Source organism: Sabethes cyaneus, chromosome 2 (genome assembly GCF_943734655.1).
Source record: "Sabethes cyaneus chromosome 2, idSabCyanKW18_F2, whole genome shotgun sequence".
Taxonomy (NCBI): Eukaryota; Metazoa; Arthropoda; class Insecta; order Diptera; family Culicidae; genus Sabethes; species Sabethes cyaneus.
The window spans coordinates 49,848,398-49,910,980 of NC_071354.1; the positions used below are offsets into that span (position 1 = coordinate 49,848,398).

The 62,583-nt window shown below is 40.8% G+C and overlaps 8 protein-coding genes across 9 annotated transcripts; 4 read left to right on the forward strand and 4 right to left on the reverse strand.

Annotated features, from left to right (window-relative positions):
- The first annotated feature begins 11,623 nt into the window (after positions 1 to 11,623).
- LOC128734059 (ornithine decarboxylase-like) lies at positions 11,624 to 16,874 on the forward strand. Its single transcript, XM_053828047.1, has 4 exons — positions 11,624 to 11,860; positions 14,931 to 15,068; positions 15,133 to 16,489; positions 16,573 to 16,874. The coding sequence occupies exons 3-4, from the start codon at positions 15,291 to 15,293 to the stop codon at positions 16,670 to 16,672; spliced, it is 1,299 nt and encodes a 432-aa protein (XP_053684022.1). The 5' UTR covers positions 11,624 to 11,860; positions 14,931 to 15,068; positions 15,133 to 15,290; the 3' UTR covers positions 16,673 to 16,874.
- Positions 16,722 to 17,648, reverse strand: LOC128734060 (GATA zinc finger domain-containing protein 10-like). The gene has a single exon (XM_053828048.1). It carries the CDS (start codon positions 17,545 to 17,547, stop codon positions 16,927 to 16,929), a length of 621 nt encoding a protein of 206 aa, XP_053684023.1. The 5' UTR covers positions 17,548 to 17,648; the 3' UTR covers positions 16,722 to 16,926.
- Positions 17,649 to 23,594: 5,946 nt separating this feature from the next.
- LOC128738759 (eukaryotic translation initiation factor 2D) lies at positions 23,595 to 25,439 on the forward strand. The gene is made up of 2 exons (XM_053834112.1): positions 23,595 to 24,354; positions 24,411 to 25,439. The coding sequence occupies exons 1-2, from the start codon at positions 23,638 to 23,640 to the stop codon at positions 25,401 to 25,403; spliced, it is 1,710 nt and encodes a 569-aa protein (XP_053690087.1). The 5' UTR covers positions 23,595 to 23,637; the 3' UTR covers positions 25,404 to 25,439.
- On the reverse strand, positions 25,402 to 27,738 carry LOC128738760 (transaldolase). Its single transcript, XM_053834114.1, has 3 exons — positions 27,396 to 27,738; positions 26,464 to 26,587; positions 25,402 to 26,394 (listed from the first exon to the last, which is right to left on the reverse strand). The coding sequence occupies exons 1-3, from the start codon at positions 27,496 to 27,498 to the stop codon at positions 25,611 to 25,613; spliced, it is 1,011 nt and encodes a 336-aa protein (XP_053690089.1). The 5' UTR covers positions 27,499 to 27,738; the 3' UTR covers positions 25,402 to 25,610.
- Positions 27,739 to 35,207: 7,469 nt separating this feature from the next.
- On the forward strand, positions 35,208 to 37,715 carry LOC128734099 (coiled-coil domain-containing protein 22 homolog). 2 transcript variants are annotated; one of them, XM_053828115.1, is made up of 6 exons: positions 35,208 to 35,370; positions 35,419 to 35,505; positions 35,563 to 35,734; positions 35,798 to 36,167; positions 36,226 to 36,857; positions 36,920 to 37,715. In XM_053828115.1, exons 2-6 carry the CDS (start codon positions 35,456 to 35,458, stop codon positions 37,493 to 37,495), a joined length of 1,800 nt encoding a protein of 599 aa, XP_053684090.1. In that variant the 5' UTR covers positions 35,208 to 35,370; positions 35,419 to 35,455; the 3' UTR covers positions 37,496 to 37,715. The 2 variants fall into 2 exon arrangements, with proteins under 2 accessions (XP_053684090.1, XP_053684089.1); XM_053828114.1 differs by having other exon boundaries at positions 35,437 to 35,505.
- On the reverse strand, positions 37,605 to 39,269 carry LOC128734101 (uncharacterized). The gene is made up of 2 exons (XM_053828116.1): positions 38,113 to 39,269; positions 37,605 to 38,060 (listed from the first exon to the last, which is right to left on the reverse strand). Exons 1-2 carry the CDS (start codon positions 39,181 to 39,183, stop codon positions 37,779 to 37,781), a joined length of 1,353 nt encoding a protein of 450 aa, XP_053684091.1. The 5' UTR covers positions 39,184 to 39,269; the 3' UTR covers positions 37,605 to 37,778.
- A 15,484-nt stretch (positions 39,270 to 54,753) lies between these two features.
- LOC128737693 (uncharacterized) lies at positions 54,754 to 56,000 on the forward strand. The gene is made up of 2 exons (XM_053832388.1): positions 54,754 to 55,207; positions 55,267 to 56,000. The coding sequence occupies exons 1-2, from the start codon at positions 54,824 to 54,826 to the stop codon at positions 55,954 to 55,956; spliced, it is 1,074 nt and encodes a 357-aa protein (XP_053688363.1). The 5' UTR covers positions 54,754 to 54,823; the 3' UTR covers positions 55,957 to 56,000.
- Positions 56,001 to 56,121: 121 nt separating this feature from the next.
- On the reverse strand, positions 56,122 to 56,805 carry LOC128737567 (anaphase-promoting complex subunit 10). The gene is made up of 2 exons (XM_053832238.1): positions 56,630 to 56,805; positions 56,122 to 56,573 (listed from the first exon to the last, which is right to left on the reverse strand). Exons 1-2 carry the CDS (start codon positions 56,736 to 56,738, stop codon positions 56,125 to 56,127), a joined length of 558 nt encoding a protein of 185 aa, XP_053688213.1. The 5' UTR covers positions 56,739 to 56,805; the 3' UTR covers positions 56,122 to 56,124.
- Between the last annotated feature and the right edge of the window lie 5,778 nt (positions 56,806 to 62,583).

Genomic DNA, 62,583 nt, shown 5'->3' on the forward strand with positions numbered 1-62,583 from the left:
AATCGCTTGTAAACTAGCAATGGAATGACTATTAGATTGATTCAAATTTTTCTTAGTTTGAAACTAACGCAGATCCGAGTTATTCATCATGCTGGAGAGCAAAAGAAACATAATTGACACAGTCACAGATTGAAAATTCTGGAACGCGAACCAAGCGTTGCGTCGGAGTGAAACCTTCGATCATCAACTGCGGTTGACTCGGATCTATTGACTGTGAAGGGATCAAGTAGATGGATCAAGCAAACAACACTACCGAAGCCTCAAAAAATAAAAGGTGGCCAGAATCCGGGCTCGTAGACTGTACGACCAAGTGTTAACGAAAAGCGAAACTTAAAGCCAAACCAGATTTCAACCAAATCCCGGGAATCAAATTATACAAAGCTCCTGCTCGCTGCAAGATTCCTAGCAGATTCAAGTTTATTTTCGTGCAAAATTTCGCGAGGAAAAGTTCATGATTTGTGGCACGAAAACCAGCATTTCTGTAAGACAGTGCGTCAAAAAATCGATTTTCCCTTCGTTCAGTCCCCTGAATCCAGTAAGGACGTCCTACCATGATACAACGACGATGGAGTCCAGTTCATCCCAAAAAAGCAGAATCCACCAAACTGTCCCCAATTCCCGTCCAATAGAGAAGTATTGGATGATAATGAAGCAACATTGATCAGAGGAAGAATTGGTGGAACCGGCTGGCCAAAACCGTGAAGAATGTGTGCGCCGGCTAATGAGCGGTATCAACAGTAAAGTGTAAAAATTTCTTCGAAATAGTGTAAAAGTGATTTTAGGTCATTCGTGACTTCTGCGGGGTTGGGATTTGAACCCGACTCCACGGTGCGAGAGGCGTAAATGCTAACCACTACGCCGGTATTGACCCCTTGGACATCATATTTAATCATACCGGACCGGCGGACAAGGACACATAAGTAAGTAAGTAAAATTATATTTAAATCGTTCCTATCGTGTTCCTTTCATTCAGAACAGATATTTGCATTATTTCGCTTTCCACGAACCATTACTGCTTCGAACTGCTTAACGCTTAACCAAAGCCCTGACCGGCAACGAACGCCACGGCAGAGGCTTCTGTGTAGCAACACGTTGACTTATAATAACGAATTGTATATTAAATTGAACCCACAGATCACCCCGCAGAGCACAAAGCGGTGTTCTAAAACACGAACAATTGTGTTGCAAGATGAATCCTGTTTAAATTGGACAGCTCTTTGACTGTAATTGGACTTTTACTCGTGCAAACTGGAATAAATCCGATTGAACAACGATTCAGTGGAACCACTCGATGTGAGGGTCGCATGCGACAGTTTTATTGACGTAGCAGACAAACTGGGAGCGAAAACGAGAATCAGCGGGCAACATAATTGTCATCGTCAATTCACACACTTGTGACACTGGTGTCGAAACGTTTTCGGGAGCAAATTATAATGATCACGTTTTGTAAAATACCTACTATTAATATTTATGTCGTTTCTGGTTTAGATCGTTCTTAAGGGGAAACCGAAAGTGGCTCAAAGATGGCTAGGTAAATGGCTACCATTCGAAGCATGTATTGTTTTGCACCTTAAAAATGCATCTGTATTGGCAGAGTACGCTTTCGCCACGTAATCAGTGCTTCCAGCGCTGTCATAATTTCCTAAAACTTGTAATTCAATTTATCGATCTGCTATGTATCAATAAACGCTCAGCAAAACATAATTGCTAATGGAAAATAAATTTAACTGATCATATCGATCATTACGTGTTCATAAAAGCGACCAATGTATAATTTGGAATTAGTTAATAGATACTTGGTTGCGCACATATTTCGTTGAACTAGCGATTTCCGAAAAAGCAGCAACACAGTATCAAACTTTCGTCACATCAATGAGCTTTTAAAGAGCTTTCAACTCTCGCCGCATCGATGAGCTTAGAGTGAGGTAAACAAACAAAACGCAAACGCAGGAATCAAAAACGCAATCCGATGCAAGCGGATTAATTAAACACCCTAGTGATCCTACGCATTATTCAGTTGCTGCTGTTAATTTTGATTGAATCGGAATGCCTTGATAAAGAAAACAAACCCTTTTTCGGGATGTTTGTAGTCAGTGCGGTTGGCTGCGGATCAGCTGTTTATGTTTGCAAGCTCCGCTATTTGACATATATTACCAATACTAATGCAATATTCAAATAAACGTTTAGGTTTATAACAAACACATGAGATGTACAGTACAGTGTTTGTCGCACTAACACAATAACGTTAGCCACTTTCGGTTCCGCCTTAATCATTTTTTTAAACTGTTGCTGATGTAAAGTTCGAAAACTGTAATGAAAATCCCTGTTCAAAATTTTTATTAAATACTAGCTGACCTAACAAACTTCGTATTGCCACCAATTAAACTGTGTTGTACATTAATCGTGAATCTCGGATGACCTCCATCACAATCTCGAGTTTTGCAAGTTTCTGGGGAGTTCATGGGTGTTTTAATATATAAATTTTCCTCACAATAAAGTAGAAAACAACTCCCCCCATTGCTTATGCTTAGCCTGATAAAATAAAGCGAATAGCATTTAAATATTCACCATCATTACAAACCATTTCACCGAATACCATTTTGCGGAACACCAATTCTCGGTTGACCATAACGCGGAATATAGAGTTTCGCAGAATATCTCTTCGCGAAAAACCTTACGCGCGATGTACCATTTTGCGGAAAATCTTTTCGTAGGAAGTACTATTTCGCCGTGGCTGACCATGCTAAAGCCGCTTATCCGTACCATTTTGGAGGCGATATACGCATTGAAGAATAATCTTGAGCGATACACTTATATAAGTATTTCAATACGATAAGATCCGATTAAGCGCGACAAGCTGCACACAGCTATACGACTTTGTGCTGAATATCATATGTTTGTCAGCATTATAAACGATAGAATATCACCTTGTGCGCACTTTATTATTAAGCATTATTTACGAATCCGAGTTTGTTAAGAGATATTTACGATAATTCACGTCACGTACATTACCTAAAAATAAAAAATAAGAAAACTTATCCAATTTAATTCTACTATGTGTATTTTATTCAATGACAGATACGTATTTCGCCTACGACTTGCAGGCTTCCTCAGTGTCTGTTTTAGTTCGAAAACAGACACTGAGGAAGCCTGCAAGTCGTAGGCGAAATACGTATCTGTCATTGAATAAAATACACATAGTAGAATTAAATTGGATAAGTTTTCTTATTTTTTATTTTTAGGTTTCGTATTCTACTAAGACGCTCCAAAAACTTCAGTCAGTCACGTACATTGATATACGAGTTGATGCTGGGTTCTTCATGTTGTACAAGCGATGCATAAACTAGTTTGACTCTGTTCGACGTACTTCGCGGGTTTTTCTACAGTGTAACATTACTAGTTTGTGTTCCGGTGAATTGAACAAAAAGATTATGAATTCTAACAATAGGTTGTCGTTGATCACCTTACAATGTAACACGCGATACTGCATTCTATCCAGCACTCCAAAGCCCGTTCCTATTAGAACGCTAAAAGCTCTTCCAATTTAGAACGGATTTTGATGGTTCGCATACCATTCGATTCATAAAAGATGCAGCAATTGTATGGCTTTTTTGAAAAGATTGTTTTCCAATCGCTAAATAGTGAAAATTAACGAAAACTTTCAAGCTAAACTTTACCCATGATTTCCATGTGTTAGCCTTGCTTCCCAGGCACGGCCTACCATTACAAACACCAAACTCGTAGCTGGTGCTGCTGCTTCAAGACAAGGAAGCCAATTAAACGCGCTTACGCTGTTGTGTAGTCCCGCCGTGTTGAGATGTAAAGACTATTGAAATGACATAAAAACGAAAGCAGAGTCATTATCGCCATTCATTCGCTAATCCTCTTCCGAGCTGGTCACTAGAACTTTCTACTCTGATTTAAACTTGAAAAACTTCACTTCCGATCATATTTTTTGCTTGCTTCAAAGCACAGTAAAGTCTAGGTGCTACATTCCGACTTGGAAACTTGACCTTCTGTTCTTATACGACAAATCTCGCAGCGCAGGTGTAAGAGTAAGGACAATTTCCGGAATAGTGCTACAATCCTATTCGCTCTTACAGTCTCGCCCAGTCAAGATTCGAACGTGCGATGTCTGGCTTGTTAGGCCAGTGTCGTACTTCGAGGCCAATTGAGAGGCTAAGCCTTTTTGCTTACTACATAACGCTGCAAACAAGCGACGTATGCAGTCATGGACTGGCTAATGTGGATCAATTTTCATACGGCGTGGTACACTAATTACGTAACGCAAAAATTATAGTTTTTTGACCCCTTCCCTCCCCTATGTAACAAAAAGTAACGCTTGGCATAGCCCCTCTTTAAATTACGTAACGTTAACTAAACCTCCCCCCCCCTCCCCTATCATTGAATGAAAATCGCTCAATCCATTTAACTTTTTTTGGTTTTGCAAACCCAAGAAAAGCATCGATTTTACATTCTTATCAAAACTACACTGATCAGAATGTCAATTTTGAATTCTGATCAAACTATATGATTTAACACAAGCAGGTCTGAGTTCAAAACAGGAATTTTGATGAAAATGGATTTGATAAAGTAGAATCGAGGCTAAAATCATAGAGTTTCTCAGCTGAAACAGCAATTAGGCATCACCCCATGTTGCATGTTGGGTTAAACGGTTTTAAGCTGTTCAGATCTATTTAGCAAAATATAATTCCGCATTTTTTTAATTTGATAACTTTGTTACGTAACTCTTGTCAAGACTCCCCCTCCCCCCTTTGTAACAAAAAGTAACGCAAGCTGGACCTGCCCCCCTCCTCTCTGAACGTTACGTAATTTGTGCATGAAGCCTAACTTGCTGGTTGCAGCCACAGGAATGTATAGAATTAAATGGCATCTGACCGACAGGTTTGCTTTTTGATATTTGTCTGCAGATAAACGTACGTTAAATGTAGAATTTTTTAAATTTAGATGAAGCCTAACAACGGCTCTTATAAATGCCAATAACACATTATTTTGAAAACTTAAATTTTCTCCTACAATTTTGTTAAGAACTGGGCGCGTAAGGGAGATTTTTAATCTGAAATACTCCGATTCGTTTTTGGCATCACAAAATAGCTCACCTACCAAAAATACGATGCAATTCATTAAGCAATATTATTATTATTATGCTTTTTTCTCACTTTACGCTATCTACGCTACACATAGTTTAAGTTGGTGTAGAAAGTTTTGCTTTAATATTCAAAGTTTATATGCAAAAACCCGCCCTTACATAGTTCTACGCCAACTACGCGGTCGTGTCTGGAACACAACCCTTTTGTTTTTTTCAGCATGTTTTTAAAAATCCTGAAGTAACAATGTGCCCGCACCAAACTATATAGTTGCAACAAACTGACCCAAGAGTTTATTTTAATCCCTACTATTATGCGACTCTGTAATATGAAACTGTGGAAAGGCAGCAATAAACCGAAATAATAAAAATTAACATAGAACACATGTGTTCGATCGCACGCTTGGAGAACCAATAAATTTGAACTCTCAGAAAAGTGAAGGAGTGCGTGAGGGCTAATATGCGCTTAAAATTTCTGAACAATTAACTTTTCAGAGAGTTAACTTTTCCGAAAGGTCCACTGTATGTACTTATATTGTGATATTATCACATGATAACAACACATCATAATTAATTAAAATATACAAAAATCTAGATACTATTAAAGAACTAAATTGTTTGTCCATAGCAAGTGAATCGTTTGTTTGAGAAACCCCACAAGTCTACTCGACACTATTGTTGGAAAACAACAAAAAACTGATTTTCTCAAAATTTTGAATCAATCCTTATATTTTTTGGTATGAGGTTCTATGATAATATCTAAAATACATTATGTAGACTTATCTTTTGATCAAAATAATAATTCTAGCTGAAATTACAAGGCTTTAAAGTTGACGGATATTTGGGGTTTCTCAAACAAACGAGAAATTGACGGTGCACTTAAGTAGTTTTAGGCCGTTGTGATCTTTCCATGCTCATAGTATGTAATTTGCTACCATATATCACTGAGGATGTTAAAAAAAGTACGTACCGCTAAGAAGAAGAAGAAGAAGAGGGGACGGGCGCTAAATATTATTTATTAAAAATTTTGAAGTAAAATAATACCAGGTTTAGAAAAACATTGTACTTTTTTAATCGAAATTTTTATCATGGTTTGCATTTACTTATTCTATACCTATAAAGAAGGATTTCTGTCTGTCTGTCCTGTGTTCCTTATAGAATCAAAAACCACTGAACCAATCGGCGTGAAAATTTGCATGTAGAGGTTTTTGGGGCCAGGAAAGGTTTTAGTGATGGTTAGAGACCCCTCCCCCCACTAAGAGGGGGGGCTCCCATACAAATGAAACACAAATTTCTGCATAACTCGAGAACTAATCAAGCAAATAGAACCAAATTTGGCATGTGGGTGTTTTCGGTGACAAGAATTTATTCTAGGGTAATTTGAGACCCCTCCCCTCTTTATAAGGGGAATTATAACTCCTCTCCCCTTTAAGAGGGGGGGTTTCCATACAAATTTCCTCATAACTCGAGAACTAATCAAGCAAATGGAACCAAATTTGGCATGTGAAGGTTTTCGAGGGCAAGAAAATTTTCTATGTTGAATTAGGACCCCTCCTCACTTTAAGAGGGGGGGGCTCCTGTACAAATGAAATACCAATTTCCTCATAACTCGAGAACTAATCAAGCAAATGGAACCAAATTTGGCATGTGTGTGTTTTTGAAGACAAAATTTTTTTCTATGATGAATTGGGACCCCTCCCCACTTTAAGAGGGGGGGGGCTCCTATACAAACGAAATACAAATTTCCTTATAACTCGAGAGCTAATCCAGCAAATGGAACCAAATTTGGCATGTAGGTGTTTTTGGAGGCAAGAATGTTTTCTATGATGAATAAGAACCTTTCCCCACTTTAGGAGGGGGGGCTCCTATACAAATGAAATACAAATTTCCTTATAACTCGAGAACTAATCAAGCAAATAGAACCAAATTTGGCATGTGGGTGTTTTCGGTGACAAGAATTTATTCTATGGTAAATTGAGACCCCTCCCTCTTTATAAGGGGAATTGTAACTCCTCTCCCCTTTAAGAGGGGGGGCTTCCATACAAATTTCCTCATAACTCGAGAACTAATCAAGCAAATGGAACCAACTTTGGCATGTGAAGGTTTTCGAGGGCAAGAAAATTTTCTACGGTGAATTAGGACCCCTCCCCACTCTAAGAGGGGGGGCTCCTGTACAAATGAAATACAAATTTCCTCCTAACTCGAGAACTAATCAAGCAAATAGAACAACATTTGGCATGTGGGTGTTTTTTTTTTGGTGACAAGAATTTATTCTATGGTGAATTGAGACCCCTCCCCTCTTTATAAGAGGAATTATAACTCCTCTCCCCTTTAAAAGGGGGACTTCCATACAAATTTCCTCATAACTCGAAAACTAATCAAGCAAATGCAACCAAATTTGGCATGTGAAGGTTTTCGAGAGCAAGAAAATTTTCTATGGTGAATTAGGACCCCTCCCCACTTTAAGAGGAGATGCTCCTGTACAAATGAAATACAAATTTCCTCATAACTCGAGAACTAATCAAGCGAATTGAACCAAATTTGGCATGTGTGTGTTTTTGGAGACAATTTTTTTTTCAATGATGAATTGGGACCCCTCCCCACTTTAGGAGGGGGGGTCCTATACAAACGAAATACAAATTTCCTCATAACTCGTGAACTAATCCAGCAAATGGAACCAAATTTGGCGTGTAGGTGTTTTTGGAGGCAAGAATTTTTTCTGTGATGAATTAGGACCTCTTCCCACATTAGGAGGGGGGGCTCCAATACAAATGAAATACAAATTTCCCCATAACTCGAGAACTAATCAAGCAAATGGAACCATATTTGGCATGTGGGTGTTTTTGGAGGCAACCATTTTTCCCATGATGAATTAGGACTTCTTACCTTTTTAGGAGGGGGGGGGGCTCCCATTCAAACGAAATACAAATTTGCTCATAACTTTAGAACTAATCAAGCAAATGGAACCAAATTTGGCATGTGAGAGTTTTAGATGGCAGAATTTTTTTTCTGTGGTGTATTACGACCCCTTTCCCTTTTAAGAGGGTGGGCTCCCATACAAATGAAATACAAATTTCCTTATAATTTGAGTACTAATCAAGCAAATGGAACCAAATTTAGCATGTAGGAGATTTTTGAGTCTTGAATTTATTTTATGATAGTTAGAGACCTCTCACCCCTGTGGTAGGGGGATATGGACTCTCATACAAATAAAACAGAAATTTTTGCGAAACTCAAAAACTAATCCAACTCGAGAAATTCGAGACTCTTCCATAAAACATTAATCAATAACAAGACCACAAAAACTATCTATAGTAACACTAGATCATTCAGGACGAGCCGGTCGCGAGTGTTGCCGGTGACCCGCCGTCGGAAGCGCCGCCCACTGGGGGGCTTGCAAAACTCGAGAAGTGACAAAGATCATCCGAGATTCATGATTTATGTACAACACAGGTTAATTTGTGGCAATACGAAGTTTGTCGGGTCAGCTAGTTAAAAAATAAAAGGTAAATGGAATAACGGCGGTTTTTGTATTGTACAAATGGACCAGAGTAACACGAATTCACATCGAATAGAATACCTTGATACTTTGCCAGTAGTAATTAAAGATGTTATAACCAGAAAATAAATATTTTAAATCTTGGATAACAACCATATTATGATTATGGAACAGAATCTGCGAATAAGGGTCTGTTATCAAATTACATCATACCAAAAGGAAAGGGAGATACGTGAACAGCACCTTAAATACTTCGATCGGATAAACTATTGATTTTACAGTTACTCGGAATTACTCACATTAGGAAAAGCAACGAGTTAACAAAAAAGATAAATAGAAGATTAAACCTTTTAATTATATATTGTGCTATTATTAACATTGTATAGTAAATGGTGAGTTACTGCTTTTGTGAGAAACGCATGGTTAGTTTAGTCTATCGATTTCTGGAACGAGATTGCTACAGTTTTTACTGTATCTAGATTATAAGAACGGTTTATTTACGTTTATCTTGTCGACCAACTAATCCAAGCTTATCTGCATTTGCAATCAGCTCTAACTTTTTCAACTAAAACATCCTTCTCTTTTCGATTTTATACGCCGTTCTTTTACTTTTAATAATTTCGCCTTGTATTTTGTAGTCCGCCGAACACTATGTTTCTTCTTCTTGACTGTGTCGAAGTCGTAATTTTTTGATTTCGAAAACATTTTTCTACTATTGAATTGTGTTGCGAATACTGCTTACAACATTGCACGTAAATATTGAATGATAATTTTGTACCTATCGCAGCGACGCTCTAGGTGATTATCGGAAGCACGGATATTTGGGGTTTCTCAAACAAACGGATATTTGCAACACCAATTAAAAGGGGTTCGTGGAACTAACTTTGTCTGGAATTTTGAGGGAAGTCAATTTTCATAAAAATGGCGTTTGTGGGGTTTCTCAAACAAACGATTCATAGTAGTTTGACTAGGTTTGACGTGTGCCTTTCTTGCTTTCTACAGATGAGTTCAACTTAATGGACCTAACAACGGATTATACACTACATATTAGCTTGATGTTGGTTGTTAAATGTTAAAATGTCTAGGTAGCTGAAAGTTGTGAAGTTATCTGCATTTAAAAAACACAGCCCATTTTTCTGCTCTCCTATTTCATTCATTTCAAAATAGATTTCATATAGAAAACTTGTCCACCTCTACCTATACCTCGTACCCTCCGTACCTCTACCGTACCTGCTCCTATGCCACTGTGGAGGTTGAGGGGGATCATCATGACCATCATCACGATAGCAAAATTTTACTTATGAGCAGTCTGAATACCTGGCGCTAACTTATGATAAAAAACAATCACTTTCAATATTGAAAACACACATGCAATGTGTAATAAATACAGTTATGTACGAGATGATCTAGTATTTGTGTTTGATTTCTCAGTTTCGAAAAAATAATTTTGACGCACATTCCTGGGTTTAGTACATTACAGTTACACAGATTTCCTGGCGTTGAAATACTATGCAAAACAAATTTTCAAATAAAAGTCGTTGCAATTATTCAACGTTATCGAAAATTAAATTATATTTTTTCCCAAAATGATATTGAACTCTATTTCTTTCACTACCAAGCACAAATCACATTACCTAAATCATAAACGAATTATGAGATTTTAGCTCACTGAAACACCCTACAACGATCCTAATCTACCTACATAGTTTCTTTCTTTTTTTCTTCCGACAGACATCAGGTCTGTTTATGCTGATCCTGCCATGTACGTTTGTCATTGGCCTTCATCCGTGTTTGCCCCTTTTCTCTGCGTTCTCTTGGAAACTACGAATGATTACAATGGACGATCGTCACTATCTCCGGCAGGTCTTATTGGGACTTTAACGCCTCGCTATCAGTCCTCAAGAGTGCCCGAGCGACTAGAAAAGCATGAACTGCATATAGCATTTCCTTTCCCACCTTTCGGCTGTTTGCGTTGGGCAGTGTATCATGTGGCTGTTGGCCACACGACACGCTTTGCTCAATGGTTAGCACTTTTGCTTACCCGACGACTGTATGATTCACAAGTATCATGTACAGTCCATTTGTATGTTAATGTAAATGCGGAACCGAATCTTACTTCCAGAAGCAGCAGTAACGAATCAAATTCTGTGACGTGATTATTCGTCTATGACGTGCCCCTATGACCCGGAACATAAATTTACAACACCATTTTCTAGTTGTGATGCGTAGAACTAACGGTTAGTTTTTATAATCTTTGAGCACATTTCGGATGTCACAATGTTGAAAGCACCGCTTCCAAACCCCACCGTTAAATTTATCACTCGATACCGTACTGTTCTACAACTATTTTACTAAATAACTATTTCGAAAAATCCTATCTAAACTAACTAGATTAGGGTAAACGAACTACACGCTGGCCAAACGTTCGTTTCAACCTTGATTTTCGATTGAACCTTAAATTCTTTTACTGGTGTGCATTCTAGTTGAGTTGCTAACGTTTTTCGTTGTAAACAAAACCAATTTGAACTAGCTTTCTGGAAACTGGAGTGGAGTGAGCATACGCGAGAGCGCAAACGAGAGTCGAAAGATGGCTCAGCTCGCAGCATGCAATTATGGTTTGTGGTTGTAAAGTGGGGTTTTCCACCGGCATTAGGATTTTATGCGCGTAAAAATCCCCTAGCGTTTGCATTTTTCCTTTGAAAAAGTCAAATACTGAAGCTAAAAATCATTTAAAATTCGTTAGATATAATTAAATTGGAAAAAAAGCTTTCAAAATATGCTCAAAAATGTCTGAATTGTTTGATTCTGAGCCAGCGATCCAGCATGCCGGATGCCGGTACGAGTAAACATAAGCGCATCATAAATGGATTTAGGTAGAAGAGATTGACAATAACCAAAAGAGAGAGGGCGAGAGTACGGTAGAGAATATCTCTCTCGTTTACCTCTCGGTCTCGTAGTATAAAAGGCCCAGTGCCGAAGAAGACCGTCATCAGAATCCTCTTGGTAGTACAGGGTAACGGTGTTCTAGTGCATTTCCAGTTTTAACGAAGTCCATAGTTGGCAATAATAGTGAAATACAATTTTAAATAGAAAGTGTCGGTCGTGCAAGTGACAATAACTCGCAGTTTGTTTAAATTTGTGTTTGGAAGAATAAAATACACAGTTTTATGGTGACAAAATAGAAGTTTAACCGAACTTTTAATCAGCTACATTTTACTTCTATTTGCCGGAAAAATTCGAGAATTTCACTAAAGGTAAGATATCGTGCTCAAATGTTCAACAAGCCAGGGTATTCTACGAAACGGTCAGTGATTCATCCAAAAATTGCAGTACAGCTGATAGAAATGGCCGATTTTGCTCGTTCTTACGTTTCAATTGCGGAACAAAAGATTAAATTTTTTGGTACCAATCCAGCCCGAACTGGCTTCTGCCTGCCTGAAATAAAAAGCAGAGAAACCCACGAAAACAAAAAAAAAGCAAAATAAGTTTTTTTCCTATGGCTGATAGCTCTCTAGCTCTACCCGTGTCGTGATAACCGCTTGTCTAGCCGTCTCGGCTCGGTAGCACACCAAAATTGCCATTTACGATTGTGACCCGTGTGAATTGTGACATTGATGCCAGTTTCGTTGTTAAAAGTTAAATTTTAACTACTTGCCTTGCTTGTCTTATATTTTAAATCCATTCATTCAAGTTAACCACGAGTCAGCTTTGCTTATAAAATTATATTTTTCTAACAACTTGAATTTTGAAAACTTGTGGACTGTAAAAATAATTCTAAGGTTTAGATCAAAACTATGAATTATTTAAAAATGTTTCAAGTAATTGGATGAAATCGCTGTTTGGGCAAATTTACAAACTTTTCGGTTTATTTTACGTGAATTTGGGAATTTACGCGTATTTTCACCCGATGTTCGGAGATTCCCAAGTTAAAATTTTACAATTTGCGAGGTTTTTCGACTTTCGAAATTTACGTGTTTTTACGCGGAACGTTTTCGCGCAAAACTGATTAGTGACTTATAATGAATATTAGTGTCACTGTAATAAAACAGTATACATACCGTTTTATTCATTTATTAAATATACAAATTATGCGATTTTTTGCAAGTTATACTTGCAGAAAGTCGTCGTCAGTTTAAGAACAAAATCATTGCGTTCTACTGTCACTTTAAAGGTAGCGTTTATGTACGTTATTTTCAGAGATCAAAATTAACAATATTTTTCGATACAGGATGTCAAGTAAACTTGCTTATGCAATTCTTGAATCATTTGCTGGAAGCCTAATTCAAAACTCCAAAATTATAATTCAGTCTTCAGCTGGGCATCAAATGATGGTCAGCGAGCAATTTAGAAAAATATCCACTTTATTTATTTATGAGTAGAACACTAGTCTAACAAGCCAGTCACCGTATGATCGACTCCCAACTGGTCGTAAGAGTCAATAGGATCGTAGCACTAGCACTAGCCCGCAATTGTCCTGTGCTCTAACAGACCTAGCCTAGTTCTATGCTTCACGAGACTCGCGCTTTAAAGTAAAAACAGTAGCCATTTGTTTTAAAAAAGTTTTTCTCGTTTTCCATAAGAAATTCATCCAAATATAAGTTCCAATTTAATTTATAAAATGAAAAATCCTTGGAAAAATCAGTAAAAATAAAATAGCCGCCACCGATTATCTGGCAACTCTGCTTTTGCGGCTGTCTCATTTCTACCTCTGACGAAAGCACATAACCCTCCGACGGGTAGCATTGTAAAAACCTCCCAGTTTACGACTTTACGGAGTCTACGTTGAGTTAGAAAAAAGCCAAGCAAAAAATTACCTATAAACGGTTTTTCATTTTTCACATCCAATACTCCACTTAGATACTACTATTGAAAATACATATCAACAAATCATGTAAATTGTTATTTAACAGTTAAACAGTTTTTTAATAGATTTTAACATAGACTCTCCTAAAAGCAAGGACCATCTAAGGACGGTCTTATCCGTCAGAGGGTTAAGTTTGCTTATTTGCTCTATATGCTACGTTTACACATGGCAACTAGCTAGCAATCGCTCGCTGAAATTAATCAGCAGCCGACATCGTTCGTTCGTTCGTTCGTTCGTTCAGGATCGGCGGGACGATTGGGACATGTGACGAAACGATCGTACAACCGAATGTAGTGCAAAATTTTAGCAGGAGAACAAAACGCGAGCATTGAACTGAACTTATACACGTGCTTTGTAGACTCATCTATAGAGGAAACCTCCATTGAACATGATAAGATTGAATAAAGAGAATCACTCAAAGGGCGGTCAAGCTGGTTTATCAAGCCGTCAGCGCCTTTTGGGGTGATTGATATTATGTATTATGTAGACAGCATGACGTAGCCGCTCGTAGGTACATGGCAATAGTCGAAATGTGAGTAAACATTGAAACTGAAATTTGTGGCGAAGTTATTTCCAAGGTTATTTCCTTAAATCGTGTGGGACATTGCGTCGCAAAACTCTTGTATTTTCGTTGCGTTAGCTTCAATATTATAAGTTTACCATTCTGATTCAAACTTCGAACACTTGAAGCTACCCAATACCTACACTACCCATAAATGGAAGTCAGTCACACATGCAAAAACGTGCAATTGCGAAAAACGCAGTTGAACCGCTATTATTTTTTTAATTTTGTGTCGATTTTGGATTTTGGAAATCAAAATATTCATAATATCACTTGAATGTACATGACAGAATACTTTTATACAAGCAATTAGTTTACAAATGACTTAAAATTTGTTCCAAAACTTACAAAAACTACCGAAGTTACTGATATGCGTTTATTTGTGCTTGAATAAGTAAGCATAAGTGCGTAATAGTCACAGCATGCTTTGATCCATTTGCGTTGCCGACAATCCTGCCAGGGGGTTTGGATTGAAATAAAATTCATTATTTAGGAACTTGAATAGTATTTATTTAAACTTTTCTTTGAACCGTTTTGACTTAAATCTCTTACTAGAGTTAAATCCTTTTATTTGATATTTGGAGTTTAGAGTGGGATGGCATGGTGGGATTTGGTTCAACTCAGAAACTGATCGCTTTCCACGCTTTAAAAACGTGTCAGGGTGTGACCATTGTGGTCCTGAACACTTTTCATGACGACAAATGAACTAGTTTTGCAATTCCGAGTACTTTGAGTCATGTTGCATATCAAAAAAACATCAGAGCACTTGACAAAATAATTGAATAATGATTATCTCATGTGCCTCAGAGGCCAATCATGGTCGCTTTGAGTGTTATGTTATCAGCCTTGATAAAGCAATCTATCACCTATCGTTGACTAACAACCGTTTATTTTACAGGACATAATTCAAGGTCAGTTAGCCCTTTTTCCGGGCTCTGACCATAGCTGCAAGCTTGATATCGGACTAATCAACTTCAACGGTGAACCTCCCTGGTGACAGGAGCTATAGCTAAAAACCACGCCGGCAGGCTGCCTCGTAAGTACCCGCCGCAATTTGCCAACGTCCCAATCGTCTAACGCTGCCAATATTTTACTTTCAGTTTCTGTTTATTGAACTATTTGAAACAACCTACTATTGTGACCTTTGCACTCCGTTCTGGACCAGCTGACGATTTTTGGACTTCAGTGAAACGACGATAGCATTCCAATCTTTTTATATCTTGATTTACCTAGTTGTAACTACAAAACCTTAAGCACCATGAAATTTTTCGAGCGCGAGAACGAACGCATTCAAATCGTCGATGGCGTGGTTAACGTGCCATCGTTGGTTAACGAACTGACTGGACAACTGTCCAACGAGGAACCATTCTACGTGATGGACATCGGCAACATCGTTCGCAAGCATCAAAATTGGATCGAGAAGATGCCCCGAGTGGTACCGCACTATGCCGTCAAGTGTAACGATAATGACGTCGTTTGTGCCACTCTAGCCGCACTCGGAGCTAGCTTCGATTGCGCGTCTAAGGGGGAGATTGCCAAGATCCTCAATCTGGGCGTCAGCCCAGATCGCATTATTTTCGCGAACCCAATGAAACCGGCGTCGCACTTGCGCTACGCCGACGCCAACAACGTCAAGTGTATGACGTTCGATAGCGACGTGGAACTGCATAAGATCAGAAAGATCTGTCCGGATGCCAAACTTGTACTGCGTATCCGCTGTGAAGCGGAGAAGGCTCTGTGCCCGCTCGGTAAGAAATTTGGCTGCGATCCGGTGGAAGAAGCTCCACGTCTGATCAAAATTGCACGCAGTCTCAACCTGGATTTGGTAGGCATTAGTTTCCACGTGGGCTCTGGATGCGCCGATTTTCCGATCTACTACAAAGCAATTTCTTTTGCACGCGATCTATTTGATTATGCTCAAGCTCAGGGATATGAAATGACGTTGCTGGATATTGGCGGAGGATTTCCTGGTGAAAAAGGGAGCTCAATTGATGAAGTTGCAACGATTGTCAATACTGCTCTGGAACAATTTTTCCCGGATAAATCAGTTCGTGTAATTTCCGAACCCGGTCGTTATTACGTTTCATCCGCCTTTACCCTCGTTACCTCTATCCAGTCAAAACGACTTTGCTTGAACGCAAAAACGGGAGCAGTTGATCGTATGATGTACTATCTAAACGACGGAGTATACGCGTCCTTCAACTGCATCCTGTATGACCATCAGACACCGAAACCTGTACTACTTGGCCAAAAGAGCGGCAAAAAATACGATACCACAATCTGGGGACCAACATGCGATGCATTGGACCAGCTGATAGAGACCATTCAGCTTCCCGAACTGGAGATCGACGATTGGATGGTTTTTGAAAACATGGGAGCTTACACCATTCCGGTGGCGAGCCCATTTAACGGTTTTCCACTACCTAAAATCTACTGCTACATCAGCAAGGACACATGGTTAGTTCATATGCCTATTATGTAAATCAAGTTGTTTGGTTATTTCGAAATCCTAACACCCTCTTATTTGCTTTTATTTTCAGGCTAATGCTCAACGACTTATGCCCGATAGCCGAAGACAACTTCTGCAACTCGGTCGGTAGCGAGCTCGTGGTTAGCTACGAGAACGTTATCTGTGCCTAAGGACAACGGATTAACCTCTGCCCGAAACAAAACTTATTTTTTTGTTTTAAATTACCGTTTATTTTACTCTCATCGAAAAACAAACGTGCACGTATCCATCATCAATACAAATTAGTGTATTTCAAATAATTCAATAAACAAAGAGGCAGCCTGTTACTGTCCTCCATTATTAGGTAATAAAGTATTATTATATGTATTTAAATCTGAAGCAAGTGTTTTTATTACCACCAGTTTTTTTCCACATCCCGACTAAACTAACCCTGGTCGACCATTTTCTGTACCTTCTTGTACAACAACTCCATACGGCCTTGCATAACCGGCTGTCCCTTGCGGGTTTTGGCAGTCATCAGTTTATGTCGACGGTCCTTCTCATTGCGATGCTTCTGTCGATCTTGCTCTTGTTCCTGCTGTTCAAATCGCTTCAAAGCACGACCCTGCGCCTCCAGCCGTTCCGGTGCCAAACAGTAGTCCAATTTGGCTGGTTTGACTGTAAACAGTGAGTCTAGATTCTGTGTAGTTCGCTGTTGCTGCTGATGCTGCTGCTGATGCTGGTGCTGCTGCGGTTTCTGTTGATGTGTATTAAAACGCCCGCCATGAGGTTTCGGTTTATTCCACTTGCCAGCCCGCTGGTTACTATCGTTGCGATTTTGTCCAAATGACGGTCTATTATTATTATTGACTTGATGCTTTCCACCGTATCCACCTGCTTGACGACCTGGCGGCTGTGCAGATCGGTCATTACCGCCCGACGGATTTGTCGAATTTTTGCCACCTTTACGGAAGAAATTATTTCCCTTGGGTTTATTTTTAAACTTACTGCCCGCTTGGTTATGTTTCGGACCGAAGTTCCGCTGCTTTCCCGGACTAGTTTTCATGATCGATCCAAATTATCAGCCGGCACGCACAGACTGCAAATATTATCCTGAAAAACTGCAAATAGGTAAATAATCGTCGATTATTATTCTACCTGCCGGCTGCTGCTGTTAGCTGTTACTGATATGCAGAGATGCCATATTTTCTAAAAAAATATCTGCAACTGCTCGAAAACCGAAAAAATCGAGCAGTTTTCCGGCTACTCGAATTTTCTGGTTTGAAAATAATCTGCGAAAATCTGCACACTTTTTTAGGAAGTCTGTGAAAGTTTAAAGAGCTTCGAACAAAAATCTGCAACAAAACAATAAAAGTCATAAAAACTGCAAATATCTGCAAATTTATAATGATCTGCAAGACCGTTCCAAAAATCTGGAATTTGCAGACAAATCTGCAAATCTGGTATCCCTGCTGATATGAAAGATGAAACCAGAGATGCCATATTTTCTAAAAAAATGTCTGCAACTGCTCGAAAACCGAAAAAATCGAGCAGTTTTCCGGCTACTCGAATTTTCTGGTTTAAAAATAATTTGCGAAAATCTGCACACTTTTTTAGGAAGTCTGTGAAAGTTTAAAGAGCTTCGAACAAAAATCTGCACCAAAACAATAAAAGTCAGAAAAACTGCAAATATCTGCAAATTTGTAATGATCTGCAAGACCGTTCCAAAAATCTGGAATTTGCAGACAAATCTGCAAGTCTGGTATCCCTGGATGAAACGAACCTGGATTTGACAGCTAACGTTAAAATAAAGAGCACTTACCCCACTTACCCGGTTTACCATCAGGACCTGAGGATCAGGACTTATCGCAAGGGGTTTCCAGTAAGGCGTATAAGTGCGTAGTAATCAGAGATTACTTTTGTAATCATTTACGAATTAAATAGGTAATCAATGGTAATCTGTAGAGTAGTTCAAGGTTAGTCAAGACTAACTAACCTTGGAGTAATCAATGATAATCTTAAGTAATCAATTTTCAGATAGGAGCAAACGAACACAACAAATTCATTCAGTTCCTACCCGGATTAAAAATTCGCTATAATAGCACAGAGAACAGACAACTATGTTCATATAAAATATTACGCAAAAGGTGTGTAAGCTTTTAAACAAGACACTAGCGACATCTCTCTTAGGGTGCACCAGTTGTCCAACATCCTCGTTGCCAAATTTATTATATATGCTTGTCATAATCTACATATTCGAAACACTGGCAACTCCAATGTCAGTTACTGTAGCAACCGACCCCCCGGCACATCGCCATTTTTCTATGACTAAAATCTAAACGTCAAAAGCACTGGGCGGGAAATCACTTCATAGAAATTCTTATGGAGCCGCCATTGTTGTTTGGGGCCCAGCACCGAGGGGCCCATCAGTATGGGGGTACTGTCAAATCATATGCGAGTGTATTGGTGACACCGGGCTGGTAGCAACCGTAGCAACGGGTCGATTTAGTTTGTTATTTGTCGAACACGGCTAAACATTGAAAACAGAAACCAAAGCGCATTTCAAAATTTTCTGTTATTTTGGATTAGTATGGTCAAACAGGTATCGTATTTAAAGTTTTCCACATTGAATCGAACCATTTCATCATTACGCCAGCATGACCCCACCGCGGTGGTACTAGCTATGGGTTTTTCATCTTTGAGCACCGGAAAATCAGTACTACTTCATCGAAGTCCGCCGAGAAGCGTTTGACTACGATTCATTGACCTCAGAGGTGGCGACCGGTATAATCGCGGTATATTCTCGACCTATATGTCAATGACTCGTCATCGAAAACATAATCAAAATCACTCTTATCGCCATGAAGTTCGTTTTAATTTCAATTGGCGAAACTTACCTGCAAGCAATTCCGTTACCCCGAACGTTCCGTTCTGGTACGTTCGCAATCCGGTACAGATACACAGTTTCTTCGTAGAATTAAAAACGAATTATTCAATAATTGTTTACTATTTTTGATGAATCATGTTTACCTTTATTTTGATTTGCGTAGACTGGGTAAACAATACGTTAGTTGCTGTAGCAACTGTTAAAAGCTTTGGCTAAAATATATAGCGAGAGCTCAAATCAAATCGTTGACAGACATTAAAAACCAAAGCCTATTATGTTAGTGATATGAGCGCCACGTAACGGGAGCATTACCACTTACTTTCGAAATGGTGGCTAAGCTTTTATACACGTTGCGAGCTGAAAGATGAATGTCTGTTCTCTGTGATAATAGTGTCCCACAGGTCCAACACATAGATTTTTGCAATGTGCCCAGTAAATAAATTTTATGTGTCAAACAGTTATCATTTATGTGTTTTAACAGTTATCATTAAAATTTGCACATACTATTGAGGAGTTTCCAACTATTTAGAGTCTCACCCGAAAATTATTAGCGTGGTTATTTTCTGCGTTTACCATATATGTTTACAATTTAGCAATTTGAAACATCAGTTTTTCGTTATTACCTCCCCACTACACCCTTCCCCTGTATAATTTTTATGTGCACTTCTGGGCGGATTGTGTTTATATGTGACTCATGATAATCATATAAAGATCAGACATTTATCTTACGCACACTTCGCCGCGTATAACGCGATTTGTATTCATCGCGAATTTTTTGACGTAGGACTACGTCTTTGTTTACTATACTGGGACTGGGTAGCGCTTTGTGAAAACGAAAATAGAAGTGTAACGTTTGAATGAAAAATTTCAAATGCTAATAATTACTGAACGAAACTGAACAATTTATATGTCGTTGGATAGATAAAATGATCAGCAATTTTATGGAAGGGGTAAGAGAGCAATTTTATGGAGGGCGTAAGACGGGGGGGGGGCTCCCATACACATGCAACACAAAGTTCCTCAAAACTCGAAAACTAATCAAACAAATGGCATGTGGGGATATCAGAAAGCAAGATTTTCTTCTATGGTGAATTAGGACAACTTCCCACTTTAGGAGGGAGACTCCCAAACAAATAATATACAAATTTCCTCTTAACTCGAGAACTAATCAAGCAAAAGAAACCAAATTTGGCATATGGGGGTTTTTGGAGCTTGGAGGTAAGAATTTTAAGCAGTAAGCGGTAATGTAATTACTAACTAATAAACCTTTTAAAGGCCACAAGCGAGTCAAAGTAAGACGATTGAAACATGTTAAGCTACGCATAATCATATTTAATACAATAATCTGTGGGCTGGTCATTCATGACTATTTCAACATTTATGATGCAAACTAGTGATTTTTAAAAGAAACCTCTATCACAGAGAACAGATTAACAGCCTCGAAGGAAGTAATCGATTTTTTGTGTGTAAAATCTGTCGGTAGCGCCCTCCAGAAATAGTTTGCCAAACGCATCAAAAATATCCATGTACCTTTATCAATATTTCTTTGTGCTGGAGTTACATAGCAGCGATGGCAGCGACATCAAGACTTAGTTTGCCACTTACTGCTCGAGGGGTGTTCTATTGAAGGATTACTCGTAGATTACATAAAAACCTTTTACACACTTTTTGTCAATTACCCGGTAGTCTGTTCCCTGTGCCTCTATGTCTCAATGTTGCAGGCGTTGAACTTATGAACCGCTGTCCACGTATTTTCAAAGCCACCATTGCATTCAATGAAGAATTGAATCTGAATATTTCGCTCTTCTCTTTTAAACATTCACAATGGCTCTCACAGATTCTTATAAACATACATATGCCAGAAATACAGTTTACATTAGTCTTTGATCCAAGGGGTCGGTCACTCGGCACAGCCGTTTTTATGTTAGGCGACTTGAAACGAGCCGAACTGTGCCGACGCTGTACCGAAAGTGCCGAACTGTAAGATTTGTTAAATTCGTTATAATCTGATAGATCTGGCAACCGTACTAGATGATTTTGACAACTGGCAGTGCTCCTATTTCATATGTAAAATTGAACCGGAGGTGTGTAAAGCCCTATAAATGTTATTTTTATAAGGCTTTAGAGGTGTGCCGCTTGATATCTCTGCGATAGTGCCGCGATACAATGTGCTGAGTGTCCGACCCCTTGCTTTGATCTAATGATCTGATATCTAGATAGAATTAACGAAAGGGCGAATGTCGCAAATATAAACAAAACGGGTGAGTTATTTTTTGCTGGGCCAGCATAGGAAAATCAACCCTCACTCGGTTTGTTTACGCTTGCGACATTCGCCCTTTTATTAATTCTATCTTCATATAGTCCTACGTCATCCTTTCGGACATCCCTTAGGGCTGTATATCTTGCAGTTTTTTTTTTCATACAGCGAAGTCGTTTCGCGATGTACACAAACCACCAATACAGTTACACCACAGAGAACAATAAACTACCAGGTAATTGACAAAAAAGTGTGTAAAAGGTTTTTATGTAATCTACGAGTAATCCTTCAATAGAGCACCCCTCGAGCAGTAAGTGGCAAACTAAATCTTGATGTCGCTGCCATCGCTGCTATGTAACTCCAGCACAAAGAAATATTGTGCATTGCAAGAAATCTTTTCATTCTCGGAAAGTTCATAGCAAGCTGTCAAAATAATTCTGTATTGAGCGAAGCTGACAAATTTTCGTTGATTGAATATCGATATTTTTCACATATCGATACGTATACTCAGCTGAAAGCATAATCAGCAAAATTGCTCGCATCACGTGACGATCTGCATTTTACTTTTATTTTTAACACTCCGTATAACGTGTTAACATTTACAAAGCTGTTATATGCATGCCGAAATTAACTATTTCGAAAAAAAACTATATCGAGATTTCGTCCACGAATATCGATACCAGTTATATCGATACATTATCGCCCAATGCTTACATTGCCAAATATTGAAGGATGTGCTTTTGTCCAGAGCTGCCATACAAATAGATTAATTTCTATTGTTTAGATATTTGCAACCCCTTTCCGTACTTCTTAAATTGTGTTACTATTTACACATATTTTTATACTTATGATATTCAATGAATTTATATAATACATATTTTTGAATGTAAAAGGTTAAAAGACGTTTTTTTATGTATTTTTAGTTGCTAAAGCATCAGTAACAATTGCACATATAAACCAAAATATATTTGGCCATCTTTCCTTGTTCTCTTTGCGGTGATTGACGATGTGGGTTACCGCCGCAACAGGATGAAAATTTATGTAAATAACCGCAATATTGATAAAGGTACATGGATATTTTTTGATGCGTTTGGCAAACTATTTCTGGAGGGCGCTGCCGACAGATTTTACACACAAAAAATCGATTACTTCCTTCGAGCCTGTTAATCTGTTCTCTGTGGTGTTACTATTTAACGTATTTTGATTCAAATTTTCGAACACAAGTTTTTTCAGGGAAATGTATGGGATGCAAGATGGGATGTCATGTCGGTTCGTCGGTGGAAGATTGTCCAATCAATAAGTGCGCAATCGCACATAAAAGTGAAATTTTGGCTTAAATCGTTTCGGTCTTGTCGGCGCACTTATTGTTTGGAATGTAACGAAAAAATGCGCCGAAGATACCGAAACGATTTAATGCAGGGCCTTTATATAATGAGCGATTTCGCACTTTGGGTAATACAAATACAATTTTCCTTACAATGAGCAATATGCAATAATCAAAAATTAATTTATCTTGTTTGCTGGTGTAATTACAACGTTCACTATAAACCACTGGGTGTACCCCCAGTGACAGAACAGCTGACGGGGCAGGAGCTATCAATATGTTCAGGGATACCAGATTTGCAGATTTGTCTGCAAATTGCAGATTTTTGGAACGGTCTTGCAGATCATTATAAATTTGCAGATATTTGCAGTTTTTATGACTTTTATTGTTTTGTTGCAGATTTTTGTTCGAAGCTCTTTAAACTTTCACAGACTTCCTAAAAAAGTGTGCAGATTTTCGCAGATTATTTTCAAACCAGAAAATTCGAGTAGCCGGAAAACTGCTCGATTTTTCCGGTTTTCGAGCAGTTGCAGACATTTTTTTTAGAAAATATGGCATCTCTGAATATGTTTATCAAACCATAAAATAAACAATCAGTTTTCTCTTTTTCCTTGCAATTATTGTGCAAACGTGTGAGCTCAGCACACCTTCAGTTAGCAAACAATAGTAAATTATACACCTTTTCGCAATGTTCATAAGACCTTTTAAAATAAAAAGTAACATCCTTATGACCGGATCGGAAAGAAAGCGTCTTAAACTACGCGTTCAAACACAATTTAATGCACCGGATTTATCATCGCTGGCGGAACTGTTTGGCAACAAGTGCAAGGTGTGTGTGGTCAAACTAGTGACTTACAATGAGACTCCGGTCGCTGTTTATACGAGTGATAAACGGCCGGTATTCTTCGAACTAGAGGAGAAACTTTTTCCGACGGTATACACCCTATGGAATTGTGCTGACATTGTTCCTTATTTTACTACCCATCCGGCAGTTTTGCCGAAGTTGGCCAACGGTGCCGATCTCATGATACCGGGTGTAGTTCGTCATGGAAGTGACTTGCGTTCATGGGGCAACTACCGCAAGGACGACGTGGTTGCTGTGAATTTGACCTCTAATCGGGCCGCGGTCGGAGTGGGACTCCTAGCCCACTCAAGTGACGATCTGTACATGTGCGGTGGTCATGGTGTTTGCGTTCGAATGCTGCACGTGTTTGGCGATAAACTCTGGGGAATGGAGCCATCGGTGTGCGCACAAGTACCGCTGCAGGGTGCCACACAGAGCATTCCCAAAGCGGAAGACTTTCCGCCGTTGGGTGCACCGGAGGAATCGAGCCAGAAGAGAGAAATCTCCGATTTAGTGGCTGAGCTGCAGGATGCTACCATTGGTGATCATCAAGAAGAAGAGGTACAAAACAATACTTTAACTAGAAAATGTTTTTTTTTTTATGATTTAATTTGTAGGTTACTGTGGTTGAGCCAGAACAGGAGATCCCACTGAATCCGGACGATCTTATTAAAGCAGCATTTTTGAATGCTCTTAAATTGCATGGAAAAAAAATCCCTTTGCCTATACTAACCAGCACGTTCTATCCTCAATACGTTCAACCGGAAATTCCCGAAGGTATTGAAATAAAGCGCAGCTCTTTCAAAAAAGTTGGTACCTTTTTAAAACAAATGGCAGACGATGGGCTGATACAAATTAAAGAAGAAAAAAAGGGCGTTGAAAAAATTACTGCAATTAGTTTAGACCACACCGATATTTTGTCGTTTAGACCCTACAAATCTCTGAAAGTTAACGAAACCGATGGTAACGCTGTGGCAGATCAAGTCGCTTCCACTCCACTGTTGTTGACGAAGATGGTGGAAATGTACGCTGTTAACGAGTTAACCGAGAAGCTATTTGTATGTCTAGGAATTCCGGTAGGTCGTGCTTTAGACGAGACGCAAGTGCGGAATCATATAAAGGATTATGTTGGAAGACACAAACTTATGAATCAAACTAGTAAATTAGTGGCATTGGATGAAACCCTTATGCAGCTCTGCGGTTCAGAACCGTCCGACATAAGTTTAGCCCGTTTGACTGACATTGTTTTGCGACAAATGACCAGCACTTTTGAAATGCGCAGCCAAAAAGGTCCCGTGCAGAAGGGAGGCAAGCGATCGATAATCCATCTAACGACCGCCACCAGATCCGGCAACAAGAAGGTAACACTGGTCAGTAATCTCGAGGACTACGGAGTGAACCTAGCGGAGTTTGCAAAGGCGGTCAAAATTGGTGCGGCCGCCAGTACCAGCATGACGGAAGTTCCCGGCACCAAGGGGGAACAACTTTTGGTGCAAGGCAATCACGTTAAGTTCGTGTACGACTTACTAACCGGAGCCTATCAGATTCCAAAAGCTTGCATTACCGGACTGGAAAACGCTAAGGAGCAGAAAAAGAAGAAGAAAAAGTAAAGTGGTTATCAAAACATCTGACGAAAAAAAATATATTTCGAAATATCATTTTGCACAGGCACAATTCAAAAACAGTTTGGATGACGACCTATTCTATAATGCTCGGAATATTTTTCAGTCGAAGTTTACAATTCATTTTATCGGTAATTCAGGGTACAGAACAAAAAGCTTGATTCCAAATGATGAGACGAGAAAACCAACGTAAAATTAGACTGCCTGTTGAATTAGTCCACGCAGCAAAGCTTCCAGCTTACGTCCATCAGCAGCAAACTTGCGAATACCATCGGACAGCTTATCGGTAGACATCTGGTCCTCATTCAACATCCAGCGGAACGTTGCCTCATCCATGTGAATCTTCTCCAGCTTGGCAGCTTTAGCAACAGCTGGATCAAGATAGCGCTTAATTTTCTCGTCACTTTTTTCCAGCTCGCCCAACAGTTTCGGACTGATGGTCAGCAAATCGCATCCAGCTAAGGCACGAATTTCTCCCGTATTGCGGAAAGATGCTCCCATAACTACGGTTTTGTAGCCAAACTTTTTGTAATAATTGTAAATTTTGGTAACCGAAACCACTCCCGGGTCCTGTTCTGGCTCGAATGCTTTTTTATCGGTATTAGAAACGTACCAATCCAAAATTCTTCCGACGAACGGTGAAATCAATGTAACGCCAGCTTCCGCACAAGCAACAGCTTGAGCAAAGGAAAACAGCAGCGTGAGGTTGCAATGAATTCCATGATCCTTCTCCAGGTCTCTGGCTGCCTGTATGCCTTCCCAAGTGGAGGCCAACTTTATAAGCACACGCTTGCGATCGATACCGTTTTCTTCGTACAACTGAATCAGTTTCAAGGCCTTTGCAACCGAAGCGTTCTTGTCGAACGATAGCCGGGCATCGATTTCCGTCGAAACGCGTCCTGGTACCAGTTTCAGTATTTCACACCCGAACAGCACAAACAGCATATCAGCTGCTTCGGCCACCTGTTCGTCTTCGGTGCTGGAAGGAAATGTGTTTTTTATTATCCCATACTGGATGGTACTTTTCGCATATCAGATAGGTACTTACGATCCCCGTTTCAACCCATACTTGATGGCTTTTTCGATCAGGTGTTGGTACTGCTCCATACCGGCTGCCGACAGGATGAGCGATGGATTTGTTGTTGCATCCGTCGGCTTGTACACTTTCATAGCTGGTTGAAGATACGAAATCAGTTCTTCGTTACTTTAGCTTCTTAGAAAGAAGACAAATTAGTCCCTAATTGATCATGATGAGTTTTAGTTATCAATTTACGTCATTGAATCTTCTGTATGATTTAATTGAGTTCGGTAAACTAGGATTTGCGTAAGAGTACATCTCTAAAAAACATCCTACCAATATGAACCCTACATAGCATTGCACCTTTAATTCACGTGAGTTGTAAATGATGCTGATGCTGTGACATGGCCTTGTATGATTTGCAAAGCTACTGCTACATTCACCACATAGCGATAGAAAATCCCACGCATACTATGATCCTACAAACACAAATCCGAATGGCGAGTCCTTAACCTTGAATTAGTAATTTATTGAAACAGATCACAGCCCCCAATGCTTTAGACTTGACTTCAAACTCAAAGACAAAAATAATTGAATTATCGTTTAGTCCAGTAGGTAGCTGAATAAATATCTAAATAGTGTTTAATAACTAGATACCTAGTTGAAAAAACATTCTTCTAATATTTTTAAAGCACTTGCATTACAGACAACTCATCACATCGTACGAGGACCCTGTCATTTGTGTTAGTCCCACATTGACTATTCATTAAACGTTGCTTGTTTTTTACTATTATTCTACAAATGCGATACGGTCACCTTCACGAAATAAAGCAAACTCATGCAAGCTACTCCTAGTGCATGTTTCCTATCTTACAGCTCATCATTACCAGATATAGGACTATCTGTAACACTTGGAGAATCCCTCAAGATAAAAGACCCCACCGATCCGTACGATAACTCACCCTCAAAATCACCCGTATCCGCCACGATGGTGGTCAGTTGCTTCAGCTGGTCCAAACTTGATACCATTTTCGTTTTCTTATTCTGTGGTTCAGCACTGCTCATGATAGACTGAGGACTGACACTTCGATTGTGCGGTTCGTTAGTAGCGCGTTTTGGAATCAGGTCAAAGAGGCAATAAGCAACACTTCGGAAAAATGTAACCAGCGAAGCGTGCGTGATGGAACCGATATTCGCGACCGACCGGTTAGAGCACACCGTACGGAGTCAATGTGTGGGCCCTTCCTTTCTCGTGGATTAGTAGGGTCACCTCACTATACTGCTTGCTGACTGTGTGTAGCTGCACAGACAGTTGTCTTGTAGTTGTGATCGATCTCCTTAGCGATGTTCGCTGGAGAGTGAGCAAACAAAATCGCTGATAAGAGTTTATAAAAAACAAGCCAACAGCAAGCAAATGTTCCCCGCGCGCCCCGTATCTTTGCACATGTGATGTCGATTAGGTCGATTACCAATGAAAAGCATCATGATACACAGGTAAGCTCATCAAGGCACATTGATTGTATGCGTGTCTTGTAGCAAAATCTGGGAACTACATAAATACTTGTTTTATTATTAAATATTATTTCATAATTTTTAATTGTAATGTTCTTGAAAATAGACAGAAAGAATGGTAATAAAATATGATGAATATTATATTTTATTTTGGAGGTTTTCAGTCTGCAGCTGATTCGCCACATGACCGTTAAAATGAAATGTAATATTTAAGGGTCGGACAAGACGGCCATTTGAAGCACGCTTCATTAGTTTCGTAGTTCTTTGATTTTGCCTATCTAGGTAGCCATGTTTTGGCACTTGAAAAGCCTCGTATTCTGAAGTCGCTGATTGCCTCCTAAAAAAATATTCTGCGAATCGAACGAGGCTACCGCTCTCCAATTCTTCGGACATCGAGTAATCTCCACCAGATATCGCTTCACATGGTCTAACCATCTTGCTCGCTGTGCTCCTGGGTGTCTTGTTTCTACTGCGAGGTCAACACTATTTTTGCAAGTTAGTTGTCCGATATTCTTACAACATGCCGTGCCCATGGTATCATTCATTGTCCGCCGCTACCAATGAGCCAAGGTAGACAATTCGTCGCCTACCTCAAACTCATCCCCGTCGATCAATATACTACTGCCAAAGTGGCGTCGGTCGGCCTCGGTTCCGCTGGCTAGCATGTACTTTGTTTTAGACGTATTTACCTTCAACCCAATCTTTTCTGCTTCGCGCTTCAGCCAGCGGTACTGTTCAGTTCAGTGTTCTGCCGATAATATCCATGTCATCGGCAAAGCAGACGAATTGATTAGATTTGTTGAAAATCGTGTTTATATGCGCTCAGTTCATAACACCTTGTAGTGCTATTTTGAATAGCAGGCATAAAAGGCCATCACTTAGATGAAGCTCTCTGAGTGATTCGAATGAACTTGAGATAATCCACCCGAAATATGAACACAGCACTGTCTACCACCCATCGTAGATTGAATCAGTTTAACGAGCTTCCTGGGGATCATTTTCCATATCTCTTTCGGGTCGATGGTATCATACGCGGCTTTAAAGTCTACTAACAAATGGTGCTTAAGAACTCTGTATTCACGGCTCTTTTGGAGGATCTGCCACAGTGTAAATATTTTATCCATTGTAGGTCGACCTTTGACGAATCCGGATTGGTAAGATCCCACAAATCTGTTCACAATTGACGATAGTCAGCGGAAAATGATTTTGGACAGCACTTTGTGATGATCGCTCGATAGTTCTCACAGTCCAACTTGTCGTCCTTTTTGTAGATCGGGTAGATAATGCCATCTTTCCACTCCTCCAGTAGCTGTTCTGTATCCCAAATTTTAACAATTAGCCGGTGCATACAGACGGCCAGCTTTTCTGGTCCCATTTTAAAAAACAAGTAATCAAGTAATGGAATGTAGCACCTAGGCTTTGCTCTGCTTTAGCTGCATAATGACCTTTTTTTGTATGCCAGAAGGGCATTGGGTTAAAAGGCCACTGCGACAGTCTTAATGATCGTCTTTTGTAGCAGGCCCCGATTGCTGGTCTCCTATACTTCGCATATCATAGGAGCTGGCACCTTTTCCCCGTTTGTTGCACCATCGAAATCGCCTTCCTCGCCGCCACGGTTCTCCGCCTGGGCGCCACCCAGGTGTTCATCAAGGTGCTTTCACCTCTTGGTCAACTCACGATCGTCCGTCAGAATGCTGCCATTCTTATCCCGACATATTCCGGCTCGCGGTGCAAAGCCTTTGTGGAATCCGCTCAATTTCTGGCAGAACCTCCGCGTTTCCGGAGTACGATGCAGCCCCTCCAACTCTGCATATTCGCGTTGATGGCATTAAACGATCTCTTGCACACTCTTAGAAATGCCCGTATGTAAGGTAGGACGGGGCAAAGTGTGTCACGAGGCAAAGTGTGACAATGAAGTTTTCTAAGTCTTATGACATTATTCCAAGTTTAAAATACTTTTCTTTCAAACATCTTATCAGTACTTTTTTCTACTAGGGATAAATAATAACCAACAAGTTATGACTGTCTATTTAAAAATCATTGAAATTTTTGGCACCGTCGCTTATGCGATACTTCAAAACGGAAAACTAGTTATCATTTAAAAATTCAATGTCTGCGCCATATTATAGATAAATTATTTATTTAGGTTTAACGACTGCATAGAAAAGTGATTTACAGGCTATTTATTTGCAAGCATGCGTTCATTTTCATGTTTGTTCAAATAACATGCTTCGGGGCAAAGTGTGTCACAGTAGTCTGGGACGAGGGGTGTAAATGTAAATTTAGAAAAATATTGCTTTGAATTAAACATCTACTGTTTAATCTAGATTACCTATATGGCATAAGTATGCATAAAATAACAACGATTGAGAAAAGAACGCATGAGCTGCTAAATAGACCAAGCGATAAAATACTCAAAACAACGTGTCGTATTGAATGCACGTTGCGGGACTTACACTGATTGACTTGAACATGCAACTACAATTGTTTTTTACTATTTTAAATAACTTTGCTGGATCTTACAAATTTTAACCATCCGATTTAAGAACGTGATACTCTTTGCCCCATTGATTGACACACTTTGCCCCGGTGTTTTTCCACTACCAGAAAAAAGGGTCTTTTCAAAGCTCTTAGAAAAATAGAAAAAACATTTTCTAATTCTCAATATTTCCAGGATTGTTAAGAAAATATCCTAAAATGCTATGTTATTATGTATATAACGCATTGCGATTAAAATACTGATGTTTTCGATCTCTTGCGCTCTTTAAGAAAGTCCTATTCCGCGTCATCCCTACAGTAAACTTTTGGAGGTGGCAGCAGCTTACGTCCGTCAACCACGGGAATGACACTTCCAATACCAACCTGTACAAAAAAAACGTAGCCAACATAGAGCGGGCCCAAGCTGACAGCTTCATAGATGGGCTCAAGCTGACAACTGAGTCGGATGTGTAAATTGTTAAATTTTGTTAGTTTTAGTTTGATTTTAGCCAAGATTTTAGTGTCACATGGCTAATGCCAGACAGGCAATTGATGCGAAACAAAAGAAGCTGTGAAAATGGTTATTTAAATTCGTTTTGGGAAATCGCTTTGCGTTTGCCGCCTCTTTCATGTGAGCAACGAAAATGTGACGTCATATCAGCCCCCTGCCGTCAACGCGAATTCCTGCTCTTCCGGATAGCGCTTTTCCCCCCGGAAAATTTTGTGGTTTCGCTGCATCATCTTCTGTTTATGTTTTTAAGTCTTAGTCGATAAGTCTTAAGCCCAGCTAGTGTGCGCTGAACCCTCCAATCACCGGTTTGTGTTCCCCCCCCCCCCCTGGTCGACCTTAGCATTGAAATCTCCGATGACCATCTTGATATCATGTTTTGGTCAGCGGTCGAATTCACTCTCCAACTTCGCGTAGAATTCATACTTGTCGCCCACTGTACTGCCGAGGTGAGGGTTTTGCACGTTGATGATGCTTATGCTGAAGAACCGGCCTTTGATTCTCAACCTGCACTTTCGAGGATTCATTGGCCACCGCCAAATCGCCCGTTTCTGCATCTCGCCCATCACTACACCTAGCACACACGTTGTGTTGCCTCAGTTATGGTAAACGGTATGTCCATCTCTGAACGTACGTACCATTGAGCTTCCAGCAAACCTCCTGCAGCGCTACGATGTCGAACTTGTGGCTCTTCAATACATTGAATCGTAATAGAAAGTTCACATTAAATCGTTTCATGTCAATTTCACATTGGAATAGTATAATGATTAGAGTATGTCAAATCGAAGTGAACAATAAGTTGGTTTGCAGTCGTGCGTGTCTTCATATACAATTCATGACTGTGAATTATAAAGCAGGATAGACAATTGCAATATTTGATTATATCTTTATCATATATTCAGGAGTATTCAATTGCGTGTTATAAAAACTGCGCAAAATAGAATTACAAATAGTTGTCAAAATTTTCGCACGTATATTGCCTCCACTTTGGTACATATATGTTCTTATACGGCGTGAAATATAACTTTTTCGTTCAGATATGATTTCGTATACCTCAGTTGCAATCGAGATATACAAACCAAATGGTTTACTGGGTGAGAGATAGGCAGATACACATCCCAAGTTGAATTTATTCCATAGTCTTTTTCCGTCGCATGAGTCTATTCCGATTGTTTTAGTCCGAATTTTCTTGTTCTTCGTTCATTGCTTAATAATTTTTCGTGGTGATGTCTTGCAGGACCCTCAGCACCAACTCCGTTGAAGCTCGAGAGAGCTCTCGTTCCGTGTCAGCATACGACCTGGCTTCCACCGGGGTTCATAGTACAGGCTGATGTAACCTTCTTTAATCTAAGCCCCGGTGATATAAATGCGTTTCACATTAAAAACTGATCAAGCGCCACACACAATAGATCTTGCTCAGACTCTTGCTCAGCAGCTTAGGCATTACAGCTCGTATGCAACTTACCTCTCTTCAGCACCCAAAATAGACCGTTTTAGTCAAAAATGTCGAGCCAATATTCGATATATTCGATATTCGTTTGTTTTCGTCAAATTAAAACAAAAAAATCATAGTGTGCGCCTTGCGCGTATGTGAAAATTAATAGGGCCGTTTCTTCAATTATAGCATCATTAACGTGCACTGCCGCACGGAGGTAGACTCGACGATGAGAAAGAAGCATTCTACGCGAGGCTGGAGGCAACGTACGACAACTGCTCGTCACGGGCCCAGGTCAGTAGGGAAGAAATGTATAGACCGGTGGTAGGACCCCATAGCCTGCATACCGACACAAACGATAACGGCCAACGATGTATAAACTTCGCAGCTTCCCGAGGCCTGGTGATCCGAAGTACCTTTTTCCCGCGCAAGGATATCCACAAAGCCACCTGGAGATCACCTGACCAACGTACAATGAACCAAATTGACCACGTTCTCATAGAGGGCCGGTTCTTCTCTAACATCACGAACGTACGCTCCCGTCGGGGTGCGGATATCGATTCTGACCATTACCTAGTAGCAGTACATGTGCGCTCAAAGCTGTCCACCGTATACCGGACACGTCAAAGCCGCCCTCCTCGGCTAAACATCAGACAGCTAGATAACCCACAAGCTGCCGAGAACTACGCGCGAGTACTGAATGAGGCACTGCCTTCTTCCGAGGAGTTGAGCCTCGAAGTACACAAAATGATTGGTTTGATGGGGAATGCCAACAAGCGGTGGAGGGGAAAAACTGCTTGGAAAAATTATCTAAGTATTGCTTCTAGAGAGAACCAGACCAAATACCGATGAGCTAGGATGCAGTTGACGACGATCCTGAGGAGGAAAAAACTCCAAAAGGAGGACAGGGATCGTTTGATTCTTCAAGTATTCCAAGCTAATGACACGCGCAAGTTTTATGAGAAGGTGAGCCAAACTCGGAAGGGCTACACACCGAAATCGGTTGTCACCGATAGCACAAGGTTTCCAGTTCTTCGATGAACACCTCAATGGCGATGTCGCAGAAGGAGGCGGAACGGCAATTAACCTAGGAGCACCCACGGAAGATAATAATGTCCTAGCACCTGATCTCCAAGAAGTCAAACAAGAAATCGGGCTGCTGAAGACCAATAAAGACGCTGGGAAGGACCGCCTACCGACAGAGCTTTATAAACATGGCGAAGAAACGCTAGCAAAGGCTCTACACTGGGTTATTTCGAGGATTTGGGAGGAGGGAAAGCTACCGGAGGAATGAATGGAGGGAGTGGTTTGTCCCATCTACAAAAAGGGTGATCGGCTAGACTGCTGTAACTATCGCGGTATTACGCTCGCTGGTAAACGCCGCCTACAAGGTTCTCGTCCAGATCCTGTTACGCCGCTTGTCACCGATAGCACAAGGTTTCAAAGGGAATTATCAGGCGGGTTTCATGGGGGCTCGCGCAACTGCGGACAAATTTTTACTATCCGACAGATCTTGCAGAAATGTTGGGAGTACAACGTGCCCACGCACCACATATTTATTGATTTCAAAGCAGCATACGATACAGTCGATCGAGATAAGCTATGGCAGATAATGCACGAACACGGTTTTCCGGATAAACTGACGCGACTGATCAGAGCTACATTGGATCGAGTGATGTGTTTCGTACGCATCTCTGGGACACTTTCGAGTCCCTTCGAGGGTGGCGACAAGGTGACGGTTTATCCTGCATGCTGTTCAACATCGCTCTTGAGGGGGTGATCCGACGAGCGGGCATCGAAACGAGAGGCACAATTTTCACCAAGGGGAGCCAACTTAGGCTTTGCAGATCGCAGGATCGCAGATGCAGGATCGCTGGTGACCGCGAACAACAACACTAGTAAGGAGATCCAGTGGCGCATCCAAGCCGGAAATTCGTTCTACTTTGCCCTTAGTAAAACGCTACGATCAGGAAGCGTACGCCGCCGCACGAAGCTAACAATGTACAAAACCCTTATTAGACCGGTAGTTCTTTATGGACTTGAAACCGTGACGCTGCTAACGGAGGGCATACGCGCCCTTGCCGTGCTTGAGCGGAAAGTGCTGCGGACAATATTTGGCGGAGTACAAACTGAAAGCGGAGAGCGGCGGAGGCGTATGAATCACGAGCTACAGGCACTGCTTGGAGAGACTCTCATCGTACGTCTTGCGAAAGTTAGCAGGCTACGGTGGGTGATTTGCGACTTCTGAGACGACTAGGAAATTGGCGACCAGTGGCCCAAGACCCAAGAGTTGAATGGAGACGAGTGCTTGAAACACCTCGAGGCACCTCGGCTGTATGCTGAAGAAGAAAAAGAAAAAGCAAATATTCAAATTAAAAATGAGCTCGGCTGATCTGAACAAGGTGTCATTTATGTTAACGGGGGTTCACGGTAGTGATTTTTCACGAGTTTTCCATCATTTTCTTATTAAATGTTTGATTCGGCAATAATGACATTCTAAAACTAAGAAATTATTGATCTATTTCAGTGAAATACTTTTACATCGAGCAATGGCTAAAAACGAAAGCGTAGACTGACACTTCAAACTAAAAAATAAATTGTTTTTTTTTCAGCAAATTTCAAAAAATATTAAAATAAATTATTTCAAAAGCAAAAACGCGAATTTTACTAGCAATTTGACCTGAGTGCAGAATTTTGTATCTGATGGCAACACTGTTGATTGCCGATTTTCATAAATAATCGTCTGTCAAACAAAAAGTCAAAAAAATTTGCAGTTCTATCTCTGCGGTATCGTAAATTTGTTTTTATTCTTACAGACGAAAAAATGATTTAATTCACAAGTGAATGCTTTTCATATTAGTGATGCATTAGCAAGAAATTGTAATACCTATAAACATGTTATGAGATTAGTGTTTGCGCATGAAGGTCATCATTATCTAAGCTGCCGAGTAGCAAGAGTGGAAGAAAGCTACTGATGAACACTGATTAAAGGGATTAAAGCACAGTGAGTGTCATCCTCCTATGCTGAGTATTTACTTATCATGATTTAAAGTTAATCCCCCTTGTATAGTCACTTGTTAGGCTTCACTATGGATGAAATAGACGCAATTATTCTTCATACCTTGCGACAAATTGGCTGGTACGTAAGACGTGTGAAAGTAACTTTGTTTATGATGTAAAGGTTGTTCTTTTATAGCAATCTTGACGAGGATCTAAGCGGTTTAGATGAAATCAAGCCGTCGCTATTGGTACCGATTGTGTCTCGATGTATCGCACTTATAGATCCAAGTTTAGAATTGCCAAAAACGCTTCCACCGGGGATGGCACAACGTTTCACCGCGACGGCCAGTTTAGCGGAAGCTTGCCGGGTTAGTGTTGTCTTAACTTAAGACTAGAAACTTATTGTATTTATAATTGTCAATCATTTTTAGGCCATCGGCTACCGACGAGACATCGGTTATCAGACGTTTCTTTACTCAAACGTGACGGAGGTGCGTCGTGTGCTAATGTTTTTAATTGAACGGCTTCCGAAGGACACTACCGACAAGGCGGAAGGAGCAAGGCAACCTGCGGATAGGGCGACTATCTTAGAAAATCAAATAGTTTCCAATTTGCAGGCGCAACTGCAGGCACCATGGATGCCTGAGTTTTGCCGAATAGACGGAACAGAGCCGTTTGTCGCTCCGGACAAGAATCCGGCGAGTACGTCTGCCACTGTAGCACAGGCCAAAATTGCTTTCCAACAATTTATCCCTAAAAAACTAAACATTCCTTTCGTGACGCACAGCGATTTAGTTAAAGGTAAGTCCGAATGAGAGATATGTGCCTGCTTTCGTTTTAAGTATATTTTAAATTTTAGAGATACAGGAATTTTGGTCAAGACGCAGTCTTGAATCTCTCGATCAAGACACTTTGGTGCCGTCTCTAATCGCTGCCAACGATGGAGCTATCAAATCAAATCAACCGATCGATGCCATCGACGAAGGGGATGCTCGGTACAAATTTCCGCTTGCACCCGAAAAGTTGCTGAGCAAATACTTTTCTGCAACCGGGAGTGGTGGCCCTGATATAAGTCAAGTGAAACAGGTTAAACCTAACACTAGCCTGCCGGCAGATGCGCCAGTCGTCGAAAGCACCAATTCGAACCCAGTGAAACTTCCGCTAGAATCACTACAAAGAGAAATCGACCAGCTACGAACGGAAATCGACAAAAGTAAGGAGTTATACGTTCAGCTGCAAACTGGCCGCCAACAGCAAGACGAATCGGTAGAAATGCATAAAAAAGCCCTAGCCAAACTGAAGGAAGATAAGAAGTTCAAGGAACGTACTCACATTCTACTCGAGGATCCAGAAGTTAATGTAAAGAAGCTCGAAGCCATTATTGCAGCCGGAGGAGAACGTATGAAGAAACTACAGGACCAGTGGGATGCACATCGGACACCACTGGTAGAGACACTGGAAGTGCACAAGGCGAAGAATTCGGATATCTTGGTAAGTTAAGCTAATGGATTACTTGATCTGATGTGATAAATATTTCTTATCACTCGTTACAGTCGAGATCTCAACCGATCCTAGACCAAATCGAGTCTACACGTCGGAAATGCGAAGAAATAACGATCGACTTGCAAACGAAAAGCGCCATGCACTTGCGGCTACAGAAAGAATTCGAGAAGCTAAATAAAACAGTGAGTCGAACGGCGTACACTAGCCGTATTCTCGAGATCGTGGGTAACATTCGTAAGCAGAAGAACGACATCGATAAAATCCTGCAGGATACGCGTAGCCTGCAGAAGGAGATCAATTCGATCACCGGACAACTCGACCGTCAGTTCACCGTTACGGACGACCTAATATTTCGCAATGCCAAAAAAGATGAATATGCGAAGCGGGCGTACAAACTGCTGGTTATGCTGCACTCCGATTGTGCCGAACTGATCGGATTGGTACAGGAAACAGGTGCAATAAAACGGGAAATTCGCGATCTGGAAGATCAAATCGAGAATGAAAAAACGCGCAACACAGCTGCCAATCTAGCTCAAATAACGAATGATTTGACCGAAATGCAGAACGAAAGCTTAAGATTAGAGGAGAGCATCCGCGAGCTGGAAGAAGCCATTCGACGCCAGTGATGAGCTGAGCTGAGCTAACACCATCGACTTGCTCGAAACAAATATCAATTTTATTCTCATACAAGACTATTACTTTAAGAAAATAATCGTAATATAAAATGTGATTAGGATTCGGAATCGATCAAAACAGTATCGAAATTGTTAGCGTAAAGCAATTCACATTTTCGGTACGAGATATTCTACTCAAAAAGCTGCTGCAACCACTAAAGTGCCCATTAAAACAAGCTTTATTCATCTGAAATGCTTTAGTTTTCACTGTGGAAAGAACTAAGAAAGCAAAAACTTACTGCTGGCTGTGCCGTTGACGAACCTCTGGCGGAACGTAACCTTCATCCACGGTACGTGGCTTCTTTTTCTTGCCGAACCAGCGCTTTGGATAGTAAACTTTCTTGCTATCGATTTGTAAATCGATCTTATCCTCATTTTCAAAGAACCACAATTTCTGTTCTTCTTGTTCCATATCGCGTGCCATTTTTTCCATCTCCTGGATTCGTTTGACACGATGCAATCTGGCAAGCTCTTCTTCCAAACGTTGTTGCCTTAGATCACACCAACGGCTGTAAGTCTATTCATAATAGTTAGTATTGTTTGATTAATTTAACCACTGCTAATATTACCTTGATTTGATCCTCTATTTGCTGTTTCTCATTATCAGCAATACTTTTGTTTACGTCGTCGAGCAGCAACTTTTCAAAGCTACCGTCGGCCAACTTCATACCACTGCCGTTGGCAGTACCAAGTATCTCGGATAGTTTTAAATAACTCTCATCTTCTTTAACTTCCACTTTCCCCAGGAAAGTTTTGGCCAACTCTACCATCTCTCCACTAATTTCAACATTCTTGCAGGCTTCAACAAACTTCAATGCCTCAGCATATTTTTCGTACAAAACTAATCCCAAAAGCTTGCAACTATTGCCCACAATCGCCCCGCTCTGCAGACCAAGAGTGTAGAAAGTTTTACCCAGCAACAGCTTCGAACTAGTCAAATCAAAATGATCGTCAAAATACGGATTCCGTATGAACTTAACGCGCACCTTGATCTCCTCTTTCTTTTTCTTCTTGTCCTCCACCGGTGCCTCCACTACTTTGGGGGCAATATCTTCAAAGTCGCTAATTTCGCCCGATTGCACGTACCGATAGCACGCGTACGTAGCCAGTGACCGTGTTATTGGATGGGCAAAATCCTCTTGCAAGCCCAGTAACGTAGCGATACGGGCAGCCCATTTGAACTCGTTCGTAGTGACTAGCCGGTCTAACGTGAGGTTCGCTGTGTAATCATCCAGAAATATACCGTAACCTATCCGGTTATTAAGCAGCTCAATCAGCTCGGAATAGTGACTGTGTTCGACGTAGTTTCGAACGATCGCATGCTGGGTAGAATCGAGCGCATTGGAGGTCTCTTCGGTTAACCGGAACTTGTGCATTATGTCCGCCGCTTCTTCGATGTGGGAATCATCAATCAGCTTGTTGGCATAGATATCGACATCGATTGCCGAAACCTTTGCTTTCTGGTGAAACTTTTGCTCCAACTCATAATAAAGCGCTTCGTGGTCCACTTTCGCTAGAACGGGTGTTGTCAATCGGGATTGCCAAGCCTCCTGGCAAGTGTAGGCCTCTGATAGGAAAGTGCGCCGCAAGCAACCAAGTAACCGAAAGGCCGGGCGAGGAGTTAAAACCCGTTTCAACATCGTTCAAACGGAATGTGACCGTAAATCCTCGCAAATCTATTATGAAAGAACGTTTCGTGTTTAGACTTTATTTTACACTTTTGGTTAGGAATTCTCCTTCTGACATTTAAATTTCTAACACTCAGCACGCTCAACCTCGGCTACTCAAAATTGAGTAAAAAACTACTCAGTTTCGGAAAAACCGTGGGTACGCAAAAATGAGTAAAGGTGCTGTCACTCAAAAATGAGTAGGCATACATTTTCTCCAAAATGAGTAGTTTTTGCTCAGTTTTATTTACTTGGATAAATGGGTGGAAACTACTCATTTTTGAGTAACCGGGCATTTTGTCAAAACAGAGTAGTTTCTACTCAGTTTAATTAAATAGAATAATGGGTGGAAACTACTCATTTTATTGAAGGAAATGGTTAGAAAATACTCATTTCGAATATGTTATTTCAATTAAAATATCCAATTTAGTATGATGTATTATTATGAATATTTATTTGTAATTAATTTGTAAATTAATGTAATGCATTACGAACATCGGAAAAAGTTTCACATTATTTGAACTTAAGTTTTGAGTTTGCCCTCATTCTACCGTTTTCAATCCGAATTTCGTTTTCTTTATCTCGTTTCAAAGATATGACCCAAAACTGGCACCTAAAGTAAGTTGAGGAATATTTTGTTGACTAATGGCCACTTCAGCGTCGGTTTCGGAACATCCGGTAACTGTTTCGGGTGACATTTTTGACGTAGGACTACGTCTTTGTTTACATATACTGGGTAGCAATTTGTGAAAACGAAAATAGAAGTGTAACGTTTTAATGAATCTTTCAAATGATATTGTCAATTGCAAGGAAAATTGTCCAATTAATCAGTGCGCAATCGCTCATAAAAGTGCTATTTTAGCTTAAATCGTTTCAGTCTCTTAGGCGCACTTATTGCTTGGAAGATAACGAAAAAGTGCGCCGAAGACACCGAAACGATTTAAGCTAAAATAGCACTTTTATGAGCGATATCGCACTTTGGATGGTACAATTTTCCTTGCAATTGACAATAATAACTACTAAACTACTGAATGAAACCGAACCGGGATTTCTGTCTATCTGTCTGTCTGTTCGTATGTTCCTTATATACTCGGAAACTACTAAGCCGTTCGGCGTGAAAATTTGCATTTAGGGGTTCTTGGGGCCAAGAAAGGTTCTTATGATAATTAGAGAACCGTATCTCTCCTAATACGGGGTGCTCTCATACAAATGAAACACAAATTTTTGCATAACTAGAGAACTTATCAAGCAAATGGATCCAACTATGACATGTGCGGGGTTTTGGAGGCAAGAAATTTTTCTATGGTGAATTGAGACCCCTCATCTTTTTAAGAGGGGGCTCCCATACTAATAAAATACAAATTTCCTCTTAACACAGACATAACTCTTATAAGAAAAATCAACAATAATTATCGTACCTAACATTTAGCCTGAACACTAGCACCATCTATGATCGACATTCCCAAATATCAAGTAGCAACATGGGTATCCATCGAAGTAGCAAGTATTTTTTATGGGGAATTCCACTTCTTTCGTCAAAAAGCACCAATTTGACCAAAACGGAGACATTCCCAATTAACCTAAATTTGAAATGACGGTTTAATCGGTACGAAGAATGGAAAACGAGTGTTATGTCTGTTTGTCTGTGCTCTTAACTTGAGGACTAATCAAACAAATGGAAACAAATTTGTCCTGTGGGGGGTTTAGGAGGCAATACTTTTTGACGTAGGACTACGTCTTTGTTTGCTATACTGGTAGCACTGGTAGTCAGATGCTATACATTAGTTGAATAAGCTACTTGTAAACAAAAATGTTTCTCGTGACGTGATTTTGCGGCTGCCGTGCGGGAATGGGATAAGCAATTGCAACAAAATATGTTGGAATGATAGCGTAAACCGAAGATATCAGATGGCTCTGCAACATGTAGGCTGACTGCCTTTTCCCTGAGAGGGCCAGGCTAAAATACTCAGCAGGTTGCTATAGGCATTTCCTTGCAGCATGGAGGATTTCGTCACTTCACAACTTAACTTATCAATTTAATAATTTTTGCAACAAGTATGAGTATGAGTTGCTATTAAAAAATGTGATGTGATTTCATTATTTTTTCGTGCATGAAAATCTTACGTAAGAAATGATTAAACTCCCTCCCCCCATCATGCCTGGAAACAAGCAGTTGTTTTACGATTCATTAATAAATTAATAAATTAAATAACTTATGTAGCCTAAAATCATCCCAAACTCGGGAACCGTATATTATACGACTCCAAAATGTTCCTATTGTACATCAGTCTCATTTCATCATTTGTTCCGGGATCGACGCTGAAGTCGCCATTAGTCAACATCAACAAAATATTCCCCAACTTACTTTAGACGCCAGTTTTGGGTCATATATTTTAAACGAGGCAAAGAAAACAAAATTCGGATTGAAAATGGATGAATGAGAGCCAGCTCAAAACTTGGGTCGTTTTCACCCCAATGAATAATGCTCATGAACATGAGGACCACCTACCGGTAGTGTCGTATAAACATGGAGAAACGCTGGCAATGGCTATAGATTGGATAAATTCCAAGATTTTTGAGAAGTAGAAGCTACCAGAGGACTGGATGGAAGGAATGGTTTGTTCCATCTACAAAAAGGGCGATCGGTTCGACTGCTGCTGACCCTAGAAATGAGCGCAAATTCCGCCAATGATCAATTCCAAACAATTCCGGGGCAAAATTTGTGGTAATAACCAAGGTCAGGCTGCAATAGGCCAAGGATACAACATCTTATTCTGCTCCCTGAAAATAGAAAGACGTACCAACTACTAAAGATGTGTAAGAATAAAAAAACAAAAGTAGTAAAGTAGTTGCCTAATAAACCAATACATACATAAAGAAATGATGAGAGTGCATTCATTGCAAAGCTTGGTTAATAAATAATGCATATAAATTATTATTGATATTCGTGTGCAATAATTGATGTATTCGAAATTGATGCAAGATTACAGAGGTGGGCACTGCTAATCAGCTAACCGCGAACTAGCTAGCGCATAGTGCGTTCGTCAGGTTTCAAATGGGTTAGTAGTTTTGTTAGCTTGGTATAATAGGTTTTTATAATCTTATGAACGCATAAGGTAAATGGTAAAAGATGGTAAATGGTTGGATAAAGCGCAAAACAGATCCCATAGTTGTGCTTAGCCTCCTATCCCTACGTCCACGTGATACCAGCCGAAATACGAGCTACCTCAGCGGAGATCCGGTAACCAACCCCGGTAGAAACAGAGGTCGTATACCAACAGGGAAGGAGGCACAGTGTTGTCTCGACACTTTAAGATGGCAACCCCATCACGAGACTTGGTAGCGTAGGCCTTAGTACCGTCTAGTAGTGTCTAAATCTAAAAAACTAAGAGTCAAGAAAATTGTACTCAGAACATTCGGCATAGACAAAGGCGACAAAATAAGGACATGCAATGGAATCTTGGTACTGCAACTGCAACTGGAACTGCAGATCGCTAAATTTCGTTCGGTGGCGACAGAGTGCTACTCGATCAGTTAGAACCCCGATATTTTAGCATCGTGGCACTGCAGGACTGTCGCAAAGGCGAAAAGGTATGCAGGGTCCGTGGCGGCAACGTGCAATTTTACCAGAGCGTCGGAGCGACCAACGAGCTGGGAACGGGCTTCGTAGTGATGGGCAAAATGGAGGATCATAAACATGTATTGTCCACACGAAGGTAGACCCGACGACGAGAAGGAAGCGCTCTATGCGCACCTCTAGGCAACGTACGAGAGCTGCTCACCACGGGACATCAAGATCGTCATCGGGGATATGAACGCCCAGGTCGGCAAGGAAGCAATGTTTAGACACAGAGAATAGACATTCAAGTAAAAGATCCCCACTAGGATAAAACTTATGTCAAATTAGTTGAGAAACTATAGAGATTTTGTCGCTAAAGACGCATAAAATTCTACAATAAACTCACAACAACTAGCTTCTGGCGCTATTGTCACGCTTATATATACTAGCGCCTGAGGAGCCAAAGGTTATCAGTGTGCAAATCAAAAGAGTCATTTAGTTGGGAAACTATAGTCTCTGTGCTATAGTGGTGGTGACGCTAGCACACGCTATGTCCGAAGGTACTTATTATTTAATTTACATACACTTCAGATTTCTCTTCACAGGATTCACAATCCCCCTTGCAGTGACATGCAGTGAAAAATGAGTATTTTCGAAAATCTGAGAAAAATGGAGAAGCGTCACTGCAAGGGGGATTGATCAATCCGTACAAAACTGAGAAAATGAATGTGGGGTCGAAATGAGCAATTATCCCAAATTTGGTTGAAATCGGAGGTGGTGGAATACAACGGATATGATCACTAGAGAGGGGGTGACCCCTAAATGACCTTAAAAATTGAATTTGCAAAAAACCTAAGATAAAATATTTTAAGACCTTCATTGAATTAATTGTTTTGACTAATACTAACATCCTGTGAAGAGAAATCTGTGGTGCATGCCGGTTAAATAATAAGTACCTTCGGACATAGCGTGTAGCATATTAGGTGTTTTAATTTGAAATTTTGTCCGAGAATTCCCGAAAAATTTGAAAGAGTCTAAAATTACTCGAGTTCGATTAGTTGTTGAGTTACGCAAAAATTTCTGTTTTATTTGTATGAGAGTCCTTATCTCCCTACCACAGGGGTAAGGGGTCTCAAACAATCATAAAAAAATCCTGCCTCCAAAACCCCCCAAATGCCAAATTTGGTTCCATTTGCTTGATTAGTTCTTGAGTTATGAGGAAATTTGTATTTCATTTATATAGGAGCCCTACCCCTCCTCAAGTTGGGAGGGGTCCCAATTCACCATAGGAAAAATTCTTGCCTCCAAAAACCTTCACATGCCAAATTTGGTTCCATTTGCTTGATTAGCTCTCGAGTTATGAGCAAATTTGTATTTCATTTGTATGGAAGCCCCCCCTCTTAAAGGAGAGAGAGGTCATAATTCCCCTTCTAAAGAGGGGAGGGGTCTCAATTCACCATAGAAAATATCCTTGTCTCCAAAAACACCCACATGTCAAATTTTGGGGGGAGGGATCTCTAACCATCATAAGAATCTTCCCCGGCCCCAAAAACCCCTATATGCAAATTTTCACGTCGATCGATTCAGTAGTTTTCGATTCTATAAGGAACATACGGCCAGACAGACAGAAATCCATTTTTATAGGTATAGATTTGTATGGGAGCCCCCCCCCCCTCTTAGTGGGGTAAGAGATCTCTAACCATCATAAGAACCTTCCCTGGCACCAAAAACCTTTACATGCAAATTTTCACTCCGATCGGTTCAGTAGTTTCCGATTCTATAAGGAACATACGGGCAGACAGAAACCCATTTTTATAGGTATAGATTACCAACAAATGCATATTTAATTTTTATCGTAGAAGCCACTCAAAAATCAAAGCGCAGCCTTCACGGTTTAATTGGCTTTGTAAGCGAATATCGTTTGCCAGACACCCAAATAAGTAAAACTGTTTTTAGTAATCATTATAAAATAGATACGATAATAAGAAAACCGCTTAAATAAACAAGAGATAATTTGACAAAACAGATCTTAAAACATTTAAATCAATCAAAAACTGAATTGCTTTCCATCTGGTTCCTCTCTGACGTCACTGTTCTGGGGCAAATTAAGCAGTGTCGTTTGGCCGACTGGCATATAGGCAACACCTCGCGATATCCCCTGCAGCCTCAATTCTTCGCATTTCTACAAAACCGTCATCGCCAATTTAGCCAAAAAAATTCGATGCTTCAGCATTCCCCTCCGCCGATACGACAGCGGCTTTCTTCTTCTGTTCGGCATTCTCGATTATGAAACGATCTTGTCAGCTTCCCGTTAGGCAACTTGTTACATTTATATCGCTTGGGTAAATTCATTGCCGAAAGTCAAATGAGTAACGGAAATGTGAATTGGCCAGGCTGAAGCCGACTTGCGTGTGTCGAGACGCACAATTAATTGGCTACGAGTAGCGCAGGATTAAGTACAATGGAGAGGAATTCTTGATGCGGCAAGAGCCACCGCGGCTCTCGGCTGGTAAAGAAAAAAGAAAGTTCTGGAAGCCTCCGATAAATTAAATATTTTCAAAATAATAACAAAAATAAGCATGAGATGGAAAAAATGATAAAATTGACCATTGGCGGTCGCGATGCGAGTAAATATAATTGATATAAATAGATAGTTGCATTATTTCCAAAAAAATCCTATACTTATTTAACTAAAGTTTATTTAGTGGAAGCTAATTGGAAGCGTTAACCCATTTAAAACCTAGTGAACACACTATTCGTTAGCTAATTCGCGGTTAGCTGATTAGCGGTGCACACCTCTGCAAAATTAAATTAGTAAAACATAAAAAGTCAAATTTAAAACTATACAATTTACGATTCTGCGTTTAGCACGCAGAACATCGTAGTTATGTGAAATAATTAAGTTCAAAACAATCTCACCGGCACTTACAATATGTTCTCTTGTCCGTTTCATCAGCAGCAGCACATCTATGAATTTGCTGCAGTCCAAAGCAGGTCAAGGTCATCTCCAACAGTAATTAAACAGTCAGCTCTAACCGCTCCAACTCGCGATTTGCACCGAACATCCACCAGCAGTATTTAAAAAGTTTGATGACTCGTGCATCTTGCGTTCACTTTTGTTCACAAAAATAAACCAGTAACTACTTTAAAAAACTTAAAAAAAACAAACGAGAGCGAACAAGCGTTAAATCAACAACAAATTTTCGCGAAAAAATCTGATTGCGGCAACACTCAATTTTGAGTAGTTTTTGCACAGTGACAATATGCAATTCTACTCATTTTTTGACAGCCCCATACAACGATTAAAAAATGAGTAGTTTCAACTCAGTCACTGAGTAGCCCTGGCTAAGCGTGAGGACTCAGCTGCAGGGATGGGAAAATTACTAATGAATCGGTTACACTTTGACAATTATTATCGATATTTCTTGCGTAACTTTTCATTTCGTCATGTGAAAAGGGCCTATGTGCAAATGAGTGATTCTCTTCGTGTCTTTTCTCTCACGTTTATCACGGCTACAGAAATAAATGCATTCCAATGCAATTTTCCTTTTCCTTAATAGCCAATAACGCCAACAACCGCTTACGCTTAATTGGCCGAACGTCTTATGACAAGACCTGCGCAGTATAATTTATCCAACTATTTCGGTCCGTGGCAGCCTCGATGGCAGCTAGTCTCCAGTTCCGCAGGCACCCAGTGCTCGCCAGATCTCGCTCCAACTGGTCTTGCCACCTCGCTCGCTGTTTCCCTCTTCGTCTTATTCCTACCGGATTCGAATCCATCCATTTTTGCTGGATACCATTTTTGCAGGATAGTTGTCCGACATTCTAGCAATACATCCTGCCCAACGTATTCGTCCAGCTTTAATCACTTTCTGAATACTGGGTTCGCCGAACAGATGCGCAAGCTCGTGGTTCATTCTTCGCCTCCATACACCGTTCTCTTGCACGCCGCCAAAGATGGTTCTTAGCACCCGGTTCGAAAACTCCAAGTGCTCGCTTCTAGCAGTGTCCACGTTTCATTCCCGTAGAGGATAACAGGTCGAATTAGCGTTTTGTACAGTGTGCACTTTGTACGGGGGCTCAGATTGTTCGACCGCAAGTGTTTGAGGAGTCCGTAGTAGGCTCGAGTTCCGTTGATAATACGCCTTTTAATCTCACGACTGGTATTGTTTTCCTCTGTTGCCAGTGAGCCAAGGTATACGAACTTGTCGACTACCTCAAACTCGTCCCCGTCCATTACCACGGTACTGCCCAAGCGGACCCTTTCGCAATCGGTCCCGCCCGCCAGCATATACTTCGTTTTAGACGTATTTATGTTCAACCTAATCTTCTCTGCTTGCTCTGCTTCCACCGCCTCACATGTTAAATAAATTGGATAAATTGGCTAGATTTCTTGAACATCGTGCCCCGTATTTCGACGCTTCGCTCGTCTTATAACAACTTCAAGCGCAATGTTGAATAGCAGACAGGAAAGACCATCTTCTTGTCGAAGTTCCTTGCAAGATTCGAATGGGTCCGACAAGCCACCCGAGATTCTCACACAGCACTGGATCCCATCCATCGTAGCCATGATAAGTCTAGTAAGCTTTCCCGGAAAGCCGTTTTCATCCAAAATTTTCTATAGCTCTTGTCGGTTCACACTACTATATGCGGCTTTAAAATCAATGAACAGGTAATGCGTGGGGACTCGGAATTCACGGTACTTCTGGAGGATCTACCGCAGGGTGAAGATTTGGTTCGTGGTAGACCGACCCTCCATGAGGCCGGCCTGATAACTTCCCACAAACCTTTTGGCGATAGTCGATGGAAGATCCCAAGTCATCTTAAAGATTTGGGACAGGCGGCATTCAGGATAGTGATCGCTCGGTAGTTCGCACAATCCAGTTTATCGCCTTTCTTGTAGATAACCCCGTCTTTCCACTACTCCGGTAGTCGTTCCGTATCCCCAATCTTGACAATCATTTGATGCAGACAGCCGGCCAACTTGTCCGGACCCATTTTAATAAGTTCCGCTCCAATGGCATCATTTTGCGCTGCTTTTTTTGTTCTTTAGCCGCTGAATGGCTTTTTTAACTTCCCTTATCGATAGGGGTGGCACATCTTCGTTGCTTACTACACCAACGAGGTCACTGCCTCCGCTATCATGATACCGTGTACCCCCGTTGGTATGACCTTCTTTAATCTGAACATTTTTAATCTGTACCCCGGTGGTATGAATGCGTTCACATTAAAAACCGATCAAGCGTCACACACAATTGACGTTAAAGTTGACCGGTAAATTAAAAAAAAAAGCAAAAAATCTTAATGCGTTTCCTCTTGCTCAGGAGCTTTGGCAATATAGCTCATATGCAACTTACCTCTCTCCAGCACTTAAAATAGACCATTTTAGTCGAAACTGCCGAGCCAATTTCGTCTTATACAAACCGAACCTTTAGAATTCGCGCATGTTTGAAATGTTTTCAAAACGTTTGTTTTCGTCAAATCAAAACAACAAGTTCATAGGGTGCGCGTCTTGCGCGTGTGTGAAAATGGATAGAGTTACCAAATATTCAGATTAAAAATGAACTCGCCCAATCTGAACGAGCTGTTTTTCATATTAGCGGGGGTTGAGTGTAGTCTTCCACCTGTACGCCATTTAGGTGTCAAGATACCTTTATCTTTATCTCTGCACATTTAGGCCCAAAGCCTTTGCAAGATTCGGTGAGTCTCTGGTGGCGCTACTTCTCCTGGAAGAGTCGAGTTTGCTGTCTCCGATTCTGTTTGTATCGCTCCACATTCTGACGGGTGGTTCTACGCAGCATTTGTACCCGCGCTGCGTTCTTCTCAGCCAATATCTGCTGGCATTCCTCGCCAAACCATTCGTTACGTCGATTCGGTGCCACACGGCCTAGGACGTTCTCATCTACGCTGTTAATGGCTGTTTTCACGGCATTCCAACAGTCCTCAAGAGGGGTTTCATCCAGCTCACCCTCTTCCGGCAGCGCAGTTTCGAGAGTTAACGCGTAGTTTTCGGCGACATCCAGTTGCTTCAGTCGCGCTAGATTATACCTTGACAGGCGCCGGTATCGTATGTTGTTCACAACAGATAGCATTTGACGTATCCTTACCATCACTAGGTAGTGATCCGAATCAATGTTAGCGCCCGGATAGGTTCTTTCTGACGTCGATAATGTCTGAGAACTGCCGATCAGAATTGTGATTCTGTCTGGTTGAGTAATCTCCAGGTGTACCGATGGTAGAGCTTATGCTGGAAGAAAGTACTATGTGCGGCCATGTTCTTGGAGGCGGCGAAGTCGACAAGTCTTAGGCATTTTTCGTTCGTTTGCACGTGTGCGTTGAACCGCTCAATTACCGATTTGAGTTCCTTCTCCTGACCAGCCTGAGCATCACAGTCGCCGATGATGAATCAGGGTCTTGGGTCTTGGGCAGCGATCGTATTCGTGCTCTAACTGCGCGTAAAATTGGTGTTTGTCATCATCGGTACTTCCGAGGTGAGGGCTGTGCACGTTAATTATACCAATATTAAAGAATCGGCCGTTGATTCTTAATCTGCCCATTCGAGGGTTGATCGGCCACCACCCGATCACCCGCTTCTGCATCTCGCCCTGCACTACAAAAGCTGTGCCCAGCTCGTGTGTATTGCCGCAGCTCTGGTAGGTGGTATAACCATCCCTATACGTACGTACCCTCGTTCCTTTCCAGCATACCTCCTGCAGCGCTACGATGCCGAACCTGCGGCTCTTCACTTTTTTAGAAAGCATGTGGTTACTTCCGAGAAAATTTAGAGAACATTTCCAAGTTCCTTATTTCCAAATTCCAATCATTAGTCAGTTTTCGTCGCCTGGGTCTTTGCCGATTGTTCCGATTAGAGTTATTATTACTTACGGAGTCCATTGCTTTGGCTTTTTAGTGGTTCAGGCTTGCAAAGGTCACAACCAACCCCACAGTATCGCCGGAGGGCCAACGTAGCTCGAAGGAGCCGTCCTCCCCTGTCAGCATACGATCTTGATTTCCACCGGGGTTGATTACCCGATCTTCACCGAGGTTGCTCGTATCCCGGCTGGTGTCACGAGGAGGTAGGGGTAGGTGTTATTAGGTAAGAGGCAATGGACCACTGTGGGGTCTATTTTATGTGAGGGGCAAGACACTTCATAATATTATAGTGGTTATATTATGGGTGGGAAAGGTAAATATACCGTGGACCCCCGTTCGATTGACCGTTTTTAATCTGAACACTTTTTAATTTGAACCCCGTTGGTTTGCACGACGTGCAAATTAAAAATGGTTCAAATGTCATTCTCAATATGACATCATTCGCTTATGCAGACATTGCAAATAAACACGATTTGTTTGTACTGATCTAGCGTGTTTAATCTGTTTCACAATGCGTTTTCCCAACGATTATGGTAGAAATCTAGTCGGAGAATGAAAATTGCGCTGCTTGCTACTGCCAACTGAATCAAACCACCAAAACAATAACAAAGAACAGGGCAGCCAGTTCACACAAGCTCCAGCATATTTAGGGTTATCAGTTGTTCAAATTAAAAGCTAACCCCGTAAGTTCGCATGAGGAATCGTTCAAACGAACGGGGGTCCACTGTAATTAAGTTGCAATATGAATAACCACAAATTAGAGTGTAGAATTAAACTGCTCGAAAAGTGTGATTTGGCTGACAGCACGGTTCGAGTGTTCGCGCGATATCAGTGCCCTAAGTTCTGAGTCAGACTGAGATAGCGCGACATCGGAGAATGATTGATCGTTCGTCGAGTATGCGAGTGAGAGATATGCGAACCGAAGAGAATCGAATACTCATTCTCAAATAGCGAGTCAGTCTGTTGATTATATTAGCCGACGTAACTCGTGTTTACAAGTTGCTCCTGAAGTCGAAGAGCAAAAAGTACGACACCAGGTAGCCATCATACGACTCCCGCTGACTGACGGAAACGAAACCCTAAAAGCTGCTAGACTAAAAGTGGGGTGGTCGGTATGCCCACTGAGCGTGCTCAAGCAGTCGGAAGCTTGTTTCCGGTGCTTCGAGCGCGGACATAAAGCCTGGAACTGCAAGGGGCCAGATAGGAGCCAGTTGTGCAGGAGATGTGTAGTGAGGGCCATAAAGCAAGGGACAGCGCGGAGCCTACCAAGTGCCTGATCTGTACCGGTAAACGGGACACAAAGCACGTAACGGGAGGTCCAAAGTGCCCGGCCGGTATGCCGGCGACTAAGCCACGTTCATAGTGCAAGTGACACAACTCAACCTGAACCACTGCAGCACGGCTCAGCAGCTGTTACACCAAGCAGTTTCTGAATCAGCAATGGACCTTGCCATAATCTTGGATCCATATCGCGTCCCTGCCGGAAACGGCAACTGGGTCTCGGATAGGTCTGGGACGGCGGCTATATGGATAACAAGCAGGTTTCCGGTTCACGAGGTTGTGTCAACTGCAGACGAGGGATTTGCGGTTGCTAAAGTGGGTGGAGTGCTCTACGGCAGCTGTTATGCTCCGCCGAGTCGGTCTATCGAGCAGTTTACGCGGATGGTAGACCGAGTATCAGTTGTGCTGACTGGTCTAAGGCCGGTGGTTGTGACGGGCGGCTTTAACGCTTGGGCGGTAGAGTGGGGAAGTCGTCCCACGAACCATAGGGGTCGGATTCTGCTCGAGGCTCTGACAAAGCTTAACGTAGATCTATCCAACGTCGGCAACACAAGTACCTTCAGTAGGAACGGTGCGGAGTCTATCATCGACGTGACTTTCGGCAGTCCTAGTCTGATAGGAGACTGGAGGGTAGACAATGGCTACACTCACAGTGACCATCAAGCGGTCTGCTATGGTGTCGGTCAGCTAACGAGGCGGCAGGCGGCGAGTAGAGCCGACACTCCAACCACCCGTGGATGGAGCACATCATACTTCGATCCCGAAATATTTGTGGAAGCGATCCGAAGAGAGTGCGGTGATCGCGGTATGCCCGATCCGAACGCTGATCATTTGATAGAGGTACTGTCGCGAGCGTGTGACGCTGCCATTCCTAGGAAAAACCGTATGCGAGGTCACCGGCTTACTGATGGACAGTTGAAATTACGGAGCTCCGCGGAGCGTGCTTTCGTGCGAGAATTATGCAAAGAGCTCGTTCGGACGAAGGTAGGGCTGAATGTCGAGTAGCACTTGTTGCTGCAACCGCAGCGCTTAAGAGTAGAATAAAAGCTAGTAAACGAGCCTGCTTTGAAAGGTTATGTGCTAGTGCTAATGCGAACCCGTGGGGTGATGCCTACAGGGTCGTAATGGCAAAGACCAAGGGCGTGATGGCGCCCGCAGAGCGATCGCCAGAGATGCTGGAGCGAATCATTGAGGGCCTCTTTCCGCGCCACGAGCCAAGGCCCTGGCCTCAAGCCGCTGAGTCGTCCCACGGCCGACATTCCAGTATCTCAGACCATAGCATAGGATGGTCGGCCTCCATGCCGAACATCCAAAGTAACGTGGGCGACGGTGGCTTAGAGGTTGGGGAAGAAGCGACGGTTACGAACGATTGAGATCGCTCAATCCCTAAAGATGAGCAATGCACCGGGACCAGACGGAATCCCGAATTTGCCCATTAAAGCGGCTATTTTGGAGACTCCCGAATTATTCGGAGCAGTAATGAGTAGATGCCTGGAAGATGGTCACGTCCCGGACAGATGGATGCGACAGAACCTGGTCCTATTGCCCAAGCCGTGAAAACCTTCGGGTGTCCCCTCGTCATATAGGCCGATCTGTCTGCTCGATACTGCCGGCAAGGTGCTGGAGAGGGTTATTCTTGACAGACTCGTACAGTACACGGAGGATACAAACGGTCTGTCAAGGAACCAATTCGGCTTCCGTAAAGACAAATCTACGGTGGATGCCATCTTGTCTGTCACTAAGACAGCCGATGTGGCAATCCAGCGTAAGAGGACGGGAATCCGCTATTGCGCAGTTGTCACGCTCGACGCGAGAAATGCGTTTAATAGCGCTAGCTGGGACTCCATAGTTAACTCGCTTCGGAACGTCCAAGAGCCGGCGTCGTTGTACAGGATTCTGGAAAAATATTTCCAGAATCGGACGCTATGCTACAACACGGAGGAGGGTCAGAAGTGCGTTCCAATCACCGCAGAGGTTCCGCAAGGTTCCATACTGAGCCCGGTGTTGTGGAACGTAATGTATGACGAGGTGTTGAAGCTAATGTTCCCGGTAGGAGTGGTGATTGTCGGCTTTGCGGACGATATCACCTTGGAAGTCTACGGTGAATCTATCAGAGAGGTTCTTAAAACTCCTGGGAGTCATGGTCGACGACAAGCTCAAGTTCGGGAGCCACATCAACTATGCCTGCAAGAAGGCTTCCACAGCTATTTCGGAATTGTCTCGTATGATGTCTAATAGCTCTGCGGTATATGGCAGCGAGCGAAGGCTTTTAGCCAACGTGGTGCAGTCTATACTTAGGTATGGCAGACCGGTGTGGTTATCGGCGTTAGGAACCAAAAGCTACCTACGTAGACTGGAAAGTACCTATCGTCTCATGTGCTTGAGAGTGGCGAGTGCGTATCGCACAGTTTCATATGACGCAATCTGCGTCTTAGCGGGTATATGCCTATTGGCATCATCATCAGTGGGGACGTTGAGTGCTTCAACCAACGTAGAGCTAGAGGCATACGGAGTACCACAAGATCGGCCTCGATGACAACATGGCAGCGGGCATGGTCTAATTTCACAAAAGGCCGGTGGACACATCGACTTATCCCGGAACTATCCGGGTGGGTCAACAGGTGCCACGGCGAAGTCAACTTCCACCTGACACAAATCCTGTTAGGGCATGATTGTTTTAGACAGTATCTGCAATAGTTCGGGCATGCGAAGTCCCCCGCGTGTCCCGAATGCGTGGATGTTGAAGGAACTGCAGAACATGTTTTCTTTATATGCCCTCGTTTTGTGGGCGTGAGAAGCAACATGCAGGCAGTAAGCGGACAGGACACTACTCCGGACAACTCAGTCCAAAGGATGTGTTCTAGCTCGGACGTCTGGGAAGCGGTCAATGCGGCTGCTACCCAGATTGTACTTGAGCTACAAAACCGCTGGAGAGCCGATCAACGGCGAGTAAATAGCCTAACTACCATATTCCTGTAGTTATTTAAGAGGGTGCGTTAAGCACAATAGCCCCTCCCTGAAGTAATACCGATAAGGAGGTGCCAGAGGGGATTGGGGCTGGAGACTCGAGTAGGGGGGGTAGGCCCCATTAGGGGGGTAGGGATACCAAACACTACCAAAACACTATACACCTTCGCTATACACTAAACAATTCGCATAAAAAATCAAAATTTCGCGTAAAAAATGATGGATTTTAAAACTTTGCGAAAAAATAAACATTTTGACTTGCGTTTTGAGCACATCCGCGTAAATTCCGAAAATCGCGTAATATCCGAAATTCGCGTAAAAAAACTGCGTAAATTCCAAAATTCGCGTAAAAAACCAAAATTTCGCGTAAAAAATCGTGGATTTCAAAACTACGCAAAAAAATAAACGTTTTGACTTGCGTTTTGAGCACATCCGCGTAAATTCCAAAAATCGCGTAAAAAACTGCGAAATATCCGAAATTCGCGTAAAAAAACCAAAATTTTGCGTAAAAGAGAACTTTGTGGATTTCAACACTACGCGAAAAAATAGACGTTTTGAGCACATTCGCGTAAATTCCTAAAATCTCGTAAAAAAACCGCGTAAGTTCCGAAGTTCGCGTAAAAATAGTCGCGTAAAAAACAAACCGCGTAAAAAGCGACTTCAGAGTAGTCTTCATTATAGTACAGCGAGTAGTACACTTGACTAGGCCCTATTGAAATGTTGCTCTCGATTTTTAACGATTTAATAAATATCGATAATTTCCTGATTTTGTTTTGCAAACTAGCAAATCAAAACTAGCATTTGCTGTCAAACAGTAAATATCAAACAAGCTAATAATCGCGGATTCAAGCGTCTTGCAAGTTGCAATCAAAAATACATGTCCTGTGTGTCTCATAAAGACGGAAATTGGAAAATATACAAAGTGAATTTACGATGTCGGCCGCTTGTGTAATATGCAACAACTCCCCGGAGAAAAACGACGGCTGCCTATTGTTTCCATTTCCGGACAAGGATGAGTTACCGGTGCTGTATCAGAAATATCTAGCAGTATGCGATCTGAATGAAGAATCGCTCCCGAACGGAAGAGACAGTTCGGATCTGTTTATTTGTTCTATGCATTTTGAGCCACACTGCTTGGTAGATAGCCCAACAGGGCTAACACTCAAATCAGGCACCATACCGAGCCTGAATATGGAACGAATCGAGATCGAGGCATACGTCGATGAAGATTTCCAGATTCTTGACGAGTATATGCCGCTATTCAACATCAAACAGACGAAGGTTGACCCGGAAGTAACTGTAGACCTGACTACCAGCGTGAGTATTAATGTCGTTTGTTGAATGTTGAGCCCATTATTTTTTAAATTCATTTTCAGGATGCCGTCGAGGACAGTATGACTGTTGAGACTCTTCTGGTTACTAAACCTGAGGATATGGAAGTATCAACAGAAGATGCTATCGGGGAGATAGAAATTAAAACAGAAGCTCCGGAAGCGGACGAAGATATTCCGGATCCATTTGGTAACGTAAAACCACCTGCAGATGGCCGGTATTGCATATTGTGTGAAGATAATGAGAGTAAAAATCCCGCTTGTCAGCTGTTTGTTTTTCCGCGTAAAATTCCAAAAATTTACCGCAAATGGATACAAGCAGCAGGTTTATCGGCAGAACAGTATAAAAACCAAGACATTTACAGTTGTCGTCGACATTTTCCTGAAAACGGTTTTTTTGCGGACGGAAAGTTCATTCAGAGCTGGGCTACGCCTAGTTTGAATTTGCCAGTTAGAAGACAGCCACTTAAAACTACGACGCCTTCGGCGTCTACGGAAATTGTTCTCGATCCGCAACCAGGCCCATCCGTTAACAAAACCCCATCCAAGGCTAAAGTCATTATCAAAACAAATCCACAGAACAGGAAAAACGCAGAAGCACTGAATATCGATCCTGATAGCTATGCGCAAACATTTGCCAAAGTCGTGATGGATTTAATGCCGAAAACAATAAACTACAATGGAGAGGACCGTCCCGTTACAGGAACTATAGTATTTCAATCAAACCTATTCTAAATTCGATATTTCATCAGTAAACGACTTAAACAGTAATAAGTGAATAAACATGTTATCTCAAAAACGATAAATTAGTATAGTTAATCAATTATTCGCGGAAAACAAATTCGGATATTATACACTTGAAGCTATATTTTATAACAAAATTTTATTAGAAGCGCATTGTAGCTACCGTATTGTTCGGAACTGTTGAAATTCTATTGTACTAAAAGGACCAAACTGCTCCAGCGGATAGGTCGTACCTTCCGTTGGAGAATGAACGCGAATTTGCCGCATGTGCGTATCACGCCCGTTTTGATGGTTACTGATTACGGCAATTTGTATCATAAATGTTCGCATCGGAATGTCACGTACCTCTTTGATGGGAATGCACACCCAGCCGGACGGTTCGCATAGATCTACCACCTCAACTTCTTGCAGATCGTTGAAGTGCGTTCCGCACCGTATTGAAATGCGACTTGGAGTATAGCTTTCATCTAATTTATAATCAGAGTATATGTAAATTTGGCTTACTGTGGTTTTCCTTGGAAACTGAATATTGACCAAATGCGGCAGCTGACCATCCGATTGCCAGTAAGTTTCCATAGAATTATCCCGCAGCTGCTCTACTCCGAACCCTGAAAACAATAGTCAGTAAACCGTAAGTTTAAAATTTAAATGATTCTGATCATACCAGGTTTACAGGATGATAGACTCCAGACTGCTTGAGATCCTACCTCTCGAACGTTTCCCGATCTTTCTTCTGTAGTTGGACACACGTTTGAACCAGTTTTAACACTCATTATTTAATATATTTTTAAAACTTTTGGATTCCAGACACTTTATTGGATAACTAAACTAACACACTCGTTTGATGGTTGTTGATGGCTTGTTTACAACACAAAAATTGCAAATTAAGCTTTATAGTGATGCAAAGTCAGAGATCAGCGGAAAAGCAATGCTATAGCAATGAGAATCAATACCAAGGTGAAAAAGAAAATTCAAGTTAACTTTCGTAAAATATTCATCAATACCGGTAAATATATTTAGCACCCGGGTAAAAGTATGTAAATAAATATGCATAAATATATTTAACTAGAGGACCCGCATTGCGCGTTGCTACCAACCCGGTAACAATGTGACAGCTCCCATACTAATCAAACGTACCTAAAACTGCTGGTTCATGGTTCACGACAGATGTTTGAAAGCGGCGTAAATATCGTAGAAAGAGTTTATTATCATAGGGCTTTTGCTACACACACATGCAAGACATCTGTTGGGCACACATTGCATATTTTCCTATTCGATGCAGCAAAAACGTGCTGGATAAAATTATCATTTTTTCTAAAATTATTCATCATTTTAAAGCAACTAATAGTCAAAATAACCGACAAATGTTCCCTGAAATATATGCTGACTTTTGGTAACTAGGGTTTCGGCAAGGGTTTCGGTGAATTCGCGTTAAATCGGTGTCCCAAATATACTGATTTTTTAAGCAGAATACGGCATAGGCCAAGTTGAAAGTAACGGAATATAAAATTGGTTTTAGCATAATAAATTGCTTTCTTAGCCGAAAGCAACTACTGGCTATTGATATTTGTTTAGTTTTATCCCGCTAACATAGGTCATAGTTACATTTTTGATCATTGCTAACGCGTCTTAGCTTATTTGCTGAAAATATTTTTTTTATTTAGTAAACAGATGTATTACCTTGCCATATGTATGAAGCAATTTGTAATTTCTGTTTTAAATAAAAAAAATAAATCATTTAAAAAACTTTGCTCTTCCCAGCCCGTGTGTTTTATATGGAGCTGTCACTTTTGCCTGCCCAACAGATCTCCAATACATATGCACTCTGCAAACACCCTATTTGTTTTGGCAAAAAATCCATTGTGCATATAAGATCTGAATTGGGTATTTTAATTTCCCCAAAAAAGTGGATTTTTTCACCTTATTTGATAGCTCGTAGTTTTCTGCATCTAACAGTTCTTTTTTTATTTCAACTAGGTCAATATTTAATGAAAAAATTAATAAAAATCAAAAATAGAATGATTTGTTGTTTGACAGATATCAACCAAGCTGATTGATTGAAGTGATGTCTGAAGTTCTCTCCCTCCCTTCTATCTTTCTGATAGAGCTCTTCATTTTGACCGAGCTTTTGACAGCTCCCGTATGAAACCTGTATCGTCCGATGACCATAGTTTATCTATTCACTGTGTTGTCTGAGGTGAGCTGAGAAGAAAAGTGGGTTACTTTTCAGCTATCGTCTTATCCCAAAAAAAAATTTTTAAATTAAAAAAATGCTATTTTTATTACTATCACTCGTCAAATTTGAAAAAGTCTTCATGTGACGATACAGTGACATCATAAGTTACCATAATATGTGAAAATTTATATACCGCTAAAATACCCAATTGGTTTATTATTTATTTCAATAGAGTATTTTACTAACTGACAACATTATGTCAAGTATCAAAACGTTTCAGTGGGAATGACAATAGCAGCATAACTGGTTCTTCTGTCATAATAACATGCTCTATTTGGTTCTGTCATGTAACAGAGTATTTGTTGTACAACTGCAACGATCTCTATTGCATGGATTTACTATTGAATTTTGCTTAACTTGTTCTGTTAACGACAAAATCGATCCAGCAATCATGAAAGAGCATTTCATTTTGAATTGCGCAGCGGATAACTTTCAATGAAACACGCAATATTTAAATACTTTACAGCAGACAACTCGTACACAAGACAATCTTGTAATAAATACCGCTTTTTATCTTGTAAACAAATCAATCAAACAACCCACCAAGAATTCAAACAGTTTTACCAAAAACATAAAACAATGCTGAAATAATCAATACGCACTTTTCAAATCGTTGTCCAGACAGCTTTTTGCGTTCACATTTAACGTAAAAAAAAATTAACATTTCCTTTGGAAATCGAAGGTACGTCAATTTTGAACGGCACGTAAAAACGATCGTCGCGACATTTTCGACACTGGCGGGTGTTATGAGAAACTGTTAATAACTGTCACTTTGTTACGGGGTAAGTTGCTACGCCATTCTAAAAAGGGAGTAGATGCATAATGCTGAGTATTTGATTAATTGTAAACTTGCAACCAACAGCTTTCTTTTTTACAAACCAAGCATATTTCAGCATATTTCGGGTTACCAGTTGTTCAAATTAAAAAGTAACCCCGTTAGTTTGCATGAGGAATCGTTCAGACGAACGGGGGTCCACTGTATATATATAGATATTTAATGCACCTTATACATGCCAATTTTGTTCATTGTGTAGGTTCCTTATTGCGCCAGCAAGGTACCAACGAACCGACATGACATCCCATACATTTTCCTTAAAAACTTTTGTCCGAAAATTTGAATCCAAATACGTTAAACAGTAACACCATCTGCACAGAGGATCGCTATTTATCTTGGAAAAGTAGAGAAAAAGTTTGGCAGAATGTCATTCACTAACTATCGCTAGTATATATGGACTGAAACCGTTATGCTAGCGCCAGAAGATAGCTGTTGTGAGTTTAGTGAAGAATTTTATGCGCCTTTAGCGACATTATCACTAAAGTTTCCCAACTAATTTGACATAAGTATTATGTAAGTGGGGACCTTTTGCTTGGATGTCTGTTCTCTGTGGTATGATGTTTAATAATCGACTGTTAATATATGACTAGTTTGTTTCTAAACGGACAATGGTTGTATCGTCGGGAAGAGCAGTGATAAAACGCAAATATACCACATTACCTGTAGCTAAAAAGTTAGACGTAATCCGTGACGTTGAATCCAGCGGATTATCTCAATAAATAAATAAGCAATAAATATGATCTTGATTCGCATTTCTAGACCCCTCAAATGATTCATTTTGACAGTGAATTTTGACATTTCCGCCCAATAACGAACTACCAATCAGCGAATCTTTGCTGTATAAAAATTCATCTGGGTGGAGCATTAGAGCTTGCTAAGCCCAGAGCAAAAAGCTACAAAAACTTATCGTTTTTCACTCAAACGTATGTGTTTTTACCGGAGTATAACTGGGGGAAAACAAAACCAAACGTGTAAAATCAATGTAAAATCTGACAACAGCAACCAAAGTAAATTGATATATACCAGGTATGTGACCATCGAGGGTTGCATTAGTGTGTGTAGAAAGAAGAAGAAATAGTTCTGAAATATGGTGGAACTTGCATGAAAATTAAAACTAAATTAATTGTAATTAATGAATGCAGCTATATTATTCCAGAGAAATATTTGAACATTTACAATGAAATGTAAGGAATATATTTTTAAGTCATTTGCACTTGTAGCACAGAGAACAGATTACCAGGTAATTGACAAAAAGTGTGTAAAAGGTTTTCATGTAATCTACGAGTAATCCTTCAATAGAGCACCCCTCGAGCAGTAAGTGGCAAACTAAATCTTGATGTCGCTGCCGTCGCTGCTATGTAACTCCAGCACAAAGAAATATTGATAAAGGTACATGAATATTTTTTGATGCGTTTGGCAAACTATTTCTGGAGGGCGCTACCGACAGATTTTACACACAAAAAATCGATTACTTCCTTCGAGCCTGTTAATCTGTTCTCTGTGCTTGTAGCCTTCTTTAATTATGCGTAAAAAATTTGAGAACATGGGTTACTAACTATTTCGATGTACAATTGGGTCCTAAAATTTGTGATAAAAAGATGATTTTTTTAGAAGGAACGATAAAGCTTCCCATTATGACTACCAGAGTATAGTTTTTTCCTTTTTAAAAAGATGCAGAGCATTAAAAATTAAAAAACAAAAATATTGTAATTTATTCTCCCTTGACATTAGAGATCTTCCTTGACATAACGAAAATAACACGTTTCTGGCAACAATGATAACTTTTTGTCACTGGCAACTCTGGTTTGACATTAGAGCAGTTGATCGTTTTGACAGTTACAGTACAGCTTCGCAGTTGTCTCTTGTGCTTGTCTGCGTTTTGCTGGTCGTGAGGAAGTGGAACATCAAATTTGTACTAGTTATCGGATAAAAGTTTTGATTCGGGCAATGTATTCCAATCCATCGATTCACGGTGCTAGACTTTGTCCAAATCTAGTTTGCGCTAAGAACGACTAAACGATGTCAAACTGATGGCCAACAGTATAATCTCGGTACAATTGACCCCGCAGAACAGTATGAAAAAAAACGCCAGCCGAAACTGACACCGTATAATCAATCAGATTGGTATGTTCTGCTACTCCGACGTGAATTAGCAGTAGGGCGAACGGCTGACCAAAAATTTCTGTGCGTTTCTAACCAAACACGGTCGCATCTCGATGGCGGGTGTTGCATCCGAAAACTGTCTTTTTGCAACTTTTGACTTTTTGATACACTATCACATGAACGTGAAGGTAAACAAAAAGTTTTCCGTGACATTTCAAGACATACTATGGTTTCTTTTTATAATTCGTGTTGTCTAGACATCGCTTGACACAACCATGCACAACTATAGTTTGTCTATATAAGGTTGCCCAAATGTTTATTTTTTGTTCAAAATTTTACAAAATTAAAAAAAAAGGTTTTTAACGGCAATAGCCTAAAAATATAAAATTGAATATCAAAATATGTGTTCCTAACCCTAACCTCATCGATTCAAGCTAAAAATGACATAGGCCTTTAGGACCCAATTGAAAAATGAATTAATGTTTCTAATACTTCACGATCAATACGGTATAAGGTTGCTTAAATTAAAACACGTTCCGTCCAACATTTTGCTTGCATGATGCTCTTGAATATCTGCCTCTGATGTCTTCTTTTAAAAAATAGTTTTATTCGAATAGATGCTTGTGCTACTGCTTGAAAATCCTTAAGTTGTCACTATTCCAAGATGATACCTTTTTATCATAAATTTGCCCGCTCACGTTGTTTGATATATATGCTCTTGTCTCAACACTACGTAGAAAACCATAAAAAGTAATCTTAGATTGCTACAAAACAGTCTTAGATGATAATTAACACTTTAAAAGCTTACCAGAAATCAGACGAAAAATATCGCGGGCGGATTACAATGTTGCTCATGTTGCTTATTGAACAATCATGTCCGAGCATTTTAAAGAATTTCTTTTTTGTTTTACTACTTGTAGGAAAGCGATATAAGGACATTTCTTTGAGATATCTTGATACCGCTTTGACGAAAAAATTTCCGCTTGCAATTTGGAATGTTGTACTTCATTGTATTCATGAAAATACATACTAGAAATAATGTTCTAAGCATAAACATAAAAGCTGTAAGAAAAAAAAGACAAATCTTGCGTATCCAACGATTTTTTTAAAAAATTAACTAATTTTCCATACAAAATGCTCGAAATCTCAGAACTAGTGTAGATGTGTTAGTGCAAAGTGTATATGACAGCTCGCATTGTCATATACCTGGTATATATCAATTTACTTTGAACAGCAACAACAAATCGCGCATCGATGTGTGCGTACGGTAAACGTCAGCAAGCTTAATAAATTAAACTATTTTATGTTCTACCGCACCTATACATATTGCATTGTGCAGAGTTGGCGTTCAGCAACATGGGCACGTGACCGCATTTTCAATTTTTCGCCACATGGGTACTGTCGGTGATGATGACAGGGAGATGACGGGGATGACAGCAAAATA

Bases quoted from the DNA above. Each gene is read 5' to 3' on its own strand.
- LOC128734059 (XM_053828047.1), top strand. From the start codon at position 15,291: ATGAAATTTTTCGAGCGCGAGAACGAACGCATTCAAATCGTCGATGGC. The intron at 16,490-16,572 runs GTTAGTTCATAT...TTTTATTTTCAG, and splicing joins TACATCAGCAAGGACACATG to GCTAATGCTCAACGACTTAT.
- LOC128734060 (XM_053828048.1), bottom strand. From the start codon at position 17,547: ATGAAAACTAGTCCGGGAAAGCAGCGGAACTTCGGTCCGAAACATAAC.
- LOC128738759 (XM_053834112.1), top strand. From the start codon at position 23,638: ATGTTCATAAGACCTTTTAAAATAAAAAGTAACATCCTTATGACCGGA. The intron at 24,355-24,410 runs GTACAAAACAAT...TTTAATTTGTAG, and splicing joins GTGATCATCAAGAAGAAGAG to GTTACTGTGGTTGAGCCAGA.
- LOC128738760 (XM_053834114.1), bottom strand. From the start codon at position 27,498: ATGAGCAGTGCTGAACCACAGAATAAGAAAACGAAAATGGTATCAAGT. The intron at 26,588-27,395 runs GTGAGTTATCGT...ATCTTCAACCAG, and splicing joins GGATACGGGTGATTTTGAGG to CTATGAAAGTGTACAAGCCG. The intron at 26,395-26,463 runs GTAAGTACCTAT...ATTTCCTTCCAG, and splicing joins TATGGGTTGAAACGGGGATC to CACCGAAGACGAACAGGTGG.
- LOC128734099 (XM_053828115.1), top strand. From the start codon at position 35,456: ATGGATGAAATAGACGCAATTATTCTTCATACCTTGCGACAAATTGGC. The intron at 35,506-35,562 runs GTACGTAAGACG...GTTCTTTTATAG, and splicing joins ACCTTGCGACAAATTGGCTG to CAATCTTGACGAGGATCTAA. The intron at 36,168-36,225 runs GTAAGTCCGAAT...TTTAAATTTTAG, and splicing joins GCACAGCGATTTAGTTAAAG to AGATACAGGAATTTTGGTCA.
- LOC128734101 (XM_053828116.1), bottom strand. From the start codon at position 39,183: ATGTTGAAACGGGTTTTAACTCCTCGCCCGGCCTTTCGGTTACTTGGT. The intron at 38,061-38,112 runs GTAATATTAGCA...TATTATGAATAG, and splicing joins AAATAGAGGATCAAATCAAG to ACTTACAGCCGTTGGTGTGA.
- LOC128737693 (XM_053832388.1), top strand. From the start codon at position 54,824: ATGTCGGCCGCTTGTGTAATATGCAACAACTCCCCGGAGAAAAACGAC. The intron at 55,208-55,266 runs GTGAGTATTAAT...ATTCATTTTCAG, and splicing joins CTGTAGACCTGACTACCAGC to GATGCCGTCGAGGACAGTAT.
- LOC128737567 (XM_053832238.1), bottom strand. From the start codon at position 56,738: ATGAGTGTTAAAACTGGTTCAAACGTGTGTCCAACTACAGAAGAAAGA. The intron at 56,574-56,629 runs GTATGATCAGAA...TATTGTTTTCAG, and splicing joins TCTATCATCCTGTAAACCTG to GGTTCGGAGTAGAGCAGCTG.